This window comes from Camellia sinensis, chromosome 14 (assembly GCF_055761805.1).
Source record: "Camellia sinensis isolate YWXY chromosome 14, ASM5576180v1, whole genome shotgun sequence".
Lineage (NCBI taxonomy): Eukaryota > Viridiplantae > Streptophyta > Magnoliopsida > Ericales > Theaceae > Camellia > Camellia sinensis.
The window spans coordinates 76,740,500-76,812,588 of record NC_138974.1 but is presented as its reverse complement, the minus strand read 5'-3'; the positions used below and the strand labels follow the sequence as shown (position 1 = coordinate 76,812,588).

General features: G+C 39.8%; 2 protein-coding genes and 1 long non-coding RNA gene across 3 annotated transcripts; 2 read left to right on the top strand and 1 right to left on the bottom strand.

The window, feature by feature from the left end:
* The first annotated feature begins 29,299 nt into the window (after positions 1 to 29,299).
* On the top strand, positions 29,300 to 37,293 carry LOC114273045 (UDP-xylose transporter 1). The gene is made up of 8 exons (XM_028214781.2): positions 29,300 to 29,606; positions 31,983 to 32,103; positions 34,478 to 34,662; positions 34,853 to 34,920; positions 35,059 to 35,191; positions 35,783 to 35,944; positions 36,493 to 36,765; positions 37,049 to 37,293. Exons 2-8 carry the CDS (start codon positions 31,983 to 31,985, stop codon positions 37,151 to 37,153), a joined length of 1,047 nt encoding a protein of 348 aa, XP_028070582.1. The 5' UTR covers positions 29,300 to 29,606; the 3' UTR covers positions 37,154 to 37,293.
* Positions 37,294 to 40,831: 3,538 nt separating this feature from the next.
* On the bottom strand, positions 40,832 to 42,088 carry LOC145807093 (uncharacterized). The gene is made up of 2 exons (XM_082905020.1): positions 41,232 to 42,088; positions 40,832 to 41,126 (listed from the first exon to the last, which is right to left on the bottom strand). Exons 1-2 carry the CDS (start codon positions 42,086 to 42,088, stop codon positions 40,832 to 40,834), a joined length of 1,152 nt encoding a protein of 383 aa, XP_082761146.1.
* Positions 42,089 to 53,259: 11,171 nt separating this feature from the next.
* On the top strand, positions 53,260 to 53,899 carry LOC145807796 (uncharacterized). Its single transcript, XR_014351184.1, has 2 exons — positions 53,260 to 53,794; positions 53,862 to 53,899. It is a non-coding gene; the product is annotated as an uncharacterized LOC145807796 (long non-coding RNA).
* The last annotated feature ends 18,190 nt before the right edge of the window (positions 53,900 to 72,089 follow it).

The following is a 72,089-nucleotide window of genomic DNA, read 5'->3' as shown; positions in this document are numbered from 1 at the left end:
CAAAATAACAAAAGTAAAACAATCACAACAAAACTCACCAAATAAATAACCAAAACAAAAAAAGGGAAAAAAATATGACCACTATATCTGTGAACCATTTTACTTGATTTTTAAACAAGTTAAGCATCCTTGTCAGGTGGTGTTGGAGGTGGAGGGAAATACTGATGGTATAGCTGAGTGACTCGATGGTCAATCAGATCAATGCGGTTCCTTGTCAGTTCAGCACGTCTCTCTAAGTCCACACGAAACTCACCAAATTGATGAATTAGTGAGTTCTGAGTGGTGGCAATTTCATCGAACCGAGTACCAAATTCATCGAACCGAGTACCCAATGTATTGAGCTGATTAGCCATTTGTTGTTCCCATTGTAGGCGCTGATTGTACAGTTCTTGTTCCAAGGCTAAATAATCAGTCCAGTAATGGGGTTGTTCATTTGGTGGCATGGCATTGTCATTGGGTTCTTCCTCATCAGGTATTGGTTCATTTTTAAGATTAATAGAGCCCATCAAGGTGTCAGCACCACCAGCTCGGGTCAGTGTATACTCAGAAATTGGTGAAGTGATTTTGATCTATCCTTCACTTTCAAGGTTCACATCATGGACTTTGAAAATTATGGTTAACAAAGCTCCAAAAGGTAGTGACCGGCCACTCAAAGTATCTAATTTTGCAAGCATCATTTCTTTTAGTAATATAAAGCATAAATCTAATTTTTGTCCAATTTCAAAATAATATAACAAGTAAACTTGAAAACATGAAACACTATTATAATTTCCTTTTTTGGGAGTGATATTTTCAACTATCCTTCGATGGAGAATACGAAGGTGAGGTTTTAAATGGCTGACTTGTAAATTAGTGCCGTTAAATTGGTTGTCACAAATTGTGGTATAAATCTGAGTGACATCATCAACAATTTTTTCTAATGCGGCCTCATTTTGAAAATAACATTGTAAATCTCCTGTTTTGACTCCAATAATTTGTGCAAAACGACGGAGAGAGAGTGTGATTCTTTTCCCTTTAACATAAGAGGTAAGACTGAACGGTTCATTTTGTTGGTCACCCGATGTCAAGTGAACATAAAATAATCGTAGAAGACGGGGATATATCTTATTTGGTAAATTATTTAATGGTAACTATCCCATTGTATCTAATTTGCCAAGTAAGAGTGAATCATATTGAGAAGGTAGTTTTACGTTTCTCCCCGTAACAATTGGGCGAGTAATGAAATGTTCATAGGCTTGTTCATGATAATATGTTTCAAAATCATTAATTGGATAGCCATCATGTTGTTGTTGTGGTGGTGGTACAGGGTTTGAGGATTCACCAAGTTCGGGCCTGGTTCGTTTTGTTCTTGGCATGATGACTGCAAAAGTGAAAGAAAATTATATATTAAAACATTTGAGAGGTAAGAAAAATTATTGAAAAATATATCAACCATTAGTACATTTTTGTGCATACAAACTTATTTTTATGTAAAAAATAAATATAAAAAAATTTGGTGACAAAATTTAATTAGGCAGATGTCATAGAAACAGATTTTTATACAAAAAAAATCATAGGGAATGATATTTCTCATTTATATTGGGTTTGTTTCATACAGTTTATTATAACTTAGAAACTGATAATCAGAAAAATAAATGATAGTGTGACAAAATTAGAATAGAAATCAGAAAATATAACAGATGAAAATGGAACAGATATGAAGCAAAGCCAACAGATACAGATACGGAGGTGGAATGGTGACTGGGCCGGGATGACCGGCCGGATGTCCCGTGGGATGACCGGCCGGTAGACCGGTGGGATGACCGCCCGGTTGTCCTCCTCTTCCCCTCCCTCACTCCCTCTGAAGCTAATGTCTGAAGCTAATATCTGAAGCTAATATGAAGATGAACTTGCATCAAAACTAACTTGTAAATTATGGAAGTGGAGAAGGAGGACCTAATGAGATGGTGGAAATGCTCTATTTCTCTAATTTTTGTTTTTTGATGTAATTGGAGAAGGTGTTTCTGAGATAGTGAAGTTGGTGTGGTAAACGGAATGAGATTCAGATTTAATAGAAAGGGTGCGGTCAAAAGGTTCATGTTGTATTTTTTTTATTTACTTTTTATTTGTTAAATATTATTTGTTTTTAATATTATTACTTTTTTTTACCGATATCACATCCGTGTACTGACTACATAGCTGCAGCCTCTCTTTTTCTTTACCTCAGTGTTGAACACGCAGCTATGAAGCAATAGGGGGTAGGTAGTAAGTAAGTGAAATTACTATCTTACCCTTTATATTTTGTTCTATGTAACCACTTTCCATTTAAGTCCAGAGGGGCAGAATAGTCATTTTGTATGTCAATCCCCACAATTATATGAGCTCAACGGGTACAATAATGTATTGCATTTCTGTTACCACATCTGGACGAAATTCATAACATGTAATAAATGGAACGGGGAGTCCCCCAGCGAACCCTCTGACGAGCAAATTAGAAAGAGAAGTGGATTGTAGAGATAGATTAGAGATAGAAAAACTTAACCTTCTTCTTGTCTTCAACGTCTGCTTATATCCTCTGGTAATCATTTCCTTGTCCCTTCCGACCTGTCACCTTGGCCGAAAGTCTTTGCTGTAGCTTCCCTTGTTCAGGGTGAGGGCGTGCCGTCCCGACGGAGAGGGGTTATCGCATTAAATACTGTAAGGGGGTCTCATTAATGGCGATGTGCCGTGGCAATAACTTTGCAGATCTTTGTCTGTTGATGTGGCTTGCCCTTTTCTTGCCATGTGTCTTGATGTCATTGGTTCTTATTGCTACATGGGGCTTCAGCAGTGCTGGGCTCTAGTATTTGGGATATGTATTGGGCTCTAAATGGTGGGCTATAACCTTTATGGGCCTACCCATGTTAGTAGTCCCCCATTCCCAAGTGCAGCTTTAGTTCAACGAAGGGAATAACGAAGAGAATGAGGGATGTGAGAGACCGATTTTGGTGGCTAGCCTAACTGCGCTTCTTTAAACTGATTGGCCTTGGCGAAAATGGTCCGATCCTCCGCCTCTTGCGTTTTTCTCCTCGCCTCTAGCTTTGCTGGTGCCAGATCTTCACCGGTCGGTTGAGGGCCCAACCTTGTGGCAAACAAGGCTGATGGCTGAATGAGATTGTCCCATCTGGCGCCCTCCTTCTCCCTCCATGCCTTCATTTTCTTCACCCTCTCCTCCGCTGCCGCTCCCAACCTTGGCTCCATAGACTTGGTGGGCACTCTCTACACCGTGCGCACTCTAACTCCCCCGTTTGCGGACACGTAGAACCACCACGGCCTCCACCATTTGATTGATGACGGCAACCCCGCTACCAGTCCCCTCCCTGCCACCGCCTGCAAAGTGACCCAAGTTTTTTGCTAGCCCGAGGCTGAGGCTTTAAGTAACTCGGTCTGGCCGAGTTCTTCATGCTCAGTTTGGCTGAGGCTTTAAGTAACTCGGTCTGGCCGAGCTCTTCATGCTCAGTCTGGCTGAGGCTTTGTATGCTCAGTCTGGCTGAGGCTTTAAGTAACTCGGTCTGACCGAGCTCTTCATGCTCAGTCTGGCTGAGGCTTTAAGTAACTCGGTATGGCTGAGCTCTTCATGCTCAGTTTGGCTGAGGCTGCGATCAAAGCATTATTGAAATACCACACAGATAACTAAGATATAAGTTTGTTGTCATTAAAGTGTAGCCCATGTGATCACAAATTTACATCATGTGAGAGAAGAACAAGAACATTCAAGTGTGTAAATAGCCAAGAAGAAAATATAATAACTGATCAATACAAGAATGGAAAATTATTGAAAGTAATGCTTCAAGTGCTCGGCGTTCCATGGGTGGGGGAGATCTCGGTCCTCCATGTCCTGAAGTCGGTAAGTGCCCGGACGAGATCTGGCTTTAACAACATAAGGTCCTTTCTATTTGGGTACTGTAGACACCCCATTTTTGACTGATCTTAAGACTCAGACGTCACTGATTGAGCGCTCGGTGATATTGCATATTGTCCTTGCTTCCGGACTTCCGAACTCTTTCGTGCCTTGCTTCGGTTTGCGAACCAGGCTCTGTTTTCTTTATTTTCTCTTCCCGAAGGGAGGGAGAGGTCTTGTAGATCATCTCTCAGTGTCCGTAGGCTACGTTTCGTGGTCGTAGGTCATTTTTCCCGTTTGGAGCCCGGTTTCCAGTTTTTCAGAGCCGACGGCCGTGTGCCTCGGTTCGGGACCGCCTAACCACCTCTGTTTGCTCTGGTTTTTTGTATACACCTTATTTCCTCCCTTTTGAGGAACACTGTGGCCCGAAAGACCAACTTCGTGGTCGAATGCCACCTCTGGTGCTTAATAGCCCATTTTCGGGGCCCCAGGCCGCGCGTTTCGGTCCCCGAACCTCCGTTTTGCATCCGTTTTGGTTCATTTTTGGTGGAGACCTTATTTTTATTGTTAGGAAGCTTGTAGGAGGGTGGGAGGCCAGCAATTGTTCTGAAAGGCCAGCTTTATTTCTTCATCGCTCTCCGTCGCTCGTTTTCCTCACTAAAAAGCTAATGTTGACCACCCCGGGGCCACTTTCTTTAGCTCTAAGCCCCATATTTGTGTTGTACACACCTGGGAGGCCACCAATATGTATAGGCCGGCCAGTAATTGTCCTTGACCCTTTTAAACCCCTCTAAAAAGTTGGCTTTTCTCTCTCCTGGTTCACATTTTCTGGATTTTGACCACATATTTGTGTTGTGCACACATAGGAGGCCACTTTTTTGAGGTGGCCGGCCAGCAATCTTCATTGACCCTTTTGACCCCTGGCCGGCCGGCCATGGGGGGTGGCCGGCCGGCTACCTGAACCTTTTGAACCTGGCCGGCCATGATCCTCTCTTCAAGTGTATTCCAACTGTGCAATTTGTTTCCCCCCAGATCCTGTATCTGAGGGGCTGCCTTTTGGGGAGGAAATTTGAATTTGTTTTTCCCCCCCTTTCCTTGCCTCTCTCCCTCTATAAAACCAGCACCCTAGCTCCATTTTGAAAGGTTACAAAAATTGTTTAGGGCCATTGCATACAATCCTCACGCTCTTCCAAGCCTCAAAACACCCTTGGTTCTTGGCCATTTACACACCAACCCATAACACAAGGCCTCCATCCTTCATTCCAGCATTTTAGGACTGTTTTGAAGAGGTTGAGAGCTCAGAAATTTGGTCCAAAAGCTGCTGAAGTTTGGTCTTCAACGGTAAGTCTTCTTCTCCTCTTTTCTTGCCTTATTTTGCTCTATATCTAAGCCATATTTTCTTACATTTTTGAGCTCCGACCTGAACTGTAAATGGTCTTCTTTTGAGCTTATCTTCATGTTTTATCAAGGGTTTTTCTCTGTTTGAAGCCACCTGCTACCCCTTTCCCTTTATCCCTCTTTTATGGTTATTTCTTGCATGATATGTTAGCCCTATTTTTAAGCATTTCTGGGCTTCAAGAAAAACTTTAAAGTGCTTCATTTTGAGCCCCTCTTAAACTTTGTTGAAGGGCTCTTCACTGTTTGAGGCCAGCTACTGCCTCTTGCTTTCTATCTCTCTTTTAGGGCCTTTTTTACATCATATTGTAGCCCTACTTGTGAGCTATTTTGGACTTGGTCATAAACTGTAAAGTGCCTTATTTTGAGCCCCTCTTAAACTTTGTTGAAGGGCTCTTCACTGTTTGAGGCCAGATTCTGTCCCTTGTCTCTATTCTCTCTTTTAGGGCCATTTTGCATAATAGTTTAGCCCTATTTGTGTTTGTTTTTGAGATTTGTTATAAACTGAAAAAGGTTTTTTTTTGAGGCCCTCTTGATGTTTGATTAAGGGAATTTTCTTGTTTGAGGTCATCTCCTTCCTTGCATGCCTTATTTCTTCATGTTTTGAGCCATACATGTGAGCATTTGCATTGGCTTTGTTTTGGCCTTCTAGCCACTAAAATCTAGTGGATTTTTAGTGGCTAAGACACTATTTTGAGAGCCAAAATTAGAGGGGGGTGACCCTCTCTCTCATTCTCTTGTTTGGTGGCCTTTTTGGCCTTCCAAAGAGACCCTATCTTGCATGCTTTGAAGTCACTTTCCAGGGTCAATTTGGTGAGTTTTAGGACTACCATATTTGATTTTCATAGTTGTTTATACCATGATAAATGTCTATCTTGCATGTTCTTAATAACTCCTCGCATGGCCCTCTAAAGTAACTCATCATTTTTGCATGTGTTGGCTTCATTTTAGTGGTTATTTGGGCTTATTTTCACATGTTTTGTTCACTGATTTTTGCTGGTTTGGTGAGATTCCACATGATTCACACACTTGCCATGTAAACCATGTTTGCTAGTCAAAGTTGCATGCTTCTTTAGTCCATCTTGCTAGCACTTTTTGGCTATGCTTTGAACTAGAAATCTTCGTGTTTTGGGACTGCCTTGGCTCTGTCTTTATACTTCATGATCAAATAATGCATGCTTTGTATAGCTATAAGTCATTGCATGTGCCTAGTCTTGAGTTTCGGGGCTCATTCCATGCATCGGGTGCCATTTTTCCATGTTTTGGGGCTGTTTAGCATAATATTTCAGTGCTAAAATTCACATGCTTGTATGCCATCTTGCATCCCTTGCCATGCCTTGTTAGAGTTGCATGTTGTGCCTTAGGATCGGTCCTTGGTTTGCGTGCATGTGTGCACGCATTTCGATAGTCCCATTTTCACCTAATGGCTACTGATGTGAGTGTGGCTGAGGTCCACTCATGTTGGTGTAAGTCCATCGTGCATTGTGTATGCCATTTCATTTCATAGCATTGTGTATGCTAGGTTGTATGATAGAGCATTGTGTATGCCTCGTTACATCATGTATTGTGTATGCCACTTCATAGCATTGTGTATGCTAGGTCGCATGTTAGGATTGCATTCATGCATGTCATGCATATCGCATTGTGTTTGGTATAGGAGTTAGCCCGAGCATGGAAAACGAGGGACGTTTCGTACTCCGAGTGACGGAACGTGTCTCAATTCCTTGTCGCCGACATTCCGGATTACCCATGATGGAGTTTAGGCCTTGTTGTGTCCATATGTGCATTCATTTCATATTGAGTCGTGCAAATTGACTCCTCGGCCATCATGCATCGAGATGCGTGATTGGTGGCACGAGGATCGAGGACTACACTCCCTGAAGGGTAGTCATGCATACATATGTGAAAATACTTTGCCATGCCCCTTTGTTGCTCTCTGTTGCAGCAAATCAGAAATCAGCAGCCTTTCAGAGCTTGGCACGTATCCCGAGAACAATTGCAAACACAGGCAAACCGGGGCATCGCAGTGGATTTTCGCGCCAGGCAATTCAAGCATGCATCATTCCACCATTCAGAACAGAGCTGAGGCAGTCCATAGGCTTACATGCTAGTTTATCGCTTTCCTAGTTAATTTGTTAATTAATTAGGGTTTTGTAATATTTAATTATTCATTCGGGACTGTATTATTTATTCATTTGGGACTGTATTATTTATTCGGACCCTCTGCGCGAGGGCAATGTTGTAATAAGTGTGCGTGTGTGTGATGTATGTCTTCCAACCCCACGTCTTTCTCCCTTTTATTTATCAACTTATGATGGTTAGATTAGGGCATGTTTCAATTAGCATACAGTATGATAGCATGTTTGCATTCATTCATCTGTCTTGCATGTACTGGGCTCGGCGCATCATACTAACTGCATTTGTATCTTAATTCCAAGTTGAATACATGTTAGTTGTAGCATTTCACATGCCATCTTTAGAATAGCCGAGCCTATCTTAGTTGCATTTTGCATGTGTTGCATTAGGCAGTTCTGTATAGTTAGGATCATGCATGGATTTCTAAAATAGCTTTTGTTTTGGCTTGGAGTACTCGGTAAGTGTTTATGCTTTAGCATCCTTGCATGTGTGTGAGTGACTGCCATGATAGCATGCTCGCCATGAGGCTATATGCTTATGTGATATAACTGCCTGAATGCCTGTGGATGAAGGTTGGATTATTTGAATTGGAATAAATGCATTGACTGTGAGTTTTAAGCCCACTAGATAGTGGCAAAATCATGTTTTTCTAAGCCCACCCGTGGGTGGCAAATCCACGTCTTAGCCTACCTGCGGGTAGCACCATCAAACCACTTTCAAAAATAAATATGAAATGTTTTGTTCCAATTCAGACGATCCAGTCTATATTTGTATGCTGTGCGCATCACATAGTAAATCTAGGCTAATAACCGGAATAAGAACGCATAAAGTTTTCAAAACTAGATATCATGGTTAGTAGAGGCTGATCTTTGATCGGGCGAGCGGGGGTGCTCACGAAGTGACCTTCCCAAATCGTACCCAAGTTCCCGAGCCGAGGCAACTTTGGTGATGACGGACACGTGGCCTTAGGCAACGAGTCAGGGTTTCCTAAATTTCCCAAAAATAAAATATTTAGGTGGCGACTCTGTATCTGGCAAAGCAGTCCATGTTTGGCACTTCTTTCAAAATATGTTTTCTCAAAACGATTTGCCGGATTTGGACTCTTTGGTTCAGATTTAGAATTGTGACAATTTGAGAGTCCGAACTTGTAGTGAGCCCAAATGAACAGAACAGGACTCATCCTCCCGGGGCGTTCGGGGACGTCTACAGGTGCCAGCTTGCCTTCAGCCGGATTCTTGGTGGTGAGGGTTACTTCACGCAAAACAAGGTCCCCTACGGTGAACTTCCTTGGTCGGACTCTGCGGTTGTAGTGAGCTCTCATTTTCTGTTGGTATGAGGCGCGTCTGACTGCAGTGGTTTCTCGGAGCTCTTCAATTAGGTCAAGGTCTGCTCGACGCAGCTCTTCAGTTAGTTCTGGATTAGGATGTAGAACCCTTGGGGTAGGCAGACTGATTTCCACTGGGATGACTACCTCAGCGCTGTATGTTAAGCGAAAGGGGGTCTCCCTAGTGGGAGTTCGGGCGGTAGTGCGGTAGGCCCAAAGTACATTTGGTAATTTCTCAGCCCAGAGTCCCTTAGCAGCTTCCAGCTTAGTTTTGATGATCTTCAGAAGAGAACGGTTGGTGACCTCAACTTGGCCATTGGCTTGGGGATGGCCTGGGGAGGAGAAACATGACTGGATTTGAAGCTCGGCACAAAATTTCCTGAACTTGGCATTGCCAAATTGTTTACTGTTATCGGAGACGATGGCTTGAGGGATGCCAAATCTGCAGACGATCGATTGCCAGATGAATCTGATTTTGTTCTGCTCGGTAATTGTGGCAAGGGGTTCTGCTTCCACCTATTTAGTGAAGTAATCGATGGCGACAGTGGCAAATTTGGTTTGCCCTCGGCCAGTGGGCAACGGCCAATCAAGTCGACCCCCCATTTGGTGAATGGGTAAGGGCTGCAGAGTGTGATCAATTCTGTGGGAGGAGCATGAGGGATGTTGGCAAAACGTTGGCACTTATCACATTTGAGAACGAAGTCTGTCGCATCTTAATTAAGAGTAGGCCAGGAATAACCAGTGCGAAGTATTTTGTGGGCTAGGGACCTGCCACCCGAATGATTGCCACATACACCCTCATGGACTTCTCTCATCACGTAGGTATGGGCGTGAAAAGCCCCTTTTGTACAAAAGACCATCGACAAGAATGTAATTGGACGACCGGGCCCTGACTTTGGCGGCTTGCTATTTGTCATCTGGCAGTTCCCTTGTTGTCAAAAATAGAAAGATGTCGGATGCCCAGGGGATAGGTTCATTTTGGAGGAAGTAGACTTGCTGCTGGTTTGGGGAAATGGCAGGGTAGGCCAGGTACTCGAGGCGGACACTGTGGCTGGGGTCTGACTGGTCTGCCGAAGCCAACTGAGCCATTTCATCTGCCTTGGAGTTTTCCGGTCGAGGGATGTGCTTGATGTGGAAATTATTGAAGAGGCGAGCTAGAGGGAGTGCAATATCCCTATAAGCCCGCATGGAATCTTCTTTGGCATCGAATTCCCCCGTGATTTTCCTAACGATGAGTTGGGAATCGCTAAATACTTGGATATGGTTGACACCAATGTCTCTGGCGAGGTAAAGACCTGCAATCAATGCCTTATATTCAGCCTCATTATTGCTTGCATCAAATAGGAAACGGAGAGTACATTTGAAATATCCACCGTCGGGGGCGGTGAGGATGAGGCCAGCCCCACTGCCTTCCTTGCGGGATGATTCGTCGACGTTGAGGGTCCAAGAGTGGGGGTCTTCTGGCTCGGTAGGGGTTGGTGGAGGCGGAGGAGCTGTGGTTGGAGTGGGATTAGTGAATTCCAGAATGAAATCGGCAACAGCCTGCCCCTTAATCGCTGTCCGAGGTCGGCAGGAAATGTCAAACTGGCTGAGTTCGACCGACCACTGCATAAGTCTACCAGAAAACTCTGGTTGTTGCATTATCTTCTTCAATGGTTGGTTAGTGACTGTAGACACCCCATTTTGGACCGACCTTAAGACTCAGACGTCACCAACTGAGCGCTCGGTGATGTTGCATATTGTGCTCGTTTTGAGGTTGCGGAGTCTCGGCTGCGAGCCTTGCCTCCGGACTTCGAGGCTCTTTTGTGCTTTGTCTCGGTTTGCGAACCAGGTCCTGTTTTCTCTGTTTTCTCTTCCCGAAGGGAGGGAGATGTCTCGTAGACCATCTCTTAGTAGCCGTAGGCTACGTTTCGTGGTCGTAGGCTATTTTTCCCGTTTGGAGCTTAGTTTTCGGTTTTCGGAGCCGTCGGCCGTGTGCCTCAGTTCGGGACCGCTTAACTACCTCTGTTTGCTCCAGTTTTTGGCACATACCTTGTTTCCTCCCTTTAGAGGGACACTGTGGCCCGGGAGACCACCTTCGTGGTCATACGCCACTTCTAGTGCCTAATAGCCTGTTTTCAGGGCCCCGGACTGCGCGTTTTGGCCCCCGAACCTTCGTTTTGCATCCGTCTTGGTCTATTTTTGGTAGGGACCCTATTTTCATTGCTAGGGAGGTGGTAGTATGGTGGGAGGCCACCTTTTCCCCTTGGAAACCAGCTTTCTCTTTTTCTCTCTCCTCCAGCCGATTTTTCTGACAGAAAGCTGGTTTTTCTCACTTTTGAGCCACAATTTTTGGTTTTTCATACCACCATTGTGTTGTGCTCATCTAGGAGGCCACCAATATGGGTAGGACGACCAGTAATTCTTCTTGACCATTTTGAACCTTGCTAAAAAGCTGGTTTTTCTCTCTCTTGGGTCACATTTTCTGGTTTTCCACCATACAACTGTGTTGCACTCATCTGGGAGGCCACCTTTCTGGGGTGGCCGGCCAGCATTTCTCCTTGAACCTTCTGACCCCTGGTCGGCCGACCAGGGGGAGTGGCCGGCCGACCACTTGAACTGGTCGGCCCGCTTCTTGGTTTTTGCTCTCTCTGAATGCATCACAACTGTGCCAACTGGGAGGCATTTGGACCATCCTCCACACACGTGTATGGAGGATATTTGAAGCTTCCAAGAGAAGCTTTAGAGCCTCTCCTCTATAAAGGAGAGGCTTTTCTTCATTTGCAAGGGTTCAACAATTTTGAAGACTTATACACCTCTCTCTCCCTATATCTTTACACTTGAGCTCCAAAAACCCTAATAGTCTTGGCCATTTGCATACCAACCCTTAGTACAACAGCTCCACCATCCATCCAAGCATCTTGGAGCTGATTTTCAGAGGTTAAAGAACTCCCATCTTGGTCCAGAAGTTGCTGGAAATCTGCTCTTCAAGGGTGAGTCTCTATTTTCCCTTTTCTTGCATTATTTTGCTCCATTGATTAGCCTTATTTCTAAACATTTATGGACTTTGTCATAAACTAAAAAGTGTCTTATTTTGAGCTCCTCTTCAAGTTTGATTGAGGACACTTTTCTGTTTGAGTCCATCTACCTCCTTGTATGCTCAATCCCTCTTTGTAGGCTTATTTTGCATCATATCTTAGTCCTATTTGTGAGCATTTTCGAGATTTGTCATGAACTAAAAAGAGTTTTATTTTGATCTTATAAACATGTTTTATTAAGGTCATTTCCTTGTTGGGGGTCATCTACCCCCTTTCATGCTTTATTTCCTCATGTTTTGAGCTATGCATGTGAGCATTTGCATTGGCCTTGGTTTGGCCTTTTAGCCACTGAAATCCAGCGGATTTTCAGCGGCTTAGATATGTCTTTGAACTTCAAAATCATAGAGGGGTGACCCTCTCACCCCTCATTCTCTTTACTAGCTTTATTGGCCTTCCAAAGGACCCCCATTTTGCATGCTTTGAAGTCTTGTTGTATGCCCTATTATGTGAGTTTTGAGGTCTGGCTTAGCTCTGTCCGGAGCCCTTTTGGCCATATTTTATGTCTATCATGCATGTGTGGAGCAATCCTCCTTAAGGCCTTTCCAGGGGACCTTTCATTGCATACTTCCTTGAGCCATTTCAGGCCCTTTTTGGTGAGTTTTAGGGCTGTCATAATTAAGTTCCAGAGCTGATTTTGCTATGCTAAGTGTCCTTGATGCATGTGTTGAGTAACCCCTTGCATGGCCCTCCAAAGGAGCTCATCATTTTTGCATGTACTGGATGCATTTCAGTGGTTATTTGGGCATATTTTAGCATATCATGTTCCTATTTTTGGCTGGTTTGGTGACCTCTCTTATGCTTCATGTACATGCCATGTAAACCATGCTTACTAGCCTAGTTTGCGTGTTGTTTTAGCCCCTCATGTTAGCACTTTTTGGCGATGCTTTGAACTAATATTGCGCATATTTTGGGACTGCCTTGGCTCTGTTTTTATACTTCGTGATTAAATAATGCTTGCTTTGCATGATTATAGTTCAATGCATTTGCCTAGTTTTGAGTTTCGGGGCCTCTTTCATGCATTGGGTGCCATATTTCCATGATTCGGGACCATTGCGCATCATATTTTAGTGCTGAAAATTGCATGTTTGTATGCCATCTTTCATCCCTTGCCATGCTTTGGTAGAGTGGCATTTGATGCCTTAGGTTCGGTCCTTGGTATTTGTGCATGTGTGCACGCATTTCGATTGTCTCATTTTCATCTAATAGCCACTGATGTGAGTGTGGCTGAGGCCCACTCATGTTGGTATAAGTCCATCGTGCATTGTGTATGCTATTTCGGTCCATAGCATTGTGTATGCTGAGTTGCATGTTAGAGCATTGTGTATGTCATGTTACATCGAGCATTATGTATGCCATTTCATAGCATTGCGTATGCTAGATTGTATGTTAGTCGCATTGTGTATGCCATCTCATTTGCATTGTGTTTGGGATAGGAGTTAGCCCAAGCACGGGAAACGAGGGACGTTTCATACTTCGAGTGACGGAATGTGTCTCAATTCCCGGTCGCCGACACTCCAAATTACCCATGATGGAGTTTAGGTCTTGTTGTGTTTATATGTGCATTCATTTCACATCGAGTCATGCAATTCGACTCCTCGGCCATCATGCATCGAGATACATGATTGGTGGCACGAGGATCGAGGACTACACTCCCTGAAGAGTAGTCATGCATACATATATGAAAATACTTTGCTGTGCCCCTTTCTTGCTCTCTGTTGCAGCAAATCAAAAATCAACAGCTTTCTAAAGCCTTGCACAACATTCCGACATTAATTGCAAACAGAGGCGAATCGGGGCATCACAATGGATTTCCGCGCAAGGCAACTTGAGCATGCATCTTTCATCATTCGGAACAGAGCTGAGGCGGTCCATGGATTTGCATGCTAATTTACTTGCTTTCCTAGTTAAATTGTTATTTAATTAGGGTTTTATACTTATTCAGACTGTAATTATTATTCAGACTGTATTATTTATTCGGACCCTCCGAGCGAGGGCACAATTGTAATAAGTGTGCGTGTGTGTGATGTATGTCTTCCAACCCCACGTCTTTCTCCTTTTTATTTACCAGCTTATGATGGTTAGATTACGGCATGTTTCAATTAGCATACTTATGCTTGCATGTTTGCATCATTCATCTGTCTTGCATGCATCGGGCTCGGCGCATCATACTAACTGCATTTGTATTTCAATTCCAAATTGAATATGTGTTAGTTGTAGCATCATCACATGCCATCTTTAGAATAGCCGAGCCTATTGTAATTGCATTCCTGCATCTGTTGCATTAGGCATTTCTGCATATTTAGGATCATGCATAGATTTCTAACATAGCTTCTGTTTTGACTTGGAGTACTCGGTAAGTGTTTATGCTTTAGCATCCTTGCATGTGTGTGAGTGACTGCCATGATAGCATGCTTACCATAAGGCTACGTGGTTACGTGGTATACCTGCCTGAATGCCTGTGGGTGAAGGTTGGGTTATTTGGATTGGAACAATTCATCAATTGTGAGTTTTAAGCCCACTTGAGAGTAGCAAATCATCATGTTTTCTAAGCCCACCTGAGGGTGGCAAATCCACATTTTAGCCTACTTGCGAGTAGCAAACCGTTTTTCGAAACAAACATGAAATGTTTTGTTCCAATTCAGGCGATCCAGTCTATACTTGTATGCTGTGCACATCACATAGTAAATCTAGGCTAATAACTGGAATAAGAACGCATAATGTTTTCAAAACTAGATATCATGATTAGTAGAGGCCGATCTTTGATCGGGCGAGCGGGGGTGCTCACGAAGTGACCTTTCCCAATCATACCCAAGTTCTCGAGCCGATGCAACTTTGGTGATGACGGACACGTGGCCTTGGGCAACGAGTCAGGATTTCTTAAATTTTTCAAAAATAAAATATTTAGGTGGCGACTCTGTATCTGGCAAAGCAGTCCATGTTTGGCATTCTTTCAAAAAAAAATCTGTTTTCAAAAACGATTTGCCGGATTTGGACTCTTTGATGATTCATTGGTCTTGCATTGCACTCTGCGAGATTAGATACAGGACCGCGACTTTTGAGTCCGAACTATAGTGAGCCCCAATGAACAAAACGGGATTTCCTTCCCGGGACGTTCGGGGACGTCTACAGTGACGACCACTATGGAATGGGCTTGGAAGTAAGGATGAAGCCGTCTGGAGGGGGTGACCAAAGCCAAGGACATTTTTTCTAACAGTGGGTAGTTCTGTTCCACTCCTCTAAGAGCCCGACTGATGTAGTAGACTGGCCGTTGGACAGAGCTGTCTTTCCTGATAAGAGCTGCACTGACTGCGGTGTTTGACACAGCTAAATAGAGGAAGAAGGGTTCGCCCGTGATTTCCTGAGAAATGAAGGGGGGTTGGCCATGCACTGCTTCAATTGCTGAAAGGTCTCTTCGGATTTGGCCGTCCACTCAAAAGTTTACCGAAGAACTTTGAAGAAGGGGAGACACTTATCCGTTGCGCGAAAAATGAAGCGGTTGAAGGCGGCCACTCGACCAGTAAACCTCTGAACCTCCTTAATCGTTCTGGTAGACTGCATTTCAATCAAGGCCTTGATCTTTTCAGGGTTAGCTTCAATGCCTCGCTGACTGACTATGAAATCCAAAAACTTCCCAGATCCTACGTCGAAGGTGCATTTCTCCGGATTGAGTTTCATTTAGTACTTTCGTAGGGTGACGAATGTCTCTCGCAGGTCGGCCAGATGATCAGTGGAGAGCTTGCTTTTGACGAGCATGTCGTCGACATATACTTCCATGTTTCAGCCTATCTGGTGATGAAAGACAGCATTGACTAACCATTGGTAGGTGGCCCCAGCATTTTTCAACCCAAACGGTATCACACGGTAATGGTAGGTACCTCGGTCGGTGATGAAGGAGGTATGTTCCCGATCAGACGGGTGTATCAGAATTTGATGGTACACAGAGAAGGCATCTATGAAGTTGAGCATTTGATGACCGGCCATGGCGTCAACCAGCAGATCTATGCGAGGGAGAGGATAGCTGTCTTTGGGGCAAGCTCGGTTGAGGTCGGAGTAATCGACACAGAGCCGCCACTTACTATTTTTTTTACGAACCAGAACCACATTTGACAGCCATCTGGGGTAGTCTACATTTGTGATGAACTGTGCTTCAAGGAGCTTATCTACTTCAGAAGCAATAAGGTTATTGCACTCCGGGTGAAAGATGCGTTGTTTCTAGCGGATAGGTCAGAAATGAGGCTCAATGCTGAGACGGTGTGTGGTGAAAGAGGGGTCAATACCCGGCATATCGGAGTGGGTCCATGCAAATACATCGTTGTGCTCAATCAGGAGGGTGGTAAGGTCGGCCTTGGCCTAGGGGGATAGTTGGCTGCCGATCTTGGCAGTTTTGGCCGGATTGGTGGGATCGATGAGGACCTCAACAAGCTCTTCCACTGGTTCCCCTCTGACCAGCTCGTTCTCGTCTCTGACGTCAAGTCCTTCAATGATCATAGCCTCCCTGAGCTTGACTTCTTTAAGTGAAGCGACATAACATTCTCTGGCCACGGTCTGTTCTCCCTTCACTGTGCCGACCCCAAGATTGGTGAGGAACTTGATGGCAAGGTGGAAAGTGGATGTGATAGCTTGAAAAGCATTTAGGGCGGTGCGGCCAAGGATGATGTGGTAGGCAGAGGGGCAGTCGACCACAAGGAAGGTGAGCAACTTTGTGGTCTGTCGAGGGTACTCGCCGATTGTGATGGGAAGATTAATGAAGCCAAAGGAGGTCACCCGGTCGCCCGTGAAACCGACTAAAGGGGTTTGGAGAGGGGACAGACTTTCTTCCCCGATCTTGAGCTGGCAGAAGTAATTGAGGAAGATGATGTCTGAAGAACTGCCGTTGTCGACGAGAACCCGTCTGACCTTGTAATTGGAGAGGAGGGCGGAGATGACCAGAGGGTCGTCATGGGGGTAACGGATGCCTGTGCAGTCGGTGTCTGTAAAGGTGATAGGCTTGGTCCACTTCTTAGGTTGTTTGGAGGGTCAGTCCAACGCGACAACTTCTTTGTCTGAGCCCTGTCATATTTTTCTGAGTTCTGCCCACTGGATCGAGCGGGATGGTCCTCCACAAGCAAGCTCGCCGGAAATAACTCTGATTTCTCCAACAGGTGGGACGGGGTTACCTTGTGCCCGAGGTTGCTGTGGAGGGCGATCATGACCTTGGTTAGGTTGTGCTGGTTGTCGGGGAGGGGTGTGCCGGCGGTTGTTTTTGATGGGTTCAGTCCGTTGTCTCTGTTGAGGGCGAGTTTTGGTGAATCGACTGAGACGACCTTGACGAATCAAGCCCTCGACCTAATCTTTGAGGTTAACACTCTTTTCAGTGTTATGGCCGTGGTTTTGGTGAAAACGACAGTATTTGGACTGGTCATTCCGATTGGAAGGAGTCCGTGATGGTTGGGGCCATTTTAGGGGGTAGTCACGCTGGATCTGATTGAGGACTTGTTCCATGGGTGAATTGAGGGGTGTGTACCACTCGAACCGGCCGGGCGGTCAGGCTGGTGCCGACCGGTCGGCTCGGGGGGGTCGGTCGGTATAATGAGGTGTTCGTTTATTGTATGGGTGTTTCTGGTGTCTAAATCCTTTCTCTTCTCTCTGGTGGTGGGGTTTTTGGCTACAGGGTCTTGGCGAGCGGCTAGGGAATCTTCGACGTTCATGTATTTTTGGGCTTTGGAGAGTAGGGCTGCCATGGAGGTCGGGGGGTTTTTGAGAGGGAGAAGAGGAAGGCAGATGACCGTAGACCGGCCATGAAAGTTGTAAGGATGACTTTGTCATCGTTTTTCTCTACCTGCACGGCTTTAGTGTTGAAGCGGGTAACGAAACTGCACAGCGACTCCTCCTCGGTCTGACGAATGTTGAGGAGTTGGGCTGCTGGACATCGCTGGCGCTGAGCTCCAATGAAATGGCTGAGGAAGGAGTCACTGAGGTGCTGGAAGGTGGAGACAGAATCTGCCGGCAGCTGACTAAACCAAAGTCGAGCTGACCCCTTGAGTATCACGGGGAAAGTCCGACACATAATTTCGTCAGGGAATGTATGGAGGATCATAAGGGTTCTGTAGGTTTTCAAGTGGTCGACTGGGTCCGTCATACCGTCAAAAGAGTCGATGGTGGGCATTTTGAACTTGGGGGGTAGAGATTTGTCCCTGATGGAAGCAACAAATAGGGAGTTGGCTGTGATAGCTGGTTTATGCTGTATGTTCTGCATGACCCTTGGAGTTGGAGCTTCATGGCTCGGAGTTCTGCGTCCTAGAGAGGGATGTTGTCACCACCGGAGGGCAGCGGGGGCTGGACGCTGCTGGCCTCTCCTTCAGGGGTCGGTGCCGGGATCGATGGCTGTGGGCCCCGAGGTGGCAGGTTTATACCTGGGGGAGAGGCTTGTAAGCCTTCCAAGTTAGGTGGATTAGGCTGCAGGATAGTATGACTCGGGGCTCGTTCTTGGTTGGGGGGAATATCTGGAGGTGGTGGAGGAGGCATGGGGAGGTTTCTTTGGAGAAGAGCATTAATCAGGACTTGGTTTTGCTCGGCCAAGCGGTTAATGCTGTTGGTGAGCTCGGTGAAATACGGTGGTGGGTTATTTGGATTGGGGGGGTCAGCTTGGTGATCAGGAACATTGGGGTGAGAAGCCATGGATCTAGTCGTGACCATACACCTTGGCAGGTGGTAGGAAATAGGTTATTGGGGAAGGACCTCCGACGACAATGAGCACAACTAGTGCGTGAAGTAAGAGTTTCCCACAGACGGCGCCAACTGATGATACTACAAGAGACTTGGACGGGTCGGACTGATCCGCACTTCTCCAATCGGTATCCGAGTGATCAAGCCCACCAAAAAACCTGCACAAGAGTTCAACAGGGAATGGAGAGTCCCCCAGCGAACCCTCCGATGAGCAAGTTAGAAAGAGAAGTGGATTGTAGAGATAGATTAGAGATAGAAAAGCTTAACCTTCTTCTTGTCTTCAATTTCTGCTTATATCTTCTTGTAATCATTTCGTTGTCCCTTCCGACCTGTCACCTTGGCCGAAAGTCTATGTTGTAGCTTCCCTTGTTCAGGGTGAGGGCGTGCCGTCCTGACGGAGAGGGGTTATCGCAACAAATGCTGTAAGGGGGCCTCATTAATGGCGATGTGCCGTGGCAATAACTTTGCAGATCTTTGTCTTCTGATGTGGCTTGCCCTTCTTTTGCCATGTGTCTTGATGTCATTGGTTCTTATTGCTACATGGGGCTTCAGCAGTGCTGGGCTCTAGTATTTGGGATATGTATTGGGCCCTAAATGGTGGGCTATAACCTTTATGGGCCTATCCATGTCAAAAAAAAATCTCAAAAGATGCCATTCTAAGTTATCCTATTTAATGAATACAACCAAGAAGAAAATAATACTTTGTGTATGCTTTGTTTGTGAAACAACAGCCAAAACGCGCCGCATAACTGCACGGCGGGGGCTGCAGTGCTTTACCTACAACAACATCCTCTAATCCGATATTTCATTATCGGATTTGTAGTTATTCTTGTTATCAATGTTTGGAAAAGGTATATCATAAAATTTTTATGGCTACGTTTTTTATTTAGATAAATCACATTCCATATTCCATCCTTTCAAAATGTAACATGCGTATTATGAAAATCAATCATTATGTCACATCTTAAAACTCACATTCCAAAAAAAAAAAATAAAAAAATAAATCCAACAATCAATAAGGACAAAAACGTCTTAATTGTGACCAAATAATATATTAAATAGGATTTCATAGATTTTTTTTTTCCAAATAAACAGCACGTACCAGTTTATAGAAAAAAAAAAAGAAAAGAAAAGAAAAGAAAAGTTCATAGGGAGATGTTACAATGTGCACCCTAAAAAATGTGTATATGGTATGCCTTTCATAACTTTTTTTAAAAATTTCATAACTTAAACTCAAAATGTCATAATTTTTTCTTGTAATTTCTTCTTTCTAAAATGAGATTTTCAAGTAATTTTCCATAACAGGGGGATGTCAAATTAGTAAGCGTTTGAAAGTTGCGCATTCATCATGGACTTGTGCAAGAATTTGTGAAAGAAAAAGTTAATAAAAGATAGGGTAAATTAAATAGTTGGTCGGTTTAGTTTGAAACTAAGTTTTATGTTGCTTAATTTTTTTTTTAATTTCATCAATTTAAATTATACAATTTTAAAAGCTTCCAAAAAGTTTCCGCGTGCTTCCTTTGCTGATTGCCATTAGCATTTTGGATGGAAAAGAATCAACTGTAATTCACTTGAAAATTTTAATAATTTCTGCATAAAAAAATAAAATAAAATAAAATAAATTATATCGGTGATTATTATAATTTCTTTCACATTTCATTTTGATTTCATTGATTTGGAATGTGGATTTTTGTGTAAAATGTTAACTCCAATTGAGGAAAACATTGTAAAAAAAAAAATATAATACCATGCTTAAATATTGTTTACAGTTTGCTTAATTATTTAATATTAAAGACTTTTGACAATAATGAATTTTCTTCACCCGGGTAATGAACAATTCTCAACACAGATTGAGTACTTTTTTTTTTTTTTTGATCTGCAAAATGAATCTTTATCGATGGAATCATACAAATAGTGATAGAGTATATCAATAAAGAGGAGCTCGTAGCTACATGAAGCTCGAAGCTCCAGTTGGTGAGAATCCAACACAAAGAGAAAACCAAAAAACAGAATCAGAACATCCAAACACTGCCGCACCAGAGCAAACTAGCAACATACAGATCAACAACTTGGAGCACTCAGCTGTGCAAAACTGAATACAAACTAGCAGCATACACACTAGCAGCAGAGAATACTCTTGAGCATCACCTGTTGAAGAACTCAAAATACCAGCAGACAACATAAGAAGGATAACAAAGGAAAATTGCAGCAGAGGCCCAAACACAACATTTCATCCCAGAACTCCAAAAACAAAACTGCAGAGCATTCAAACACTTCTGATACAGATTTATAGCATAGAATTCAGCAAGAAACATAGCCTTCATACATCAACCATCACCACATCCAGATCATGCCCACACAGACATACAACAGCAGCATAGCACCACAGTTGCATTCACATAACTACCATGGACCCACCCAAGAACTTCCTAATTTGCCTCAAATTAAAGATAAAATCATGCACTAAATAATGGAAATCTATAAGATGTGATTTTACCCAAAATGCAATCCTATGCTTGATTAGATCACAGAGATCCTCCAGATTTGAGATGGTTGCTCTAAACATACTCATTTCTGCACTTCCAAATTGACCACATCACTACCAACGGAATTACTCTCCAAATCTTCGATTCTAACTTCCTCAACTTCCCTCCAGCCCACCACAGGAGAAGGCTCTCCATAGAACCTGGTATAATAGCTTGGACATCCCACCATTTTAGCATTTCAGTCCAAATCTTCCACACAAAAGGACACCAAAGTAGTACATGATTCACTGATTCACCATCACTGCCATAGAACACACAGGCTGTAGAGGCACCTTGATTAATCACACCCAGCTTCTGTAAGAACTCCTTAGTCTTTAGTCTCTTTTTCCATGAAAACCAACATAAAACCTGCACCTTATGAGGGATATACTTGAGCCATATCAGCCTAGTTATGCTCAAAGTGGCACTTGCAGTCACCACAGCAAACTTATACAAATCTGTTACCTTTAGAACCCTAGAAGAAGAGGCTGACTAGACAGGCTGGTCAGGGCACTCTGGAGACAGATCAGGAGCTGCCAGCTGTAGACCTGTCCTCGGGCCTCACTACAGTTCAGACTCAATTTGTGTCACGGTCCTGTATCTAATCTCGCAGAGTGCAATGCAAGACCGATGACTCATCAAAGAGTCCAAATCCGGCAAATCATTTTGGAAAACAGATTTTTTAGAAAGAAATGCCAAATATGGACTGCTTTGCTAGATACAGAGTCGCCACCTAAATATTTATTTTGGGAGAATTTAGGAAACCCTGACTTGTTGCCTAAGGCCACGTGTCCGTCATCACCAAGGTTGCCTCGGCTCGGGAACTTGGGTACGATTGGGGAAGGTTACTTCGTGAGCACCCCCACTCGCCTGATCAAAGATCGGCCTTTACTAACCATGATATCTAGTTTTGAAAACATTATGCGTTCTTATTTCGGTTATTAGCCTAGATTTACTATGTGATGCGCACAACATACAAGTATAGACTGGATCGCCTGAATTGGAACAAAACATTTCATTTTGGTTTTTGAAAGCGGTTTGCTACTCGCAAGTAGGCTTGAAATGCAGATTTTGCCACCCTCGGGTGGGCTTAGAAAATATGATTTTGTCACTATCTAGTGGGCTTAAAACTCACAGTCAATGCATTATTCCAATTCAAATAACCCAACCTTTACCCACAGGCATTCGGGCAGTTATATCATATAAGCAAATAGCCTCATGGTAAAGCATGCTATCATGGTAGTCACTCACACGTGTGCAAGAATGCTAAAGCATAACCACTTACCGAGTACTCCAAGCCAAAACAGAAGCTAATTAGAAATCCATGCATGGTCCTAACAATACAGAAATGCCTAATGCAACACATGCAAAATGCAACTAAAATAGGCTCGGTTATTCTAAAGATGGCATGTGAAATGCTACAACTAACAAGTATTCAACTCGAAATTGAAATACAAATGCAGTTAGTATGATGCGCCGAGCCCGGTGCATGCAAAACAGATGAATGAATGCAAACATACTATCATGCTGTATGTTAATTGAAACATGCCCTAATCTAACCATCATAAGCTGGTAAATAAAAAGGAGAAAGACGTGGGGTTGGAAGATATACATCACAAGCACGCGCACTTATTACAATTGTGCCCTTGCTCAGAGGGTCTGAATAAATAATATACAGTCCGAACAAATAGTACAGTCCGAATAAATACAAAATCCTAATTAATTAACAAATTAATCTAGGAAAACAGATAAATTAGCATGCAAATCTATGGACTGCCTTGGCTTTGTTCTGAATGATGAATGATGCATGCTTGAGTTACCTTGCGCGGAAATCCATTGCGATGCCCCAGTTTACCTCTGTTTGCAATTGTTCTCGGAATATTGTGCAAAGCTGCAGAAGGCTGCTGATTTCTGATTTGCTGCAACAGAGAACAACAAAGGGGCATGGCAAAGTATTTTCACATATGTATGCATGACTACTCTTCAAGGAATGTAGTCTTCGATCCTCGTGCCACCAATCATGCATCTCGATGCATGATGGCCGAGGAGTCGAATTGCACGACTCAATGTGAAATGAATGCACATGAAAACACAACAAGACCTAAACTCCATCATGGGTAATCCGGAGTATCGGCGACCGGGAATTGAGACACGTTTCATCACTCGGAGTACGAAACGTCTCTTGTTTCCCGTGCTTGGGCTAAACTCCTATCCCAAACACGATGCAAATGAGATGGCATACACAATGCGACTAACATACAACCTAGTATACGCAATGCTATGAAATGACATATACAATGCTCGATGTAACATGGCATACACAATGCTCTAACGTGCAACTCAGCATACACAATGCTATGGACCGAAACGGCATACACAATGCATGATGGACTCACACCAACATGAGTGGACCTCAGCCACACTCACATCAGTGGCCATACAATGATGAAAAGAAAACAAGAACACTCATGCAAACATGCCCAATGCAAGGGACTGAATCTAAGGCACAAAGTGCAACTCTAGCAAAGCATGGCAAGGGATGCAATATGGTATAGAATAGCACATGATACAGCTCTGAAACAGCATGCAAAGTGGTCCCGAATTATGCAAATATGTTACACAATGCAAGTTAGGGGGCTCGGGTACTGGCACTAGTGAAGTGCATTACACTAGAGGTACCCAAAGCAATGCACCAAAGGCAAAACCAACCCCAAACAAACCCTAGGAAGGTCTGAAACAGTGGAAAAATGGCCTAAAATGATGGCTCGGAATGCAACGAAATGGAGCTCATTCAATGGTTCGAAAACAAAGCATACAAGCCCGACTCTCAAACGCATTTAAAGAGTACAAAACATAGCAATATGGAATTAACATAGGCTCTGAAATGTGATGCAAAACGACTCCAAAGCATGAAAATACCTCAACACATGCATGCAATGGACCTCAAGCCTCAAAGTTAAGCATGGGTATTGAACTACAAGCATGCAAAACAAACATCATTCAAACATGAGACCTAAAAATAGAGCTAGGGCAGTCCAAAATAAGCACATTATTAGTTTAAGACATGGCCAAAATGTGCTAAAATCAAGGTCCAACAAAGCATGCAAGGAAAGCTAGTGAACCATGAGTTGTTCTACAACTATATGAGGCATATGAGGGCTCACCAAACCAGTCAAAAAAAGATGTATGCCAAGTCAAAATATGCTCAAATAACCACTGAAACTCAGTCAATGCATGCAAAAATGATGGGCTCCTTTGAAAGGCCAATAAGAGGGTTACTCTACACATACATGATGGACATCAATGATGGCAAAACCACCTCTGGAAATAGGTTATGACAGCCCTAAAACTCACCAAAAATGCCCTGAAATCAACCTAAGAAGCATGCAAATGAAAGACCCTTTGAAAGGCCTTGAGTGAGATTGTTCTACACATGCATCATAGACATAAAATATGGCCAAAGGGGCTCCGGAAAGAGTCAAGGAAAACCTTAAAACTCACAAAATAGGGCCTGAAATGTGACTTCACAACATGCAAGATGGAGCCCCTTTGGAAGGCCAACAATGCTAGTAAAGAGGACAAGGGGTGAGAGGGTCACCCCTTTCTGATTTTGAAGCTCAAAAATACATATTGGCCACTGAAAATACACTAGATTTCAGTGGCCAAAAGGCCAAACCAAGGCCAATGCAAATGCTCTAATGCATAGCCCTAAACATGAGGAAATGGAGCATACAAGGGGGAAGATGACCCCAAACAGAAAAAGTTCTTAAACAAAAATGTTTAGAAGATCAAAAAAAGACTTTATTCAGTTTAGGATGAGGTCCAAAAATGCTCACAAATAAGGCTAATATATCATGCAAATAAAGTCCTAAAATAGAGATAAAGCATACAAGGATGTAAGAGACCTCAAACAGAAAAGTATCCTTAATCAAACATGAAGAGGAGCTCAAAATAAGACTATTTTCAGTTTACATCAAGGCTCGAAAATGCTTGCAAATGGAGCTAAAGTATAGAGAAAAATAGTGCAAAAAAGGGATAAATGAAGACTTACCCTTGTAGAGCCGACCCTCAGCAACTTCTGGACCAAGAATGTGACTCCTCAAGCTCTGCAAATGACCTCCAAGATGCTGGAGTGGATGGTGGGGGTGGTAGGCTATGAGGTGTAGTGTAAAATGGCCAAGAATATTAGGGTTTGGAGCTTGGAGAAGAAGGCTATGGAGGATGGAGTGTGTATGCCTTGACCAAATGTCTAACCCTTGCAAAATGAGATGGAGGGTTGGTTATATAGAGGGAGGAGGCCATGGCTTTTTTGGAGAAGCCAAGAGAGAGGCTCAAAGCTTCTAAAGGAAGCTTGACCAAAGGGGTCAAGCTTCTTGAAGAAGCTAGACCAAAAAGGTCAAGCTTCCTCAAGAAGGTTGACCAAAGTGGCCAATTCCTCTTTGAAGCCAAGCAAAGGGGTGAAAACCAACTTAAAAGGGGCCAGAATAAGGATAAAACCCTCGGACAGTAGGTCAAGTGTAAAACAGTTGGCACAGCTGGAACACACTCAGAGAGACAAAACTGGCCGACCAGGGGTCAAAAGGTTCAAACAAAATTTCTGGCCTGCTACCCCAAAAATGTGGCCTCCCAGATGAGTGCAACATAGCTGTATAGTGAAAAACCAGAAAATGTGACCTAGGAGAGAGAAAAACTAGCTTTTTAGCAAGGTTCAAAAGGGTCAAGAAGAATTACTGGTCGGCTTACCCATATTGGTGGCCTCCCAGATGAGCACAACACAATGGTGGTGTGAAAAACTAGAAATTGTGGCTCAAAAGTGAGAAAAATCAACTTTCTGTCAGAAAAATTGGCTTTTGGAGAGAGAAAATGAGAAAACTGGTTTTTTAGGGGAAAAGGTGGCCTCCCACCATCCTACCATCTTCCTAACAATGAAAATAGGGTCTCTACCAAAAATGGACCAAAACGGATGCAAAACGAAGGTTTGGGGGCCAAAACGCGCGGTTCGGGGCCCCAAAAGCAGGCTGTTAGGCACCGGAAGTGGCGTATGACCATGAAGGTGGTCTCTCGGGCCAGAGTGTCCCTCAAAAGGGAGGAAACAAGGTGTGTGCCAAAAACCAGAGCAAATGGAGGTGGTTAGCGGTCCCGAACCGAGGCACACGGCCGACGGCTCCGAAAAATTGAAAACCGGGCTCTAAACGGGAAAAATGGCCTACGACCACGAAACGTAGCCTACAGCCACTGAGAGATGGTCTACGAGACCTCTCCCTCCCTTCGGGAAGAGAAAACGAAGGAAACGGTATCTGGTTCGCAAACCGAGGCAAAGTACAAAAGAGTCCAAAAGTCCGGAGGTAAGGCTCGCAGCCGAGACTCTGAAACCTCAGAACGAGCACAATATGCAATATCACCGAGCGCTCAATTGGTGACGTCTGAGTATTAAGGTCGGTCAAAAATGGGGTGTCTACACCAGCAGTAGATTAACTAGCCTATCCAGCTCCAGTTTCTCCCATTCATACAACTCCCTTCTAAAAGCTAGGAACCAGCCATCTGCTATGGTTTTCTTATTAACCATAACACTCAAAGACTCCTATTTTTCCATAGACAACCTAAACAGAGATTGGGAATTCATCATTCAAGCAGGCAGATTGACACCATATATTAGACCAAAATCTGATCCTCACCCCATCCCCTACCTTCAAATGGAAGTTATTCAAATAGAACTCCTTTAGGCTATTACACTGATCAGCAACAGAGATGATCCCCTTCCAAACTGCTGAGTAACTATTGGATGGGGTGAGTGATGGTATCCAACCACCTACCTCCATCTTATATTTGCTGCATATAACTCTTTTCCATAAAGCATCATTTTCACTACCAAACCTCCATAACTATTTGATTAGCAAACACTTATTTACATCCCTAAACTTCCTAATGCCCAAACCACCTTGATCCATTCTTTTAGACAAATCCTCCAATTTGATCATATGGATTTTCCTTCCCTGTTCAAAACCACCCCGTAAGAAAGTAGCTTGAATCTTGTCCAATTTTGAAGCAACCCCTTCAGGCATCTTGAACAATGATAAGTAATACACTGGCAAGGCTGAAGTTACTGCTTTAATCAATATGAGCCTCCCTGCAAAAGACAACATCTTCCTCTTCTATCCAGCCAGCTTGCTTTTAACTTTGTCCACAACTGGTTTCCAAGTGGCCTTCTTTCTTGGATTAGCACCTAATGGCAGCCTTAGATAACTGGGTGGCAATGCTTTAATTTTGCAATTCAAAATTGTAGCCATATCATTCATCATTTCCATAGAGACACCCACACCACATACAACGCTCTTGTGAAAGTTTATTTTTAGGCTAGACAAGATTTCAAAACATATAAGCACCCTCTTCAACTTTCTCACACACAGATAGAGTACTTATCAATCAAGAGCTAGCTAATTGGTTTAGACACTTTAGCTCAAGATTCAGTATATTTATATATATGTTCTAAACTAAAAAGTAAAGATAAAAGAAACTAAAATAGAAAAATACGAAATAAAATTGAACTGTTCACCCCCCCCGGGCGACGTGGAGTACACATAATCTTCTGTTTATTCTCTTCTAAAATCTCAGTTTTTGTATTATAACAAGATGAAAATATTCTATTTATCCAAACAATTATTGGAGTACACATAATCTTTTGTTTATTTTCTTCTAAAATCTCAATTTTCGTATTATAACAAGATGAAAATATTCCATTTATCCAAAAAATAATAATTAAAAAAGTACCTTAAAATCTGATTAACCAGTTGCAATTGTTGGAAGCATTGATTGAATATTCAAGGATCGGATGCCCGTCCTCAACTAGAATTTAATTTTTTTATAGTCTTTTGTTAATAATTGGTGTGATGATATATAAAAGTTGTAGAGGAGCGGAGCCATAATTAGAATCTTGATGACTATAAAAAAATAAAATAAAAAAAGAGTGACCTTTGCTAAGGAGTTTCCTAGCTACTTAGGTAACAAAACATCAGTTTTTGATTTATAACATAATTATTCAGTCAGAATATTCATTACCATGTCTGTTTAGTAAATGATTCCATTGAAAAGTCAGTGAATAGTCATTTGATAATGTTTGAAATCATTCCAACGAACCAAACACTAATAATTTTACAATTATCAAATATCTATTTTTATGGAAAATATATAAGCATATTAACTAGTATCGTATCCCAAGAGCATCCATTATAAGTTGGACAAATTAATAAGAAAATTGTAACTTTGGTGGTTAAAATGCATTTTCCAAAATTTATAAATGTTAAATAGTGGGTACTTAAGCCAACTTCTGTATCATATGCTTGGTTGGTGATGTTAACAGAAAAACGAAAGAAATTGTCATTTGAGTGAGATTGAAGTCTTTTTCACCAAACACTTCCGAGAAGAAAAGAAAAGAAAAGAAAAGAAAAAAAAAAAAAAAAAAAAGAGTTTGTGGGTCGCTAGCTTTTTTTGCTTGCATTTTCAGGTACCTCAGTCGCATTAAGAAATGTTCATATCTCACCTTCCCTGACTTGTTTATTAAGATAAATGAATTATTAATTTATATATCCACATTAATTCTGAATTATGCACGTAATTAAGCCAGTTAATTAACAATTTACCACGATAATTTATAGGACTTTTCGGATGGTAACACCAAATTAAATGCAGATAACATTCTCTTGGACTGATTAAATTAATTCAAATTCTTTTTTCATTTTCATGAAGTTTTGTTGACAAATATGACATATTTTAAATAAAACTAATTATATTCAAAATTGTGTTTGGCTGTTTTTCTTTTTAGAATTTATGTGTCAATTTTATTTATTCATTTTTTACTTTGTAAGTGCTTTTACAGTAAAAACCCAAAAACATTTTTTTTAAATCAATAAAATCGGACCTTTTCTTTCAGATTTAATTCATTTTTAAAATAAAAATATTAACCTTTTCAATTCTAAAAAGCACCTAAAAAGTTAAAAATAACCCCAAAAAAATCTAAAAATTTATCAACCAATTTATTTTTCTTTATAGTAAAAGTAAATATTGACATTTAGAAAGATCATGTGATCCATATTCAACTTTTTGTTACTGCTATCTTTAAAATGAATAATATGAATTGCAGATAACAAATATTAACGGCATTTTTATAGAATTAAATAATATGAATTGTGAGTTTAAAAAAAAAAAAAAAAAAAAAAAAAACAAACAAGTAAGGGCGTTTTAATCATTCAAATTAAAATATTCTTTAACGGCCATGTGAACAAAACAGTTTCACTTTACACCTTTGCTTCTAGTAGCCATTAACTTCCTTCTGGAAATATAAAGTGGGGTTTTAAGCAGTGAACCAACAACCGCTCGAACTAAACCAACAACCCCACCCGCTACACCCAGAATTTAAAAGAGACCAACAGCTGCATTGCACAAGCCACAGTCTCTCTCTCTCTCTCTCTCTCTCTCTCTCTACTGAACTCTTTCCATAACTCCGGTGTCGATTTTCAGCCAGACTAGGGTGATTTCAAGAGTTGTAGGAGCCATTTCTTTTACCAGTCACTCATTACTACATTTTCAAGGTCTCTCTCTCTCTCTCTCTCTCTCTCTCTCTCTCTCTCTCTCTCATTCTTGAAGGTAACTAGCTAATTACACTGGCATATTGTTTTCATTCAAAAATGTTACACATTTACATATATCATAACTAAGGTTCATTCTGTTTCCCAAAAGTTTTTTTTTTTTTTCATCCATTGTATTTCAAAAATATATATGAAATATACATACGTGCATATGCATATCGCTTTGTGTTTGTACGCCTTAAGCTAATCATGCTTTGCTACTTATCATTTTTTTTAAAATTATTTTACAAAAAAAAGAAGAGAAGAAGATAGCATAAATTATGTCAGTAGTATTTGTAATTTGGTTTTAATGCCATTTTGATTCTCGTAATTTTAATTTTTTCAATTTTGAATTTGTGATTTCTTTTTAATTTAGTGTTGTTGATTCTAACTATTAACATTTTTTAATGGAAAATGTGTACATTAGTAGCAAGTGTCATACTTTTAGAAGTAATAAACTTGCTCAACTTATTGAGTTAATTCCAACCAATTCAGTAATTATTTTTCATCAAAAATATTAGCATTATCAGTTAGACTAAATTGAAACAATCTGAAAGTAAGGATCAATATTGAATCAATTAAAAATGTAGGATCAAAATGTTTCTATTGGCAAAATGTACCACCTACCTATGTAATTTTTTTTGATCAGCAAAAGAAAAGATTTATTGATGAAAGAAGCAAATTACAAGCAAAGATACATCAATAGATCAGGGAAGTGCACAAGCATCATAGCTAACCTTCACAATCCCAACTAGGTTGGCACCATAAAAGAAGCACAATCATATGCAAGCACTTAACCCAAGATTGGCGAGAAGCCAATAGAAAACGAACATAAAAATAGGAGGTTGGAGACCAAAGTTTCAAGCACCCATTAGCCTTTATTAGCCATTCAGCCACCCATCCCAACCCAGACCTTCAAGCAGCCTTTATTAGCCATTCAGCCACCCATCCCAACCCAGACAGAGCAGAATAGATCAATCATCTAGCACCTAAGCATAGCCATTCAAGCATAGCATAGCCAAACACCACCAGCAGCTTATATGCAATACACCAGCAAACAAGAATTGCAACATCAGCCTCCTGCTGCCCTGTGTACTTTATCAGATTCCAGCCCAAATGACCAAATTTACACTTATTGACAGATCCCATTAGTCAACTGAAATGCACACCCAATAGCAACACCAAAAACTATCATCACATCAAACTTTCATCAGCTCATGCAGCTTCTGTGGAGATATGACCCTCACAACCAAACATAGCATTGAGGAGGAATCAGTTTGGTGTTTAACCATCCAAAGCTGATCATATTTTAACCATCCAAAGTTGTTTGCATACCCTAACAACTATAAACTCCACCCAGCTGATATCAGCCCAGCATTTCCTCTGCAGAAACATAAGCATGACAACTACAGCCTTCCCCAAACAGCATATCAGATCCCCATAACCCTCTGCAGCCCACTAAAACAGATACAGCATCAGGCAGATCAGAACTCCCCCAGCACCAACAGATCAACTTGGAAGCTCCCACACTTTTAAGATCATCTGGGCTTGAAGTTCCATTCCACACTACCACTGCTGAGATCTATACCAATCCCCACACAGATTCAGAGCAAAAAGCAGGATATTACTAGGATTGTTCAACCCTCAAAAAGATTGGAAGCCAATGACTTGGTATCAATTTTTGAGCTACCTATTAATGATACAATAATGATACATGCTCTAATGGCATGAAAAATAAAAAAAAAACAAAAAAAACACAAGACACAAACATCACTATCACAATAGAATTCACACTCCATTAGAGCTCCTTTATTAGAGTTTCAAAACATTTTTGATTAATGATATACAATAATACAAAATATAATTTAAAAAAAAACATATTTATACAAAATGATATGGCCATTTTTGTTCTTATAAAAGAATAATGCTTGGGACCCCCTTTTGGGGTTCACCCCCTCACCCCCCCCCTTTGCCACGTGGCGGGTGGTGATTGGAGGAGCAGGAAAAAAAAGAAAAATAAAAAAAAAATGTAACCAATGAGAGAGAGAGGGGGTCAAAGGGGGTGGGGGAAAAGGGGGGATGAATCATTGTTGATAAAAATTTTATTTGTTTTTATATTATTTTTCATTTACATAAGTCACTCAATTCTCATATTAAAATTCTAAAGTCTGCTGCATTATTGTCAAGTCTAGCAGAACTTAACTTGAGATTAATTAATAGTGGCCTCTAATTATAAAATGTTGTGCACATCTCACAAGTTATGGCGCTAATCTTCTTCTTCTTTTTCTTTTTTCTTTATTAATTTATTAATTTTCTATTTTTTAATATTTCATATGGAAGATGGGAGAGATGTCAGGGTTCCAGTTGGGTGTTTTAGGTGCACTGTTTCTTTCCGTGGCATCATCAGTATCCATTGTCATCTGCAACAAAGCCTTGATGAGCAATCTTGGCTTCCCATTTGGTAAACTAGTCTTTTCCTCTATATTCTCATCAAGTTTTTTCTTTTTTCTTTTTTTAAATCTGAAAAAAAAATAAAAAAAATACATATATTAAGGTTTTTCGTTTGGATCAAAGGAATTTTTGCAGGAAAAGAAAGGAAAAAAAGCTTTTATTTCATTCACCTAATTTTATTCTTCAACAACCTTGTTGTTTTTGTAATTTATTTTATAGTATGTGGAGGCAAGTCATTTTCCTTGGCAAATTGGTGGTTAGAAAATCATTGTCACTGTGTGCAAAACATACTATACCATACTATAACAAGGATTTTGACAGACTGTCTTTGTTGCTAGAGCATGATCTGATCTAATTTGTTTATAAGATTACTACAAGCATATCCCAAATGAAATAAAGGTTTAAACCTTGTTTTTTCTTTCATTTTAAGGCATGAATCCTTAAGTGATTCAATTTTCCAACCCCTGCTATGGACCAAAACCTTGTCTTTATAATTTGTTTGACTAATAACAAGTTAACAACGCATAAGATAATCACTAAGATAAATACGTACTGAAATATTGTCACATAAACAACTTTGTCTTCAATCTCTAACTGGACATTCTCTCTTTAAACCTCCTTCTCCGGCCTCTTTTTGGGCTGGCCGGCCGCCGCCTTTGGCTATGGCGGTCGGCTGGCCTAGCTTGTTTCAGCGGTAGCCTTGTTAGCTCTCTTTCTTTCAATAAACTTGAGTCCCCCATTCTTCCCACCTAGGTGTGTTGCTGCGGGTGAGTTTTTGCTTTAGGAGCTGCTTCGGTTGGTCATCAGTTTGTCCTCTTGTGTTTCAACATTGCCGTAATAGCCGATTCTTCAAGGGCAGCCAGGGATTTCATTCGAGCGCTTTTGGCGAGTAGGAGTTTGAGGGGTGCGTTTTTGGGCGGAAACAAGGGTATTGTAGGTGATACAGTTCTGTTCGGTTGGCACTCGTGCGCTCCTCCTTGAGGGAGAGTTTGAGGGGTGAGGTTGGGTGTTGTTTTTGTGGAGTTTGGCAGTGGGTGTTGTTTTTGTGGAGTTTGGCAGTGGGTGTTGGTCTGTGGAGTTTGGCAGCAGAGGCAAAGGTGTGGGTTTTGGGTGTGAGCGAGAAGAAGGCCTGGGGGGGGTGGGTTTCGGCAGTGGGTGTTCCCGGGCAGTGGGTGTTGCAGCAGGGGTGTTTTTCTGTCGGCAGTGGGTGTATCCGGCAGTGACTGGTGTTCCTGGCAGTGGGTGTTGCAGCAGGGGTGTTTTCTGTCGGTGTATTCGGCAGTGGATGGTGTTCCCGGCGGTGGCTATGGTGTCTCCTCGGCAGAGGCGTGCCTAGAGGTGGCGTGGACAGCAGCTTCGAGTGGGTGGCTGAAGTGCAGAGGTGTCAGGTCACGCAGCAGAGGCGTGTTGGGAGTTGTAGCTGCAGAGGAGTGGTTTAGTGTTGTTAGCTTATTTTGGGTGATGGGTTAGTTCATTTAGTTAGTTATGGGTGTTTTGGGTGAGTTGAGTATGTGGGGATTCTTGTATTTTAAATTCTCTAGTTAAGTTCTTCTTAACTTTTTTGGTTAAAAAAAAAAAAATCGAGAGGCTTAGGGGTTGGTTGTATGGATGCGAGTAGCAGTAGTAGGGGTATTTTTATACTTCCGAATCTCTCTCAATGCATGTCATCTTCCTGTACTTTTAATTTCATGCTGTTTAATGAAATTTTTCTTTGCTGATCAAAAAAAAAACAACGCATAAGATAAAATATTTAGTAAAAAGAAATTTTGGCTCAGGAATCATTTGTATTTTTTTATTTTATAGCAATTGTTGAAATTAGTCCAGAGTCCATTGCTTAAATTATCAAACACTTCAAAGCAAAATTAGACTAAAGGATTTTCCTAGGAATATTCTTTTCTCTCTCTTGTAATGTTTTATTACCATTAATAAATTATTAGTGTGTTTTTTTTTTTTACCAAGGAAAAAAACGGAAAAGAAAAGAAAAGACCTAGGATAGTTCACTAGGATATTAAGAATTTGACTCTCTCCACTTGCATGTGATTCTCATATTCCGTATATTTATTTGGGGTGTTTTGTGCTTGTTGAATTTGTCGTATTTGTTGGATTTCATGTTGAATAGCTATTTTGATGTAATTCTCATGATATTTATAATTTATCTGGACAAAAAAAAAAAAAATAAAAAATAAAAAAAAATAAAAAACAACCAAAAACAACAACAACAACAACAACATTGTGGAAGGATGAATTGGCCAATTATACAGTCAAAGGCTATGAGGAACGATAAACCATAGTTGATTTCATTTTAATGCTTCATCAAAGTACCCAAAAAATTAGTGTTTGTAATCAATAAGTTAGATGATTTATATTTATTTTTAATTTTCCAGCAACCACACTGACCAGTTGGCATTTGATGGTAACGTACTGCACTCTACACGTGGCGCAACGCCTCAATTTTTTTGAGAACAAGGCAGTCGACATGAAGACTGTCATCCTTTTCGGAATTCTAAATGGAATTTCCATTGGATTTCTCAACTTAAGTCTTGGATTTAACTCCATTGGCTTCTACCAGGTTTTCTTAATTAATTTGCTTATATTACATTATCAGTTTAATTGTTTGTGTCATATGGTAAAGATCTAAAATAAAATTCAATTATATATATATATATATATATCATTTTTCATGACTTAAATCCTGTAATAAAATTAATTTTCTCCATATTCATGACTTAATTAATTTTCTTTTGTCCTTTACTTTGCAGATGACCAAACTTGCAATCATACCTTTCACTGTGCTATTGGAAACGCTTTTCTTGAATAAGCAATTCAGGTTATTATATACGCATGAAATTTTGAGAAAATCTACTACTAAATTTCTTTCATTGATCTGGGCTTTTACAGATCACAGTACTCATAATATCAAAAAACAAAAAAACTCTCATTAATTTTCCTGATTGAATTCTTGCAGCCAAAAGATTAAGCTCTCTCTCTTCCTCTTACTAGTTGGAGTTGGCATCGCTTCCATAACTGATCTACAACTCAATTTAGTCGGCACAATTCTCTCCCTCCTAGCTATCGCAACAACCTGTGTTGGTCAAATTGTATCCTTTTTTTTTTTTTTTTTTTTTGAATTTCTTCCATTTCTATTTCTTTCAATTCAGTATCCATTGCAAGAAATGGCTCAAGTAACCTGGGTAGTCGCTAAGTGGTGAAATCTAGGATGAGTCGTAAATTTGGACGTGCTACTTTTGATGATTGCAAGTAATTGGGATTTACTCTTGCAAAGATGGGCTTAAAAATCCTCTCCAATAACACAAGTGGTGTGCCTTTTCAACAGTAGAGAGTATTTATCTTATATTTTTCAGACAAAATAGTCATATATCTCCTTATTATTGGGTGAGCACATAACTACGTGGTGGGGTAGACAACTTCTATGGTCATTTGGCCTATGCTAGATAACTTAGTTATGGATGTGAAAGTTTTCAATTATCATGTCAAAGTACAAATGTGGTTTGGCTAATGCTATACAAACTTTTTTTTTTTTTTTTTTACTTAGACATCTATCATGTTATTAAAGTCGATTTTTATTTTAAATTCTATTAATCAATAAGATTAAAGTAAGTAATAAGTTTGCCTGTAGAGTGAAAAAGTAAGGTATTTTTTTTTCCTCTTAACCTAATGATCTATTTTAGCTGACAAACACAATACAAAAGAGGCTCAATGTCTCTTCTACACAGTTGCTGTATCAGTCTGCCCCATTTCAAGCTGCCATTCTCTTTGTCTCGGGCCCTTTTGTCGATCAGTGCCTCACCAAGCAAAATGTTTTTGCTTTCAAATATTCTCCTATTGTCTTGGTAATTTCTCACCATCTTTTGTTTTCCATTATCATTTATGTGTTATTTTACTAGCATATTATATTAGAAAGCGTGATATACATTTTTAAGTTTATTTTCTAGTAGTCTAAATTCAAGCATCATTACTAGGGTTTGTTCTCTTGTTATGTCTGCTATTGTTTTTGTGCACTTGGTTAGTTTATTTTGTTTGACTCTCAGCGTGTGAGATTGGTGGTGACACTTTATTAGACCAATTTTCAAAGAAAAATGATGTGCATGTCATGAATTTATGCCGAAGCCAACTGGTCAATTATGATTAGCCATAGGCTTATGGGCCCTACAAGAGGACCAATAATAGGGAGCTCAAATGAGTCAGTTTTAGTTTAATTTTAAGTTGGAACAGCCTTACTAATTTCTTAATAGCCTAAGTTATTTTAAAAAATTAGCATCTTAATTAATACAACCAATGCATATGAATCCACAAGAATACTATTGTTTATAACCATTGGATCTTTGTGAAAATGATTAATGACTGATTGCCTTTTTAAAAAAATTGAAAAAATTTGCAGGGATTCATCATACTTTCATGCTTGATTGCGGTTTCTGTGAATTTTAGCACTTTTTTGGTTATTGGGAAGACATCACCTGTTACATATCAAGTGCTCGGCCATCTGAAAACATGCCTTGTTCTTGCATTCGGCTATACATTGTTGCATGATCCCTTCACTTCCAGAAACATCATCGGAATATTGATCGCCATCCTTGGAATGGTCTTGTATTCATATTTTTGCTCCATTGAGAGTAAAAAGAAGCAACTAGGCGACCTCTCAGCCGCCTCTCAGGTACACCTCTCTCTCTCTCTCTCTCTCTCTCTAATGAGAAAGTATGTGTATACAAAATTAAACTAGAAAAATATTAATAATGTACGTGTCAGCACAATGGGCTACTTTTAGTGAAAATAATGATAAAACCAACAAAGATGGATTCTTTTGGTGGGTCTCATCATGCTGATATGCAAGTACATTTATTTTATTTTATTTTTATTATTTAATTTTGCGTACGTAGATTTTCTCCTCTAGAATATGATGGGAACTAAATAATTGGTTTTATTGTGTGTAATTGCAGATTAAGGATAAGGAAACAGCAGCACTTTTGGGGGGAATGAACATAGGTAGTCAAGAGAAAGAAAGTCATGAGGTTAAGAAATCAGCCAAAGACTCTCTAGTTTAAATACTAGTTGTAGGCTTGTGACGAAGAGTTTATGTGTTAAGATCTCTTTCAGACATTTGATGTGTAAATGAGACTTCAGACATTTGATGTGTAAATGAGACTGAAATTCTTTGAAATAAAAGTAAAATCTTTTGATTCAATTGGTCTTTCCTTTATTCATACACAGAAAAATTAAAAATATAAAAACGTGTACTAAAAAATGAAGTGTGTTGTCAAAAATTAAAATATAATATAATGTAGGCCACATCCAAAATGAACTTAGACAACTGTTTTTTAATTTTATGTGCATCTTTCTGTATTCGTAGCATTGGAGGTTGTAGTTTGAGTTGGAAAAATCTCAAATGAAATTTTTTTGAATCCTTGAAAAATTCGAGCTACAGAAGAAAGAATTGTGAACAAAATCCAAAAAATCACCATGATTTTAATTAGTTTAGCAACCTTGTCCTTTTTTTTTTTTTTTTAAAGATTGGGAAGAAAATCTTTGTTACAAAACTGATAAAAAATCGGATCAATCTTGTACAATGGTAGTAAAAGATCTTATAAAGAGATAACAAACTTCCGTAGGAGGAATAATCCTAATCTCCATAGAGGAGAAGAAAAAACTCTCACAAATGAGGGACATTTTTTTTTTTTGATCGGCAAAAAAGAAGCTTTATTGATGGAAAAATATAACGAGTATGGTAACTTACATCAATAAAGAAAGATGGTGCAAAAAGCATCACAGTGAAACATTTAGATCCCAACTAGATTGGCACCTAGACGCACACCAAATCATCTGCTAGCACACACACGAGGCTCCCAATTGGTGAGAGACCAACATAAAGAGCGGACCAAAACAAAACAAAAACAAAAGAGCAACAAAAACACTCCTCTGCTGGAGCATAAGACAGAAACACCAATCAACCAGACCACAGAAAGGCCTATGAGTCCATATCAGTCCAAAGCACAAGACAGAGGCAACCACAAAGCAGCAGACAACAGAATGCATACTTGAACCTTTGCCTTCAGCCCAGAATCACACACTTTCAACCACAAACAGCAGCCCATAGACCAGCAGAGACCATACCAGCAGTGACTATGAATTTATAGCTGTAGCTGAATATTAACAGAACATTAGCACCACCACAGGGTCATCCTAGAGCAGTAATACACTTACCCATCAGATCAACAGCAGACCAGAACAACATCCATAAACCCTGCCAGATCCGGAGGTGGAGGACCAGGACACCAAAAACAGAAATCCAAGTAGACCAACAGCAGACCAAAGGCAGGGCACCAGCCCACCCACACACTGCAGAGAACAGACCAACAGTGGCTCAGCCCACCCCCAACCACAACCATCTCAGCAACAGAACATTAACAGATCATACCCAACAGATCATACCCAGCAGAGCCATGCTCACCCTCCAGTTCTGAGACAATGCTTGACTTGTGGCAGATTAAAGACCAAGTCATTCATAGAGTACTCCACCTGGATTGGCGACGCTTTAAGCCACATGACTACTCTCACCTTCACTATTTCACACAGATCCTCCAAATTTGGATGAGATTCATTAAAAATGCAATCGTTTCTATGCTTCCAAGTAGACCAAAGGATAGCCAGGAGTAGAACCCTCCAAATTTTCTTTTCCAGCTTTTTCAATCGACAGCCAAGCCACCACTGCATCAAACCATCCACCGAACCTGGAATTACCCACTGCACACCCCACCATCTTACTATGTTGGACCATACCAGCCATACAAAAGGACAAAAGAGAAGAATGTGCTCTACTGTTTCAATCTCATTTTGACAAAAAACACAAGCCAGATTAGCACTGCCATCTAAGATCCCCAGCCTATAAAGAAAACTAGTGGTCTTTACCTTGCCGAGCCAAGCCAACCAGCCAAAGAATTGCATTTTGAGAGGGGCGAAATTGTTCCAGATTGAGTCCGCCATTGCTTTTACCGGCCTCAGCAGTGATTTATTCTAATTGTAGGTTGAGGCAACACTAAATACCTCAGAAGGATCTGCTCTCCATTTTAACTCATCAGGTTTGTTATTACAAAATACTGGAGCATTGCGAAGCAAGTGGAATAATCTTTGAACTTCTTCCTCTTCCCAGGCCAACAAGGATCTTCTTAAATGCATAGTCCACCCACTAACACCAGACCTTTGCTCAAAGAAACCCTTTACCACACCATTTTTATCAGACGATAAAGAAAAAAGCCTAGGGAATTCATCCATCAGACACACATTACCCACCCACTTATCCCTCCAGAATTGAATTCTCCTCCCATCCCCTAGAGTAGTATGAGAGTTATTAATATAGAAGCTACGCAGCTCGGAATTGGACGCAATAGTAGAGATGATATCAGACCAAATTTTAGATCCTCTGCCTACAATGTTTGGAAACCATCTTCCATCCCTAACATCATCTTTTGACAGATCACTTCTTTCCAAAGCGTTTGATTCTCTGCACCAAACTGCCACCACCATTTCAACAGGAGGCAATGATTGAAGAATGTCAACTTCCTCAAGCCTAAACCACCTAGATTCTTATGCTTCGTTACGACATCCCATCGAACCATGTGAATTTTTCTCCTAAGTTCTGAACCACCCCATAAGAATGCCAATTGTATTCTCTCAATCTCCTTGGCCACCCCAGTAGGAATCCTAAACAGTGATAGGTAATAGATTGGCAAGTTGGACATAACAGATTTGATTAGAGTTAGATGCCCAGCAAACGATAGAAGCCTTCTCTTCCAGGAGGCCAATTTCTGTTTAAACTTATCAAGAACGGGTTTCCAAGTGCTTCTCCTACTTGGATTAGCCCCAATGGAAACCCAAATATTGAATAGGCAGTTTTTGATACAAGCAATTAAGGCTAGCAGCAAACTCAAGCACCAACCCATCATCCACCCCAATACCACAAATAATGCTCTTATGGTAGTTAATTTTCAAACCTGAGGCAATCTCAAAGCATCTTAAGATGCTTTTAATGTTGCTCACCTCTCTCCTATTAGCTTCACAGAACAAAATTGTGTCGTCCGCGAATTGTAAATGCGTTACTCTTAACCCATTTGAACCCACCTCTGCCCCTTTTATGATGTCCAACTCCTTGGCTCTACTCAGCAAAATGTTGAGGCCCTCCGCGACAATATTGAAGAGAAATGGTGACAACGGATCACCCTATCTAAGACCTCTTTGGGGACAGAACTCAGGAGTTGGAGACCCATTTACCAAAACAGAAATCTTGGCCGAAGAGACACACACTTTCATCCAGCGGACCCAGCGAGTTCCAAAGCCAAACTTGGAGAGCATGTCAAATAAAAACTCTCAATTGATGGAGTCATAGGCCTTTTCAAAATCCAATTTAATCACCAAGCCTTTTCTATTAGATTTTCGCCACCCATCAACTATCTCATTCGCTATTAGAACACCGTCCAAGATATTCCTACCTCCCAAAAATGCTGACTGAACCTCACTAATAATCTTAGGCATCACTTGTTTCATTCTATTAGCAAGAACTTTTGCTAGTAATTTATACAAGGAGCCAATCAGACTGATAGGCCTATACTCATTCAAGCAAGAAGGACTTTGAACTTTAGGAATTAGGGCTATAAAAGAGCTATTAATCCCCCCAACAAGACTTGCATTCTGATGAAATTCCCTCATGAACTGGAGCACATCCATTCTCACTATTTTCCAGCATTTCTTAAAGAATGACATGTTAAAACCATCAGCCCAGGAGCCTTATTACTATCATAACTCCTAATGACATTTTTGATTTCCTCCTCTGAAAATTCTGCCTCCAATTGTTCCATAGCTTGCACTCCACCAATACTCGGAAATGGGCCAGACAATTTGGGCCTAACTTTCCAAGCTTCAGCGAAGAGCCCCATGAAATGTGCCTGAACTTCAGCTCTCAGTTCCATAAGATCCTCAATCATTACACCATTAGCTAATATTGAGCAGAGGGAATTCCGGTTATTTCTATTGCATGCCAACATGTGAAAGTAACTTGTATTTTTATCCCCTTTAGATGCCCAATTCACTCTAGATTTTTGCAATCAGATCCATTCCAACATTTTACTTAACCTCCACACTTCACCCCTGACCTTCTTGTGCTTGAACAATTCTTCTTCAAGAAGGGGTCTTTCCTTAGCTAACAAATCAAGGTTATGGGCCTCGTCTTCAGCACTCTTTAGCTTTGGCTCAATCTTTCCAAACACCATGACATTCCACTGTTTTAATGCCTGTTTCAGAGCTTTAAGCTTCATAAGACATTTATAACCTGCCCAGCCTTCCACTGCAAATTCTGACCAACTTTGCTTGGCAAATGCTAGGAAATTAGGATGTAAAAGCCAGGCATTGAGGAATCTAAAAGGCTTGGGCCCCCAGTCCCTTTCATCTTCCATTAAGATGATAGGGCAGTGGTCAGACCACATTCTAGGGAGACCCCACAATTTGAAATTAAAATTCTGTACCCATTCGTGAGTGAGCAAAAAACGATCAATTCTACTCCATTTCTCACTAGCTTGAGAATTGCACCAGGTAAACTTTCTCCCAAGCATAGGCATATCTATTAACTCTAGTTGCTCAATCATACTGTTGAAATCTCTCATCCCCCTATCCCTCCTTGAGCACCCAATTCTTTCTGAAATACTCTTAATTTCATTAAAATCACCCCCCATGCACCATGGCCCCAAAAAACTAGATTTCAATCTGACTAAAGAATCCCAAAGCTCTTTTCTTGTAGACACCTCATTAGGACCATATACATTAATTATAACACATTTAAAGCTAGAAAACAGTGTACCTGAGAGCAAGATGAAATTGCGATTACTACCACAAGCCTTCAACTGGAACACCTCCGGGTTCCAAATGCATAGCAGACCTCTAGCCCTTCCAATCGCATCAACTGCCATAAATTCAAAATTATCCCCAGGCCACATTGACCAAACCAAGACAGAGTCAATTCCAGACTTCTTTGTTTCTTGTAGAAGAACAATGGCCCTGTTTGGTAGAGCTGTGGGAAAGTACTTATACCTTATGCCTAAACAGCTTATAGCAAGGTTCTGAAAAGCGGTTGCGGTCGCCGTAACGGTGGCGGTGACGCGGTTGCGGTTGCGGGGTGTAAAGGCCGTAGTGTAACGGTTGCGGTAACCGGAACCGTGAATTTTTTTATTTTCGCACAATTTGAAAAAAACTTACCGATACGCATATTTTTTTTCCATGATCATATTTATTGGGTTAAAAATAAATATTGATCAATTTTTGAAAATTTTTAAGTATGATGCAATATATTTCATATTTTTAAATCGCTATAAACTGAGTTTTTTATATTTTATTTTAACAATTAATGACTTTATATTATACAAAAAATCAATCAGTAACTATCATATATAAGATAAACAATGACAAAAGTAAGAGAATAAATAAGAGCCTAAATATATATATATATATATACATATTTTAACCAAGCCAAATAGATAATGACCACACTTATTACTATTATTATTATTATTTTCAAACAATATATAGATAGACACACACAAACAAAATGGTTTAGTGATAGCAGCTGAATAGAATAGCATAGGTCTTACAGTTTCAACAAATTAATAACATGTTCTTTATCTTCCCTCTCTCTATCTCTTGTTCCTCCATTTTCTCTCTTTATCTTCTCTCTTCTCTCTATCCCTCTTCCCCCATTTTTAGCTCTTTTTTTTTGTGTGTTTTTTCGGAAGAAACAGTTTGGAACCGTTACGTAACGGTGTTGTAACAGCCGTAACGGCCTGTTACGACCGCTATGGCAGTCGCTGCGGCCGACACACCTGTGAATCTCAATCACACTGCAAAAGCGGCCGTAACGGGTGGCGGTAACCGCCAAAACCGTTACGTAACGGCGTTACGTAACGGTTGCGGCCGCTTTTTAAAACCTTGGCTTATAGCTTATAACTATGAACATAAGCTGATTTCTGACTTATAAATTAAGCATCTCCTGCCCTACTCAAAGAATAAGCTGATTTCTGACTTTCAAAAAGCTATAAGCTATAAGCTAAACCAAACTCATCAAAATAGTTTAAATTAAGCTGAAAACTGAAATAAGCTGCTTTTAAGTTCTGCCAAACAGGCACAATATCCACTTTCCTCTCTGCAAGAATTTTTTTTAGCTTCCTCCATTTTTCGGGTCTACCAATACCCCTTACATTCCAAGATTGTATCTTCATGAGCATAACAAATCATACTCTATAACAGCTGAGTATCGAACTCAATTGGCATCCCATTCCTTATCCCGAATTCTCTGCAAATCTTGAGCTTCAAGTGCTGCCAGCTTGCTGATCACCTCTTCTTCTTGTCCTTGGCAATCAAGTCCAAGGACTTTACCGATTTGAATAGATGCTTCTGCCTCTGACCTCAAAAGCCGACCTCTACTGTTACTACTCGCCATTGAAAGCGAGATGGCAGCTACGGCCAACCTAAAGACCGCTCCCTTCCGCAAATTCAGAGGAGCTTCCCTTACTTTCCCGGTTACCCCCATCTTCCTTTTCGGCTACTTCTTCTGCATAGATGATTTTATTTGTTGTTTGCCTTTCGTCTTCAGTTGAGCTTTCGTCTGTGGACACATGACAGTTTCTTGTAATTGGGTTGAATAAAAGGTTTGTGATTTACTACTCCCAACTTCAACAAGCCCAACAGCTCTTAGGACCGACCCATTTAGCCCAGGCCTCGTTTGGGCCCTATTCAGGTCCACTTCGAGTTAAATTCCAGCCCTATTGCCAGCTGAACCACTAATACTTTTCATAAAACCAAGGGTGTAGACAATACCATCAACCCCACGACTGACAACATCATCATCACAATGCTTGGAACTCATCCCCAATTCAGCAGAGTCCCTTTCGCATACGCCACCTTCCTCTGACCCTTCCTGCCTCATTTCTGATTCATCCACCAGAGAGACATCCTTCAACCTATCCTCCCCCATCCAACTCAGCCTCAGCAGTGGGTGGTAAGTTTTGACCCACCCCAGCCACATCACACCTGCTGCGTAAGGCCTCATCCACCTGTACCTCCACATCATCTTCTTCTTCCTTATGCCTGCTATTTTTGTCTAGAAGCTGATCAGCTTGAGCCCCCATTGAGGAGCATTTCTCGCCGTTCTTCCAATGATCGGATTGGGATACACATGAATCACACGCTGCCTTATAAATTATAATTTGGTCCTCACATACCCTTACTGGGTAGATAATACCTCTACACTCCAGGTTGATGGATTGATTGAGGGACATAACCTCCACACAAGGAAGATTATTACAACAAATAATAAAAATAAAAATAAAAAAGCAAACCAAAAACAACTAGATATCCAAGTTCCCAAACGCATCTAAAGCTTTATTACACTGTAACTGTCAACTTGAAATTTGAAGACCCCACTTTCGCTGGTCAAGATGGAATATTGAGGTTGAGGTGGTCACCTAGCGTGAAACGAACGCGTTAAACAACGTCGATCTTCAGATTGTGAGAAGATGTGAAACCAAATTGAAAAATCTAATTTTATCTAACAATGTTTTCAAAAATCTAGATTTATCTCGTGACAAGTGATTATCGATTTAGGTAATCCAATTAAAAATTATACCACCATGATCAATGTAGATGAGAGAGAGAAAGAGCGAAAATAAAACCATGACACAAAATATTTTTTACTTGAAAAAATCACAATTAGAATCCACCAACTTGTGATGAAAACCCATGGGTCCTCAGCTAAGCGAACAATCCACTATGAAAGAAAATAGTACAAGAGATATCCTACAAAGGTTAATCTAGGCTCACACGTTTGTTCAACTTACGAGTCATACTTCTTCCTTTACTGGATCTCTATAACAGTTGTCGAATCGCTACGACGCCAATGACTCCGGAATCTACCGAAGTCTACAATCTTGGAATCTATCGAGAGGGTTAACTTTTGGAAATATGCGAAAACTTATTACAGCTTGATGATTAGCTTTGAAGCTCCTATAGTCTTAAGAATAATCAAGCAAATGAGAGCATTACAAGTAATCCTCACTACAAAGTTCACTCTCAAACACTTAACAAAATCTCTTTACAAAAATGTATTTCACTTATAAAAATGATCTCTCAAAAGATTAAAAAAGATACTTAGAAGAGCTTTGAAGAAAATGCTCATAAAAGGGTTGTAAGAGATGCCAAAATGAATCAGCCTAGCATGCCTTAAATAGGCCTGGGCCAACAGTACATCGCGGCTGTGGTCCTCTAAGTCGCGGGCATGACCATGTCTTTTGCGGGAGCGAGCCTCCTTCGCGGGATGCAGAAAAAACTTCTAGGAGAATGATTTGGTCGTGGCCTGGACGTGGCCTGGTCGCGGGCACGATTGTGAAGACCACGGGGTTGATTGTCTTATTCGAAGGCATGATTAAGCATGCATGCAGCAGTTTTTTCAGACTTTTTTGCTTCATCTTTTGCATATTTTCTTCCACATTTTGAGCCATGATTTTTCCCACGCTTTGCCATCCTATCCAGCAGACAAATAGCCACCCTACAACCTTTCTTTTGCTCACATGATAGCTATCAAATCTATGACCAAAACTTTTCTAAAAACTTCAATTTTATTAGCTCAAGAAAGATGGTTTCAAATTGATTGTTTTCAACATGCAACATCAGCTCAAGATATTTGTCAACTTTTTCCAACAAAAATCTCAAGTGTTTATTTCAAGAAAGATCAAGATTCATCTTTGAGGCATGTTTTGAAAATTTGCTCCATAAAATCTCAAATTGATTATATCTAAAATTTGTAAAACCAATAATCAATTGACCACATAATCTTTGAACCAGGCGCCACCATCAAAATTGACTTGTATCTTGATTGAGCATGAAACATCCACAACTTGAAAGACCAAGAGTGTAATGAGAAAAAACAAAATAAATGAAAGACCAAAATAACAAATGAAATTGTTTTGTCATGCAATTTGCCAAAACAAATTTTGATGCAACAAAAGTGTAGGATTAAAATTTTTAACAATCTCTTCCTTTGACAATTCCGTGACAAAACCCAAGATCTTGCACAAAAACTTATCAGAACAATTTCACATGAGAAAAGCAACACATGAAAACATTTCATAACAAACCAACTAACCAAGATCCATGTTCAAAGACAAAAAACTAATAAAACTCCCTCTAAACTAATACAGATCTTAAAGTTTTGAGCGCGAGGGTAAAAGTTTGGGCGCAAGACAAACATCAAATCTAGAAGAATGGAAAGAGGGAGAGGGGGACGCTAACACCGGTGGTCAGAGGCAAATCTGGTAAGGGTGGATCCATAGAGGCAGGAAGATGGCTGGTGGCGGTGTGGTGGTGGAGGCATCGAAAAGGGTTGGAAAGACAAGCTTCCAATATTATTTATATATTATATAAGCAAAAGGGATTTTTAGTGAGGAGTCTTGTAAGAGTTTCAATATCTAATTTTCTTAATTTTAAATAATTAAGAAAATCTCTATTGGCTAGCTTTCATTTAACCATATAAAAATAAAACTCCCACATTGGGAAAAGAATGAAAAGTGAGTTGTTTCACTTATATAAAGTAAATCTTATACTCATTTTTATTTTTTTTTTGATCGGCAAAAAAAAAAAGAACTTTATTGATGGAATAAACAAGTACCAAGTACAGAGCGAATTACATCAATAAAGAAAAAGGGAGGTGCAAAAGCATCATAATGAGCTAAATCATCCCAACGAGGTTGGCACCGTCTAACTCATCCTATCATTTGCTAGCACCCCCTGAGTTGGTGAGAGACCAACGAGAAATCTTATACTCATATTTAATATAGTAGTGTTACTAGCATATTACTCATTCTATGCGCGTGTATAAATAAATAATCCAAAATTAGTTTTTAAATTTAAATAACAATATAAAATTTATTTAAAATATGTAATAAAATGATGTATAATTATTTAAATTGTAATCATTTTTATCAGAGTTACACATAAGATAAGGTTTTTATTCCGATGTCACTAAATGTGTTCTAAGTTCTTAATAAAAAATACATGTCATAATTTAATGGGAGATTTATTTATAAGTCATTTTTCAGACACTTATGGTAGGCTAAGTCCTGTGTAATTTCTTATAGAGTCTTAAGTCCTATTTAGATAGAAATGTATTTCACAAGATCTTACATAAACATAACGTAATGTGACACCTATATAAATGTAACGTAACGTGACACATACATAAACGTAACGTGACACCTACATACACGTAACGTAACGTGTCACGTTACGTTTCGCAAACTTAATGAGTTTTTAATTTTTTAAATTGAATGTGAAAATGTTGCTGGTTTATGTTGGTGTCACGTTACGTTTCATATAAATATGATCTATGGTAACATTCAATGTTACCATAAATCATAGGTGTCAAGTTACGTTTATGTAGGTGTCACGTTACGTTACGTTTATCTAGATATGATCTATGACAACATTCAATTAGGAAATTGAATGTTGCCATAGATCATAGGTGTCACGTTACGTTTATGTAGGTGTCGCGTTACGTTACGTTTATATAGATATGATCTATAGAAACGTTCAATTTCCTATATATGGTTTTACTATTATTTATGATATTAACAACTAATATTGAGGGTAAATGTGTCAACAAACTTCCCACAAGACTTATAAGAATATAAGTTTTTTAGTAGGACTATATGTAGCATAAGTCTCTCTAATAGGACTTATAAATAATTTTTCCTAATTTAATTAGTAAAAATATTAGAATAAATTACAAACGTTATATTTACGATAAAATATAAATACATTTTGTTTTATAAGTTTTGTAATTTTAATTTATAATATGATAGTAGCAAATTACATTTGTTAATATACTAATTTTTTTCTTGTTTTGTAAGACTTAAAATTTTGTTTATTCAAAATTATAAATTGTCTTATGTTATAACTCTTACGTGAGAATGAATTAGAATTGACTTGTGATATTAGAGTTGGATTAAACATTAAAAGTGACCTAAAAGTTAGTTGATTCAATATTTATGCCAATGTGACCTTCACCAAAAATCATTAAAATTTGTCTTGAATCATTTAATCTATTTATTTATTAAATTGGTAAACAAATATTTGTGAGTATTTTTTATAATTAAAAATATGAACATATGAATATATTTTATGCATATTTATTAAAAAATTTGAACTTAGGTAAAAAGTTATATACTTACGTTAACACTGTGAAATGAATAGTTATGTATATTTATATACAAAAAAATCATCTAATATAGAACCATCTTAAATTATAAATCATATTCTAGTCCTGAAATTACACTTAATTTAAAAAATTGATAAGTTAATTAGTAAAAAAATTTGATAATAATAAATTTAAACATTATGTATAAATTATATAATAATTTATCAGTTTTTGACTGGTGTGAACTAGTTTGGAGATTTTAATATTAGATTAAAATACTAAAAATGAGTCTCGAAAATCTAATTCGAGTCAATTTTTTTTACATGAATATTAGGGTATGTTTATTTATGAAAATTTATCCAAAGTTGATCCAGCTATATCATGGGTCATGTTTTAACTCCAACCCTAGACCTAATTAAGAAAAATTGATTGGCCGATTAGTAGAATATTTTATAATAATCAATTTAAATCTAAAAAAAATAAAGTATCTATTATATCAATATCGAAGTATATTTATATTTTAAAAAAATGTATCAAATGTTGGACCAGTCTATAGCTCATGGACTATGTTTTAACCTAAAAAATGCAATGAACCATAAAAGTTTATTCCAAAAGTGAGTGTATGATATAAGTTTAAAATTAGTGAGATGTGAGCCGCACTCCCAATAGATAGATGTACACCATTATTTTATTTTTTTTTGATAGTCAAAGTGAAGTTGTACATCAAATTTATTAATTTGAAGTTCATACTTAAATTTTAAACTTTTCAATATATTTTTTTCAATAACATTACGACATGTGTACTTGAAATTTTTGACCATTTGATAAATTATGATTTGTTGGGTATACCTCCTTATTGGAGTGTGGGACCCAATTGCTTTATTACAAGAGTTTTAATTTGGCTTGGTTTAGTATAATATATTTTTATATATTATATTTGAGGAGACCCAATCCAATTTGATAACAATTAGAGATTGTTTTTAAAACCCAAGATTCAATATATATATATATATATATATATATATATATATATATATATATATATATATATATATATATTGTTTGTTTTAAAAAGGAGGTAGTACGGCTGCCATTCTTGATATTTTTGCCAAAAAGGTAGCATCCAGCAGCATCATGATCATGGTTCTAAGCATGGTTTTGTGGTTGTGATTCGGTGGGAACGTGGTTTCGGCAGTTTTTGGTGAAGTTGATTTGGATTGTTATTTTGGGTCTTCTTCAACTCTGATTCAGAAGATTTTGGTTCATCTATTTGGTGAGGTCTTTCCTCTTTTTGTTTATTTGTGATTATTTGGAATTCACCTAAGGGTGATTTTGTGAGACCATTAGTGTCTCGTTTGTAATCGTTTGGAACTTATTTGGTTGATAGTGGAATCGGATTTCGATCCCGTGGACGTACCTCATATTGAGGGAACCACGTAAAAATTCTTGTGTTACTTTTGATTTAATTTTTCCGCATTAGTTTTTATTCCCATTGATTGATTTACTTGTGAGGAATCACGGATTTTCCCTAACAACTGGTATCAGAGCTTACGGTTTATTTGGATTTATTTCTTTGTGTAAATCAATGGAGGGGAATGTGGGTCGTATGTCTAGCTTCAATGGAAGCAATTGGGTAACTTGGAAAACTAAAATGGAGGACCTATTATTTTGTAAAGATTTGTATGGACCCATTGAGGGTGATAGTGGCAAACCCGAGGGTATGAAAGATGATGAATGGAATAGGCTTAATCGAAAAGCCGTTGGTGTTATCCGTCAATGGATTGATGACAGTGTGTTTCATCATGTTGCTACTGAAACTTCAGCACATGATTTATGGAAAAAATTAGAGGGCCTTTATGATAGGAAATCAGCCACAAATAAAGCTTTTCTGTTTCGTAAGTTGGTTAATTTAAAATATAAAGAGGGCAGCCCTATTCCGGAACATCTGAATGAAATAAAGAGTATTGTTAACCAACTTGCTTCTATGAAAATTATTTTTGATGATGAGTTGCAGGCTTTGATGCTACTTAGTTCTTTGCCCGAAAGTTGGGAGACTTTGGTTGTGACCGTCAGTAATTCAGCGCCCGATGGAGTTGTCACAATGGGCCAAGTCACTAGTAGCCTGTTGAATGAAGAAACTAGAAGAAAATCAGCAGGTTCCTCTCATTCGGAAGCATTCGTTGTGAGAGGCCGAAGCAAAACAATGGGGAGGAGTAAGACTCCTCATGGTCATGATCAAAGCCGTGACAAATCAAAAGATGGTTCTTTTTCAAAGAAAGACATTGAGTGCTATTATTGCCATGAGAAAGGGCACATGAAGCGGGAATGCCGAAAGCTCAAGAATAAGGAGAAAAGGCGTGACAAAGGTGTGGACAAGAAGCAAGAAGACACAACGGCAGTTACTACCAATGCTGATCTCATGGTCGTTTGTGAAGATGATTGTATCAATTTTGTGGGCCAAGAGAGCAATTGGGTGATTGATTCTGGTGCTTCTTTTCATGTGACTTCTCGAGTTGATTTCTTCACTACCTACACCGAAGGAGATTATGGTTTTGTTCGAATGGGTAATGAAGGTTTGTCCAAGATTATTGGTATGGGTGATGTTTGCTTGGAAACAAATTTGGGCTGCAAGTTATTGCTTAAAGACGTGAGGCATGTTCCCGACATTCGCCTCAATTTGATCTCTACTGGGAAGCTAGATGATGAAGGCTTCAACAACAAATTTGGTGATGGGATATGGAAGCTCACAAAGGGCTCCTTGGTGGTGGCTAAGTGTAAGAAGACTCATACACTTTATTCGATGCAAGGAAAAATTTGTAAAGGTGTTGTCAATGCACTTGAAGAAGATACTTCTACTGAATTATGGCACAAGCGGCTTGGCCATATGAGTGAAAAGGGGCTGCAAGTATTGTTCAAGAAAGAGCTTCTACCCGGTTTGAAAGGTACACATCTTAAAACTTGTGTTCATTGTTTGGCGGGTAAACAACATAGAGTTTCTTTTCATAAAAATGTTGTTTCTAGAAAAGAAAATGTTTTGGAGTTGATCCATTCAGATGTTTGTGGTCCTTTAAAAGTTAGAACACATGGTGGTGCACTTTATTTTGTTACTTTCATTGATGATTATTCAAGGAAAGTTTGGGCTTTTTTACTAAAAACTAAAGATCAAGTTCTAGAAGTATTTAAGCATTTTCAGGCCATGGTTGAAAGAGAAACAGGGCAGAAATTGAAGTGCATCCGATCAGACAATGGTGGTGAATACATTGGGCCATTTGATGAGTATTGTCGCAGTCAAGGTATTCGGCACCAAAAGACAGTTAAGAAGACTCCTCAACAAAATGGAGTTGCCGAGAGGATGAACCGCACCATTGTGGAAAGAACAAGGTGTTTGCTTTCACAAGCTAAATTGCCAAGATCCTTTTGGGGTGAGGCATTGAAGACAGCGGTTGACGTGATCAATTTGTCACCTTCCTATCCTTTGAATGGTGATGTTCCAGAAAGAGTTTGGACCGGTAAAGATGTATCTTATGAGCACTTGAGAGTGTTTGGTTGCCGAGCTTTTGTTCACATTCCAAAAGATGAGAGGTCCAAGCTTGATAGCAAGTCAAAACAATGTATTTTTCTTGGCTATGGGCGTGATGAATTTGGTTATAGATTGTGGGATCCGGTCGACAAGAAAGTCATTCGAAGCCGTGATGTTGTGTTTCTTGAAGACCAAACAATTGAAGACTTTGGCAAAGGTGATCAACCGGAGCCAAAAGCTAGTGATCTCATTGACATGGATTTATCTCCTTCATCTTCAGTTGATGATGAAAACGGGGGAGATGTGCAGCCACCTATTGAAGATGTAGAGGATGATGCTAATTCTAATGAAGTTGAGCCAGAAATTGAGGAAGAGCATCCAACTCAAGAACTACCACCACAACTTGAGTTGAGGAAATCTACAAGGGACCGACAACCTTCAAGAAAGTATCCTCCCAATGAATTTGTGTTGATTTCTGATCAAGGGGAGCCGGAGAGCTACCAAGAAGCAATTGAGCATGCAAAGAAAGGTGATTGGAAAAAGGCCATGGAAGAGGAGATGAATTCCTTAGTTGAAAATCACACTTATGATTTAGTGAAGTTGCCTAAGGGGAGGAAAATTCTGAAAAATAAGTGGGTCTTCAAATTGAAGAATGATGGCAAGAATCTGAGGTACAAGGCACGTCTTGTCGTGAAAGGCTTTGGGCAAAAGAAAGGTATTGACTTTGACGAGATTTTCTCACCGGTTGTAAAGATGTCTTCTATTCGGGTTGTACTTGGCATGGCTGCAAGTATGAACCTTGAAGTTGAGCAACTTGATGTGAAGACCGCATTTCTGCATGGTGATCTTGAAGAAGAAATTTACATGGAGCAACCGGAAGGCTTTGTGGAAAAAGGGAAAGAGAAATTTGTTTGCAAATTGAAGAAAAGTTTGTATGGTCTCAAGCAAGCCCCGCGGCAATGGTACAAAAAATTTGACTCTTTCATGATGAATAATGGTTTTTCTAAAACCACTTCGGATCATTGTGTGTTTGTGAAAAATTTCCCAGATGGTAAATTTATTATTTTTTTGCTTTATGTTGATGACATGCTAATTGTGGGTCAAGATTCTACCATGATAAACAGGTTGAAATTGGAGTTGAGCAAGTCTTTTGCTATGAAAGATTTGGGACCGGCAAAGCAAATTCTTGGTATGAAAATTGTTCGTAATCGCAAAGAGGGGCTGATTTGGTTGTCTCAAGAAAGATATATTGAGAAAGTTCTTGAGAGGTTCAACATGGATAAAGCGAAGCCGGTTAGTTGTCCACTTGCAGGTCACTTCAAACTTAGTTCGAATCAATGTCCTACAAGTGAGAAAGACAAAGAAGAGATGTTGAAAGTTCCTTATGCTTCAGCAATTGGTTCTTTGATGTACGCCATGGTTTGTACAAGGCCGGATATTGCTCACGCCGTTGGTGTGGTGAGTCGTTTTCTCTCTAATCCGGGTAAAGAACATTGGGCAGCGGTAAAATGGATTCTAAGATATCTTCGAGGGACTTCGAAGGTGTGTTTGTGTTTTGGAGATGGTAAGCCGATGCTTGATGGGTTCACAGATTCTGACATGGCCGGTGATGTTGATTCTCGGAAATCTACTTCGGGGTATTTGATGACTTTTGCAGGGGGAGCTGTGGCATGGCAATCTAAATTACAAAAATGTGTTGCTCTCTCAACTACCGAAGCTGAATTTATTGCTATTACAGAAGCTTGCAAAGAAGAGTTATGGTTAAAGAAATTTTTGCAAGAGTTGGGTTTGAAGCAAGAAAAGTATGTGCTTTATTGTGATAGTCAAAGTGCTATTCACTTGAGTAAAAATTCTACTTTTCATTCGAGATCGAAACACATTGATGTGAGATACCATTGGATTCGTGATGTGTTAGATTCGAAATTGTTACAACTCGAAAAGGTTCACACAGATGATATACCATTGGATTCGTGATGTGTTAGATTCGAAATTGTTACAACTCGAAAAGGTTCACACAGATGATAATATTTCAGATATGTTGACGAAGACTTTGTCGAGGGACAAACATTTAAAGTGTCGAACTTTGGCGGGTATGGTTGATGTCTCCACCTAAGTCGGTAGGGGGAGAATTGTTGGGTATACCTCCTTATTGGAGTGTGGGACCCAATTGATTTATTAAAAGAGTTTTAATTTGGCTTGGTTTAGTATAATATATTTTTATATATTATATTTGAGGAGACCCAATCCAATTTGATAACAATTAGAGATTGTTTTTAAAACCCAAGATTCAATATATAGATATATATATATATATATATATATATATATTGTTTGTTTTAAAAAGGAGGTAGTATGGCTGCCATTCTTGATATTTTTGCCAAAAAGGTAGCATCCAGCAGCATCATGATCATGGTTCTAAGCATGGTTTTGTGGTTGTGATTCGGTGGGAACGTGGTTTCGGCAGTTTTTGGTGAAGTTGATTTGGATTGTTATTTTGGGTCTTCTTCAACTCTGATTCAGAAGATTTTGGTTCATCTATTTGGTGAGGTCTTTCCTCTTTTTGTTTATTTATGATTATTTGGAATTCACCTAAGGGTGATTTTGTGAGACCATTAGTGTCTCGTTTGTAATCGTTTGGAACTTATTTGGTTGATAGTGGAATCGGATTTCGATCCCGTGGACGTACCTCATATTGAGGGAACCACGTAAAAATTCTTGTGTTACTTTTGATTTAATTTTTCCGCATTAGTTTTTATTCCCATTGATTGATTTACTTGTGAGGAATCACGGATTTTCCCTAACATGATTAACAACTAAAAACAAATTTAAATATTTTAAAATTATAGATGATTCAAATTTTCTTTGGACTTTCTTAATAAATTTAAAATTAAACATACTTTAGACATGGCTAAAAAAATTACTACCTAACCAAAAAGATATAGCTAAAATTATTTTTTCACATTTTATGTACATGTTTTGATTAAATTTGAATTTCAAAATTAGATATGGTTAGATAAGTCAATAGTTTTAAATTATATTTATTTTTTAGTTTCAAATATTAAAAAAATGAATAATATTTTGAAGTAAATATTTTCATAATTTTAAATTAATACTAAAATTAAATTCAGAATTTCCTTTTAAGGATTTTCAAATATCAAATTAGATGTGGCTTAGAGATAATTAAATTTATTTATTTGACTTTCTATATATAATTTTTTTTAATATTTAAAATTATAGAAACATACTAATTGATAAATTAAATATTCACTGAATTGAATTGAAACTAAAAATTATGAAAAATATAATTATTGACTTTTAAGGATTACATATATATAATCAAAAAAGATAAAACTCTTTTTTTTTTTATTTTATTTAAAATCTACTTGATAGAGCTATAATCAATCACAAACTCTATTTTTTTTTTATTAATAATATTGACAATTTAAAAGACTATATATAGCACATTGATCCATTACATGTCTTATAAATAACGAACATATAAAAAATCTCACACCTAATCTTAGCACCAAGGCCAACAACTATTTGTAGTTACCTTTTAATTTGAAAGAGGCATCCATGGTCATCTTCACATATGGGTTTAGTTTATTATTGTTTCATTGCTAACAGAGCCTAGACGAATGCGGAGATTAAGCCTGAATGAAAGGGAAAAAAAAAAATTGAACACCAAATGAAACCTTAACAATCACCATTTTGAAAAAAGAAAGAGAGGTGTAAAAAATATTTATTTTGGTAGAGATGAGGCAATGGAGAAGATTATACGTGAAAATAGTGAAAGATGTTTCTTGTGTAATTTTTTTCAATAGTAAATTTTTGCTAAAAGAAAGATTAATTAGCTAGGAAAAATATATATTATATCTTTATTATGGAAAAAAATTCCTTAAATCAAAAGTGTATTTTGAAATTTAAATCCCTAAATTATAGGTGAATTCGATAGATTTTTTATTGACTATAATTTTAAATTTCAATTTTTAGTAGCTAGGCATCCATGGTCATCTTCACATATGGGTTTGATCTATTATTGTTTCGTCGCTAGCAGAGGCTGGACGGACGTGGAGATTAAGTCTGAATGAAAGGAAAAAATAAAAACAAAAAAAATTTAAACACCAAATGAAACCTTAACAGTCACCATTTTGAAAAATATAGAGTGGTGTAAAAAAATATTTATTTTGGTAGAGATGAAGCAATGGATAAGATTATACGTGAAAGTAGTGACAGATGTTTCTTATATAATTTTTGTTAGTCAATCTTCACTGTGTTAAAAATTAAAACTAATTTTCTATTTGTGTACTCAATAACAAAAACATAACATATAAATAAATAAATGAAAAGAAAGATTTTCTAGAATCTGTTTAATCACAGAAAATAAACAGAAATTGGAAATAAAGTAGGAGGAAGGAAACAAAATAAGAACAGGAAAATATTTACAGAAACTATTTTTTGAGAATGATCAAGTCCAACATTTTACACTGTCTTTTTAAGACAAATTCGTCCTCTCTAGGGTGCTCACATATTATGGACGTCTATCTCTTAGGATGAAATGATCTACAATGAATAGTAGTAGCACTACAAGCTGTTCGCACAACAAACACACTCTATGTATATATTCTCTCTCAAGGAAAAGAAATACATAAATATGCAGGAACTTATAGTAAATGAAGAACAAAAACCTAATTGCGAAATCCAAATAAGGGACTGGCTATTTATAGATACGGAAGGTGGCTATTCGGGTGAAGAATACACAGGTATGAACCTGTTCGGTTTGAAGCTACAAGTATGGAACCTGTACAGAAAGGACTGAAGAGATGCAAAGGCCTAACCTCCAGAATTTGAATTTTCCAAACCGAAATTTGAATTAAAAACAGTCAGAATTTATTTTCCAAAAAAATAATAAATTTCAAATGTTTTTGACCTAAAAAGATTAGTATTGGGTCGAACAAGCCTAACCCAACCTCACACCATGCACCCACGCCCAAGCCCAAGCCCAGTCCAGCCCAGCCCAGTTCGCCTGACTGGACAGAAGGACAGCGACGGTGGAGCGCATGTGTGTTTGTTTTGGGTTCAATGGGTCTAGCCCACTTTACCTATAACCTCCCCCTCTTTAAAACTTGAGTTCCCCTTGGGGCCTACCCCAAGGTCTAATCTCAAGGCTTATAAACCCATATAATGTTAGTCTAGCCAACCAATGTTGGACAAGCTTTCCTTCATTTAATTTGAAAAATCTACCAAAACACCATTTCCATGGAGTTTACTTTGGCATCAATTTCCCATTCACCTGATAATAGTTTTGAATAACCTAATGGTTTTGAATAACCAAATATATTACGTGAATCACAATGGGACATAGAACGCATTACGACCAATACCCGCCACAACCGGTACTTGGGTCCTATTTATATTGTAGTCCAAAGTTGACTAAAAATTCTGGTTTTGTGTAAAATTTTCTTAACTATTTCTAACAATCTCCCACATGAATGGAATTTGATGACAACAGAAATGCAACAACATGCAAAATTGTTGAGAGAATATACAACGAAAACATCTTGAATCAGGATAGGTAGCTTTTGGCTTTGAACCCTCCCTATTGATAACCTCTCGAATTTACTAGCTAATTAATGGACACGATGCCTTGAATTGTTCAACCGTTTGTGTAAGCCAAGACAATAGATTTCACATAGAATATCCTCTAACACATCGTGGTTCTTACGGTTGTGTTCATTTTGGCCTTAAATGCTCCTGATTGTTCATGAGTGCTTCTGGAGAATTTAGCCTCTTTATTATCATAGAATCGACCCCAGTTCGACAATCATATAGGTGATTCTTATTGTGAGTATCTCTTATACTCGTCTTAATTTTTATGCCTAAATCAAGATATAAGTAATCATTAAAAACAACACTTATCCTTAAACTCTTGCACACAACACATGTTACAGATATCACTCTCATTATAGGAATGGGTAGGGAATTTTAATCCCTTGGTGATTTCCGGCGAGCCACACATAACTTAGTTGTCCCTTTGAACTTAGTTCTTGAGGTCTCCAGCCATTTAAGTAGGGTTACCATTAGGATGACTCTTATGTAATAAACTTTAATCCCATCCTCTTCAATGAACTAGACACTTGCTCTTTTGCTAAACCTTTCGTTAACGGATCTGTAATATTCTTTTTAGACTTTATGTAATCTATTGAGATTATTCCACTTGAGAGCAATTGCCTTACAGTATTATGTCGACAACGAATATGTCGTGACTTACCATTATATATATGACTCTGTGCCCTGCCTATTACAGATTGACTATCATAATGAACACAAATAGCTGGCACAGGTTTTGGCCACATTGGAATGTCTTCTAAGAAGTGGCGGAGCCATTCTACTTCTTTTCCTGCTTTGTCCAAATCAATAAACTCAAATTCCATTGTGGATCGTGCGATGCATATTTGTTTCGTGGATTTCTAAGAAACATCAACACCACGTAGAGTAAAGACATATCCACTAGTAGATTTTGAATCTTTAGTATCGAATATCCAATTGGCATCACAATAACCTTCCAATATTGTAGCATATCGAGTCAAGTTCAAACCATGATCACGGGTAAATCTTAGATATCTAAGAACCCGAATAATCGCTTTCCAATGGTCTTCTTCGGGATTACTAGTTTACCTACTCAATTTACTAACAGTATAAGCTATATTCGGACACGTGCAATTCATTAGGTACATTAGGCTTTCAATGATTTGGGAGTATTTTAATTGAGATACCGCATCACCTTTGTTTTTTGATAAATAAAGTTGATGTCTACGGGTGTTCTTGCTACATTCACATCATCCTTGATATATTTACCAAGAATTTTCTCAACATAATGAGATTGAGATAATGCATATTCATTAGATATTTTAGTAATTTTCATTCTTAATATAACATCTGCGACCCCCATATCTTTCATATCAAATATTTTGTTCAGTATTTACTTGGTTGATCTGATCATGTTTTGACTGCTTCCAATGATAAACATGCCATCCACATAAAGACAAACGATGACATAACCTTTGTTACTATTTTGAACATAGACGCACTTGTCATTTTTGTTTATCTTAAACCCATTAGTAAGCATAGCGTGATCAAATTTTTCATGCCATTGCTTAGGAGCTTGTTTTAACCCATAAAGAGATTTTATAAGCCGACAAACTTTCTTTTTTTATCCTAGCATTACAACCCTTCGGGGTTGCTCCATATAGATCTCTTCATATAAATCACCATTTAAGAAAGTTGGTTTAACATCCATTTGATATATCTCTAAATTATACAATGCCACTATAGCAATAAGCATGCGGATAGATATTATTCTTGTCACAAGGGAATATGTGTCAAAATAGTCCAGACCTTCCTTTTGTCTATAACCTTTTACCACAAATCTTGCTTTATACTTGTCTATTGAACCATCTGCTTTCATTATTCTCTTAAATATCCATTTATACCTAAGAAGTTTAGAATCGGGTGGAAGATCCACCAATTCCCAAGTATGATTTTGCATAATGGATTCAATTTCACTATTAACAGCCTATTTTCACAAAAGTGCTTCAGGACCTAACATTACTTCCTTAAAGATTAAGGCTCATTTTCTAACAGGTATGTCAGAAAACCTGGACCAAAGGATTTTGATATTCTCGCTCTCTTACTATGTCTTGGTTAATCATCAATTAAATCCTGTTGGTCGAGACCTTTACTAGTCTATTGCGCTTGGTTGTCATTAATCTCTTGACTTTGTGTAGAATCATAAGTTCTTAATTCCTGTCTTTTATTGTAAGGAAAAACATATTCAAAGAAAACAACATTCCTTGACTCTATAATAGTGTCCACATGTATATCAGGTATTTCTGATTTATAAGTTAGAAACCGATATGCACTACTATTATGCGCATAACCAATAAACACACAATCTACTGTTTTTGATCCTATCTTAGTCTTTTTCGGAATAAGAACTTCAACCTTTAACAAACACCCCCACACTTTTAAGTATTTTTAGGAAGGTGGTTGACCTTTCCACAATTCATAAGGAGAGCTGTTAGTTTTCTTATGAGGTATCCTATTGAAGACATAATTAGCAGAAAAAATTGCTTCCCCCACAAGTTCTGCGGTAAGCCTGAACTTAGTAATATGGCATTCATCATTTCTTTAAGGGTTCTATTCTTCCTTTCAACAATTCCATTTTGCTGTGGGGAATAAGGTGCCGTAGTTTGGTGAATGATTCCATGTTGTGCCCTATCACTTCTAACTATTTTAATGGTTTTACTAAGTTGATTTTCAACTTCAATTTTATAGAGTTTAAACATTTTCAAAGTTTCATCTTTACTTCTAAGTAAATGTACATAATAATATCTTGTGCAATCATCGATAAATATTATGAAATACTTTTTTCCACTTCTAGTTTGAACAAATTTAAGATCACACACATCAGTATGAATTAATTCTAGAGGTTCGATTTTTATTTCAACCGATTTAAATGGAACCTTAGTTAGTTTTGCTTCTACACATATATCATATTTGTGATTAGGATCAATTTCAAATTTTGGTATACAATCCAAACTAATTAGTCTATGCAAAATATTAAAATTCACATATCCTACTCTACCACGCCATAAATTTGACTCAAGAATATAAGCAAAAGATGTATTATTCTTATTAATAACAGATTTCGGTACAGCAGTCATTACATTCAACTTGAAGAGACCATCGCTCATGTATCCCTTACCCATATACATACCATTATTTGTTAATACAAACTTATCAAAGTGTAGACACCCCATTTTTGACTGACCTTAAGACTCAGATGTCATCGATTGAGCACTCGGTGATAGTGCATGTTGTGCTCGTTTCGAGTTTCCGGAGTTTTGGCTGAGAGCCTTGCCTCCAGGCCTCTGAACTCTTTGTGCTTTGGCTTGGTTTGTGGACTATGCCTTGTTTCTCATCCCTGGAGGGAGGGAGAGGTCTTGTAAACCCCCTCTTGTGGTCGTAGACCACTTTTCGCGCTTGGAGACTAGTTTTTAGTTTTTAGAGTCTTCGGCCGCGTGCCTTGACTCGGGACCGCTTAACGTTCTCCGTTTGGCTTGGTTTTTGAACCATGCCTTGTTGCCTCTTCCTAGAGGGACACTGTGGTTCGGGAGACCACTTTTGTGGTCATAAACCACTTTTGATGCCGGTAGACTAGATTTTGAGGCTTTCGGCTGCGCGCTTTGCCTCCCGAACTTTCGTCTTGCATCATTTTTGGTTTATTTTTGGTACAAACCTTGTTTTCCTTGTTTAGAAGGTGGTACAAGGGTGGGAGACCAGTTCTTCCCCTTGGAGACCACTTTTCTTCCCGCCAACTAGTTTTCTGGTCGATCAACTGGTCTTCTTGGTCTTTGGGCCATCTTTTCTGATCGGCCACCACACCATTGCATTGTTTTCATGCTTTAGACCATCTCCCACCATGGCTGACCAGTTTTCTTCTTGGAAGACCACTTGTGGTGGTCGGCCGACCACTTCAAGTAGCTGGCCAACCACTTCAAGTGGTCGGCTGCGTTTCATCACCTTTATGAAGATAGTTTTTGTCCAGCTGTGCCAGCTGGAAGGCACCAGAAGCCATCCTCCGTACACGTGTATGGAGGGATGGCTTTGAGGCCAAAGCTTGTCCAACAATCTTGTTGCTTGTTCTCTATAAAGGAGAACCTCCCCCCTCCTCCTCCAGGTTCAGTTTTTGGTGCTTGAGCTATACATATACATCTTTGTATCTATCTTACTCTTGCTTTTCATTTTTGTGCCTAAAAGTGTAGTTTTACCACACTTTAACACACAAATACACACTCAAACACCATCATTTTGTTGCTGAGGCTTCTTGAGGTTTGTTTTGGAGTTTTTGGGTTGGTTTGAGTTCAAAAAAGCTGCTGGAGTTGTGGTTTTGAAGGTGTTCTACAAGGGTGAGTCAACTAGTCCTTTAATCTTTTGTTTTGCTTAAGCTTTTAGACCTATTTGCATGGTGTTTTAGACTTAACTTCCTACTGTAAAAAGTTTTTTTTTCAGTCCTTAAAATGTTTGTTTAAAGTCACTTTTCTGTTGGGGGTGGTCTCCCCCCTCTTAGGCCTTGTTAGGCCTTGTTTTGAGCCATCCTTTTTGGCTCTTGTTTTAGCCTTTGCATGGCCTTCTCACCACTGAAATCCAGAGGATTTTTAGTGGTGAGGAGGTGGTTTTGAGGTCCTAAATAGGAGAGGGTCATCTCCTCTTCTTGTGTCTTGCATGCTTGCTTTAAATGCCTCATGTTTGAGCATGTTTGTTAAGCTTATGTTGGCCATATCTTATCATGTATTTGGAGTTATTTTAGCATGGCATACCACTATTTTTACTTGGTTTTGTCATCCCATGCATGTCTAATACACTTGTAGTGTAATCCTCATAAACTAGTCTTGTATGCTTCATGAAGTAGCATGTCATTCTAGCTTGTTTTGAGTCCATTTTAGCATGTTCTTGGTGTTGTTTTTCCATGTTATACCTCTGTTAGGGTTTGGTTTAATGGCCCCTTGCATGCTCCATGCACTTGTAGTGCAATTCCATGAACTAGCCTAATGTGTATCATGCTTTAAACTATCATTCTAGCATGTTTTTGGCTTAACTCGAAGAAGATTTTGTTCATGTTTTACCATGCTTAAGCTCTGATTTGTGTTGTTTTGGTCATGCATGCCATGCTTTGTATAGCTATAGTGCATTCTACCTTGTTAGCTTTGTGTATCAAGTCCACTAGCATGCATTGCTTAACCTATTTCCATGATTTAGCATCATTTGAAATGTGATTTCAGTCCATGTAGTGTGGCCACACACTTGCATCTTTCACTTGTTCCATGCTTTGGAGAGTTTGTGTTTTATGCCTTAACATGAGCCATTGCGTATGCCTTCATGCCTAAGCTTGCAAGCTATCATTTCAATGTGTTTTTGGGGTTATTTTGCCATGATATAACTCTGATTTTTGTTGGCGAAGTTATCTCATGCTTGGTCTTGGTAGGTGTAGTGTAACCCTCCCTTTTGGCCTTGTATGCATCATGCCTTATGCCCTTCATGCTAGCTTATTTTGGCTTCCTTCCATGCATATTTTAGACTCATTTTGACATGTTCTAGGACTGTTTTGGGTTGCCTTGACCACATGCTTCATGTTTTGCATAATTGTAGTACAAATGCCTATGCTAGTTTCAAGCTTTGGGTACCATAGCAAGCTTCATTTGTGTCATGTATATGATTTGGCATCATTTAACATGATATTTCAGAGCATGTAGCATTGCCATGTTCCCACTTCATTCACTCTTTAAGTGCCTTTGAGTGTTGTGCATTTATTGCCTAGCTTATGGACCAATGTGTATGCCATCTTGCCTAGGCCTTTGAGCCCCCATCTTAGCATGTTTTGGTCTTTGTTTAGACCTATTTAAGCTCTATCCATGGTTGGTTCATGACTTTGTGCCATGTATTGCATGCCCCATTTGTAGTCCTCTTTGCTAGCTTTAGTGCCTTAAGGACTCTTATTTGTGTTATTTGAATGATTTGGCATTATTTCATACCTTATTTCAGAGCTTATAGTGTTGTTACACTTCCACATTTGTCACTTCTCGAGCACTCTTGAGAGTTGTGCTCTTATGCCTAGTCAATGGGCCTTTGCATTGTGCATGCATTTGCTTTGTACTTCATGCCTTAATTTCATCCTTATGGTTACTGATTTGGGCATGACTGAGGTCTGTCCATTTTGGTTTAAGTCCATTGAGCATGTTTGATTGCATGTTGTTTGCAAGCTTTTATTACGTAACATTGTGTATGCCGTGTTGTTTACATGCTTAGGTCACATTGCATTGAGTATGCCATGTTGTTACATTGCATTGTGTATGCCATGTTGTTACATTGCATTGTGTATGCCATGCTATTTGTTGCTTTGTGTTTGGAATAGGTGTTAGTCCAAACACGAGAAACGAGGGACATTTCATACTTGAAGTAATAAAACGTGCCTCAATTCTCGGTCGCCGACCCTCTTGATCACACATGATAGAGTTTTAGGCTTTATGTGTTTATGTGTGCATTCATTTCATATTGAATTGTGTAATTTGGCTTCTCGGCCATCATGGATTGAGATGAGTGATTGATGGCCCGAGGGTCGAGAATCGCACTCCCTTAAGCTTATGAAATGATAAGGAGGGTGGTTGTGCACACATATCTTGCAAATACATTGCCATGCCCTTTCTTGCTCTCTGTTGCAGCAAACTGGAGAAGTGCAGCAAAAACTGGCCAGCCAGCAAGCCAGAAAAACTAGCTGGCGACCACTTTTTCTGGTCTGCAGCAACAAAAAGTGATCGGCAGGTGGTCTCCCACATCAACAACTGGTCGGTCACCTTCCCACAGGTCCCCAAGGTGAGTTAGAAGCTTTCTGGAGCTTGGTGCAAGGTTTTGAGAACAATTGCAGACATAGACAAGTTGGGACATCGCGGCGGATTTCCGAACGAGGAGACCGGGCATACATACTCTTCTCCCTCTGAGGCTCCTGATTTACTGCTTTACTTAGCTAATTTGCTTAGCTAGTTTATGCTGTGGTCTTGTACCTAATTAGTTAATGCGTTTAACTATTCAATTTGTGTTGTAATAACTAACTAGTTAACTAGGATTAGTTAATTAGTTTTGTGATGTAATAATTAGTTTAATTAGCTTAGATTAGCTAGTTAGCTCTTTATTTGGACCCTCCGTCGAAAGGGCCAACTGTTGTAATAAGCGTGCGTGTGTGTGATGCATGTCTTCCAACCCCCATTTCTTTCTCCCTTTTACTTAACCGCTTACGATGGTTAGTTCTAGGGCATATTTCGATTAGCATACCTTATGCTTCGCATGCATGTATCCATTCATCTGTATTGCATGCATCGGGCTTGGCACATCATACTAACCGCATTGTATTTCAATTCCAAGTTGAATACATGTATCGAGTTGCATTTCATATGCCATTCTAGAATAGCCGAGCCTATTTTAGCTGTATTTTTGCATGTTTTGGCTTGGAGTGTACTATGAGTGTTTACGCTTTAGCATACTGCATGTGTGTTAATGTTGCCATGAAAGCATGCTTGCCATGAGGCTAACTGCTTATTTGATTAACTGCCTGAATGCTTGTGGATGAAGGTTGGATTGCTTGAATTGGAGCAATTCATCAAATCCCCAATTTAGCCTACTGTAGACACCCCATTTTTGACCGACCTTAAGACTCAGACGTCACCAATTGAGCGCTCGGTGATGTTGCATATTGTGTTCGTTCTGAGGTTGCGGAGTCTCGGCTGTGAGCCTTGCCTTCGAACTTCGAGGCTCTTTTTTTACTTTGCCTCGGTTTGCGAATCGGGCCCTATTTTCTCTGTTTTCTCATCCCGGAGGAAGGGAGAGGTCTCATAGACCATCTCTCAGTGGCCGTAGGCTACGTTTCGTGGTTGTAGGCCATTTTTCCCGTTTGGAGCCCAGTTTCTGATTTTTGAAGCCATCGGCCGTGTACCTCGGTTCGGGACCGTTTAACTACTTCCATTTGCTCTGGTTTTTGGCACACACCTTATTTCCTCTCTTTAGAGGGACACTGTGGCCCGAGAGACCACCTTCGTGGTCATACGCCACTTCCGGTGCTTTACAGCTTGTTTTCGGGGTCCTGAACCGCGCATTTTGGCCCCCGAACCTTCGCTTTGCATCAGTTAGGGTCCATTTTTGGTAGGGACCCTATTTTCATTGCTAGGGAGGTGGTAGTATGGTGGGAGGCCACCTTTTCCCCTTGGAAACCAATTTTCTCTTTTTCTCTCTCCTAAAGCCGATTTTTCTGACAAAAAGCTGGTTTTTCTCACTTTTGAGCCACAATTTCTTGCTTTTCATACCACCATTGTGTTGTGCTCATCTGGGAGGCCACCAATATGGGTAGGCCGACCATTAATTCTTCTTGACCCTTTTGAACCTTGCTAAAAAGCTGATTTTTCTCTCCTTTAGGTTACATTTTCTAGTTTTCCACTATACAGCTGTGTTGCACTCATCTGGGAGGCCACCTTTCTGGGGTGGCCGGCCAGCATTTCTCCTTGAACCTTTTGACCCCTGGTCGGCCGACCAGGGGGAGTGGCCGGTCGATGACCTTAACTGGTCGGCCTGCTTCCTGCTTTTTGGTCTCTTTGAGTGTAAGCCAGTTGTGCCAGCTGGAAGCCTCAGAAGTGATCCTCTATACACGTGTATGGAGGATCTTTGAGCTTGGTTTTTAGCTTCCTTAAGAAGCTTTAGAGCCTCTCCTCTATAAAGGAGGGGCTGAGCTTTCATTTGAAGGGTTGAATCCTTTGGTTAAGGTATACATACACCCTCCTCCATAACTCTTCATTCCAAGCATCAAAACCCCATTATTCTTGGCCATTTTACACTACACCTCATAGCCTACCACCTCCACCATCCATTCAAGCATCTTGGAGGTCATTTGCAGAGCTTGAGAAGTCGCATTCTTGGTCCAGAAGTTGCTGTGGGTCGGCTCTACAAGGGTAAGCCCCTATTTCTCCCATTTTTGCATTATTTTGCTCCATAGTTTAACCTTATTTGCAAGAATTTTTGGACTTCAACATAAACTAGAAAAAGTCTTGTTTTGATCTTATAAACATGTTTGTTTAAGGACTCTTTTCTATTTGGGGTCATCTTCCCCCTTTCATGCTTCATTTCCTCATGTTTTGAGCCTTGCATTTGAGCATTTGCATTGGCCTTGGTTTGGCCTTTTAGCCACTGAAATCTAGTGGATTTTCAGTGGCTTAGATGTGTTTTTGTGCTTCAAAATCAGAGAGGGGTGACCCTCTCACCCCTTGTTCTCTTTACTAGCATTGTTGGCCTTCCAAAGGAGCTCCATTTTTCATGTTGTGAAGTCACATTCTAGGACTTATTTTGTGAGTTTTATGGTCTGCATTAGCTCTTTCCGGAGCCCATTTTTCCATATTATATGTCTATGATGCATGTGTAGAACAATCCTATTCAAGGTCTTTCAAAGGGACCTTTCATTGCATGCTTCCTAGACCAATTTCAGGCTCTTTTTGGTGGGTTTTAGGGCTGTCATAACTCATTTCCAGAGGTGGTTTTTCCCTTTTGTTTGTCTATCATGTATGTGTAGAACAACCCCTTGCATGGCTTTCCAAAGGAGGTCATCATTCTTGCATGTGTTGACTGAGTTTCAGTGGTTATTTAGGCATATTTTGGCATGAAATACTTCTGTTTTTAGCTGGTTGGGTGAGCCCTCATATGCATCATATAGTTGTAGAACAACTCATAGTTCACTAGCATTCTTTGCATGTTTTATAGGCCATTGATTCTAGCATATTTTGACTATGCCTTAAACTGATAATGTGCTTATTTTGAACTGCCCTAGCTCTATTTTTAGGTCTTGTGGTCGAATGATGTTAGTTTTGCATGCTTGTAGTTCAAGGTCCATGATTAGCTTTGAGTTTTGAGATCCATTCCATGCATATAGTGAGGTGTGTTCATGTTTTGAGCCTATTATTCATCACATTTCAGAGCTTGTTTGAATGCCATGCTGCCATGTTTTCATCTCTTTAAATGCGTTTGAGAGTCGGGCTTGTATGCCCCATTTACCGACCATTGAATGAGCCCTATTCCGTTGCATTCCGAGCCATCATTTTAGGCCATTTTCCCACTGTTTCAGACCTACCTAGGGTCTGTTTGGGGTTGGTTTTGCCTCTGGTGCATTGCTTTGGGTACCTCTAGTGTAACGCATTTCACTAGTTTCGGTACCCGGGCCCCTAGCTTGCATTGTGTGCCATGTTTGCATGATTTGGGACCATTGAGCATCATATTTCAGAGCTGTAAATTGTATGTTTGTATGCCATCTTTCATTCCTTGCCATGCTTTGGTAGAGTGGTATTTCATGTCTTAAGTTCGGTCCTTGGCATTCGTGCATGTGTGCATGCATTTCGATTCTCTTATTTTCATCACATGGCCACTGATATGAGTGTGGCTGAGGTCCACTCACATTGGTATAAGTCCATCTTGCATCGAGCATGCCATGTAATTCATGTTGTTGCATGGTTTGCCTTTGCATTGCGTATGCTAGGTTGTTAGGAGCATTGTGCATGCCATGATATGTCATTCCTCGCATTGTGTATGCTAGGTTGATAGTCGCATCGAGTATGCCTTAGTTCACGAGCATTGCGCATGCCATGTAGTGTTAGCATTGTATATGCTAGGTGCATGTTTGCATTTTATCCCTTGCATGCTTGCATCACTTGGTTGCATTACACTTAGGATTGCATGCTAGTCGCATTTGCACGTGCCATGCATTGCTTGTTGCATTGTGCTTGGAGTAGGGTTTACTCTAAGCACGGGAAACGAGGGACGTTTCGTACTCCAAGTGATGAAACGTGCCTTGATTCTCGATCGCCAACATTCTGGATTTCTCATGATGGAGTTTAGGCCTTAAGTGTGTATATGTGCATTCATGTCACATCAAAACGTGTAATTCGACTCCTTGGCCATCATGCATTGAGATGCGTGGTTGATGGCCCGAGGACTGAGGGCCACACTCTCTAGAGCTTGTGCAAGGACGGAGAGGAGTGGTCGCGCACACATATGTTGGAAATACCTTGCTTTCTCTCCTTTTTGCCTTCGTTGCAGAAAAACCAGAGTCCAGGGGCAGAAAGTGGTCGGCCGACCAGGTTTCCTGGTAGGCCGACCACCCTTTTTGGTTTCCACCATAAGGGGTGGTCGGCAAGGGTTTTCCAAACCAATACTTGGTCGGTGGCTTTCCTAAGGTGGAGTTTCAGCCTTCTGGAGCTTTGTGTAAGTTTCTGGAATCAGTTGCAAACAAAGGCGAGATGAGGCATCGCGATGGAATTTACCGACAAAGCGCATCGAGCATGCATGCATCCATTATCATCCAAACAGAGCCGAGGCAGCCACATTCATTTCATTTATTTGCTTACTTAGCTAATTTGTTAATTAGTTAGTGGTTATGTAATAATTAATTGTAATTCGTTATTCATTCGGACTATATTACTTTCGGACTGTATTATTTGTTGGGACCCTCCGAGCGAGGGCACAATTGTAATAAGTGTGCGTGCGTGTGATGTATATCTTCCAACCCCACGTCTTTCTCCCTTTTATTTACCCGCTTATGATGGTTAGATTAGGGCATGCTTCAATTAGCATACTCATGCTTGCATGTTTGTATCATTCATCTGTATTGGATGCACCGGGCTCGGCGCATCATACTAACTGCATTGTATTTCAATTCCGAGTTGAATACTTGTTAGTTATACCATTTCACATGCCATCCTTAGAATATCCGAGCCTACTATAGTTGCATTTTGCATGTGTTGCATTAAGCATTTCTGTATATTTAGGATCATGCATGATTTCTAATCAGCTTCTGTTTTGGCTTGGAGTACTCGGTAAGTGTTTATGCTTTAGCATCCCCGCATGTGTGTGTGTGAGTGCCATGACAGCATGCTTACCATGAGGCTAATTGCTTATGTGATATACCTGCCTGAATGCCTGTGGGTGAAGGTTGGGTTATTTGGATTGGAACAATTCATCAATTGTGAGTTTTAAGCCCACTTGAGAGTGGCAAATCATCATGTTTTCTAAGCCCACCTGAGGGTGGAAAATCCACATTTTAGCCTACTTGCGAGTAGCCAACCATTTTCAAATAAACAAACATGAGATGTTTTGTTCCAATTCAGGTAATCCAGTCTATACTTGTATGCTGTGCGCATCACATAGTAAATCTAGGCTAATAACCGGAATAAAAACGCATAATGTTTTTAAAACTAGATATCATGGTTAGTAGAGGCCGATCTTTGATCGGGTGAGCGGGGGTGCTCACGAAGTGACCTTCCCTAATCGTACCCAAGTTCCGGAGCTGAGACAACTTTGGTGATGACGGACACGTGGCCTTAGGCAACGAGTCAGGGTTTCCTAAATTCTCCCAAAATAATATTTAGGTGGCGACTCTATATCTGGCAAAGCAGTCCATGTTTGGCACTTCTTTCAAAAAATATGTTTTCAAAAATGATTTGCCAGATTTGGACTCTTTGATGATTCATCAATTTTGCATTGCACTCTGCGAGATTAGATACAGAACCGTGACTTTGAATCCTGAACTGTAGTAAGCCCATATGAACAAAACGGGATTCATCCTCCGGGGCGTTCGGGGACGTCTACAGTTTCTGGCGACTCCGCTGGGGACTTAGAGAACTTGACTCGAACTCGTGATATCTGGTTTTGACTACACTTGTGTGTTTTTTACATTGCATTTGCATTGGTGCGCCTAGGACATCGTGTTTGCCGTGTACTATTCCTGAATGGTTTACCGGAGGCTCGCTTCGAGAAGCGTGCCATAAGGCTGACCGGTTGCGGGCTCTGACACGACGGGAACACAAATCCTGATTTTACCGGCGCACCCTTTTTGACCATTCAACCTAGTGCATATTCGAAATCCATAGTGACCGTTCCAAACTAGGACAGGTTGCTTACCCGTTTATAGGTTGTTTGAAACCGCTGCGTGCGTAGTGAAACCCTAGCTCCTGACAAAATAGGACAGAGAAACCTTACCCCAACATAGGGGTGTCTTGGCTCTCACTTGTTTGTTATGTGCTTTTAGAGTGCGTCTCTATACGAATGCATGTATCAGTTTACAAGTTTGGGCATCAGGCCTGCGGGCACCGGTTCAGTATTTTGGGTATCAGGCCTGCGGGCACCAGTTCAGTATTTTCGGAATCAGTTATCTGTGGGTATCAGATTCAGCTTCGGGGACAGTGATTTGGGAATAATGATCAGTCTTTGAGAACGGTGTATCAATTGCGTGTTAATTATACCCGGCTGTGTGTTGTGTTTATTTACGCTGTTATGCTGTCCGTTTGTCTACTCGTTTATTTCCTTATTATTGCTTTATTTATCTTTTTGCTAGGTAGTTTAGCACAATTGCTTCAGACCAAGCAGATATTCCCCAAGCACTCTGGACAAGAGGTCGCCGACTCAATCGATCTGAGGATCCGGTCGACGGACAACCAGTGTTCCACTCTTTACCCCCGGTTATCAGACGGAGGTCAAGAAGACGTAGTGTATCTGAGCAGAGGCTGCCAGAGCAGTGGATTACCCCGTCAGTGGACAGTCGGACTGAGATCTCAATTGTTGCTATAGAGATAGACCTACCTGAAGTTCAGACAGATCAGGGCAGTATGGCGGTACCGACAGGGGTTGAAGAAATGATGCGCTAGATGCAAGAGACCATGAGAGCCATGCAGCAGGACGCTGTTCACTGGGATGCGTTTGCCAAACAACAAGCCGAGATCATGGCCCAGCAGGTAGAGTTAATTGCCAGGTTGCAATAACAAACCGGGGCATCTGCTTCACACCCAGCTCCTCCCCCACTAGAAGTTCCGGCACCCGGGGAGGCACCAAATGTCCAGGGAGATACGGACATCCCGACGGGGCCGGCTCTGCCCCCAATTCTACCACAGTTATCCAAGGCACCTATGCCTGTCAATCAATCGGATTCTCCCTTTGAGTTTGAGGTAGACCATACAGTATTGAAATTGAGCAAGCTCGAGAAGTTGTTCAAGAAATCCCAAGGGGTGAAGTCCATCCCAGACATCGAGGACAGATATACCGATGTGGCTGTGACGCTGCCAGATAGGTTCAAAATGTCACAAATCGACCGCTTTGACGGATCCAGGAATCCCATGGTCCATCTTCGGTTGTTCTCAGATATACTGCGACCGATGGGCCTCACCAGACCACAGAAGCTTTCCCTATTCGGCCAGACCTTGTCAGGTGTGGCCGCTATCTGGTATGCAAAATTAAAAGATGATGTTAAGCGGAATTGGGACGAGATGGCCGAGGCTTTCGTTGCACAGTACTCCTATAACACTCAGATCGAGACTACAACCCATGATCTTGAGACAGCAAGGCAGGAGCCTAAGGAGAGCTTTTCGGATTTTGTGGCCCGTTGGAGGACGAAGGCCTCAATGATGACCCTAAGGCCCACAGATAAAGATCAAATCTGGATGATTGTGCGCAATCTCCAGCCAAAACTGATGCAGAAAATGATTGTGCTCCCCTTTCCTACCTTTTCAGATTTGCACGAGATAGGGGTACAAATAGAGGATGCTATGAAACAAGGTCTAATTGACCAAGATAAAGAGCAACCCCGAAGAACCTTCAACCG

Coding starts and splice junctions, on each gene's coding strand:
- LOC114273045 (XM_028214781.2), top strand. CDS start 31,983: ATGGGAGAGATGTCAGGGTTCCAGTTGGGTGTTTTAGGTGCACTGTTT. Junction 32,104..34,477: donor CAATCTTGGCTTCCCATTTG/GTAAACTAGTCT, acceptor TTAATTTTCCAG/CAACCACACTGACCAGTTGG. Junction 35,192..35,782: donor CAACCTGTGTTGGTCAAATT/GTATCCTTTTTT, acceptor GATCTATTTTAG/CTGACAAACACAATACAAAA.
- LOC145807093 (XM_082905020.1), bottom strand. CDS start 42,088: ATGTGGCCTGGGGATAATTTTGAATTTATGGCAGTTGATGCGATTGGA. Junction 41,127..41,231: donor GTCAGGGGTGAAGTGTGGAG/GTTAAGTAAAAT, acceptor GGCATGCAATAG/AAATAACCGGAATTCCCTCT.